The sequence below is a fragment of the Pavona decussata genome, unplaced genomic scaffold (genome assembly GCF_977016875.1).
Source record: "Pavona decussata unplaced genomic scaffold, jaPavDecu1.1 SCAFFOLD_134, whole genome shotgun sequence".
NCBI classification, from domain to species: domain Eukaryota; kingdom Metazoa; phylum Cnidaria; class Anthozoa; order Scleractinia; family Agariciidae; genus Pavona; species Pavona decussata.
The window spans coordinates 1,247,707-1,318,281 of NW_028145547.1; the positions used below are offsets into that span (position 1 = coordinate 1,247,707).

The 70,575-nt window shown below is 38.0% G+C and overlaps 6 protein-coding genes and 1 pseudogene across 9 annotated transcripts in view; 5 read left to right on the forward strand and 2 right to left on the reverse strand.

Annotated features, from left to right (window-relative positions):
- LOC146467613 (mitochondrial carnitine/acylcarnitine carrier protein pseudogene) overlaps positions 1-4,613 on the forward strand; it is a 13,739-nt pseudogene extending 9,126 nt beyond the window's left edge. The window contains exon 2 of the transcript XR_014867656.1: positions 2,847-4,613. The product of XR_014867656.1 is annotated as a mitochondrial carnitine/acylcarnitine carrier protein pseudogene (transcript). The remainder of the gene's footprint in view (positions 1-2,846) is intronic.
- Positions 4,614-5,368: 755 nt separating this feature from the next.
- LOC146467614 (uncharacterized) lies at positions 5,369-16,091 on the reverse strand. Its single transcript, XM_085125397.1, has 11 exons — positions 15,695-16,091; positions 14,564-14,676; positions 14,363-14,469; positions 13,444-13,502; positions 12,116-12,309; positions 11,817-11,861; positions 10,460-10,753; positions 9,639-9,853; positions 8,906-9,035; positions 8,195-8,277; positions 5,369-6,816 (listed from the first exon to the last, which is right to left on the reverse strand). Exons 2-11 carry the CDS (start codon positions 14,622-14,624, stop codon positions 6,673-6,675), a joined length of 1,332 nt encoding a protein of 443 aa, XP_084981523.1. The 5' UTR covers positions 14,625-14,676; positions 15,695-16,091; the 3' UTR covers positions 5,369-6,672.
- A 3,228-nt stretch (positions 16,092-19,319) lies between these two features.
- LOC146467615 (meiosis 1 arrest protein-like) lies at positions 19,320-34,060 on the reverse strand. The gene is made up of 16 exons (XM_085125641.1): positions 33,897-34,060; positions 33,669-33,738; positions 33,224-33,384; positions 32,155-32,266; positions 31,060-31,127; positions 30,695-30,808; positions 29,328-29,394; positions 28,823-28,900; positions 25,973-26,080; positions 24,561-24,661; positions 23,947-24,078; positions 23,486-23,497; positions 22,958-23,059; positions 21,940-22,170; positions 21,334-21,459; positions 19,320-19,571 (listed from the first exon to the last, which is right to left on the reverse strand). The coding sequence occupies exons 2-16, from the start codon at positions 33,724-33,726 to the stop codon at positions 19,320-19,322; spliced, it is 1,722 nt and encodes a 573-aa protein (XP_084981767.1). The 5' UTR covers positions 33,727-33,738; positions 33,897-34,060.
- An 88-nt stretch (positions 34,061-34,148) lies between these two features.
- Positions 34,149-47,551, forward strand: LOC146467616 (26S proteasome non-ATPase regulatory subunit 13-like). The gene is made up of 16 exons (XM_085125472.1): positions 34,149-34,320; positions 37,547-37,625; positions 38,118-38,152; positions 38,567-38,622; positions 38,977-39,020; positions 39,216-39,302; positions 39,439-39,534; positions 40,463-40,538; positions 41,377-41,456; positions 41,884-41,962; positions 43,460-43,506; positions 45,570-45,632; positions 45,770-45,850; positions 46,481-46,526; positions 46,868-46,938; positions 47,398-47,551. The coding sequence occupies exons 1-16, from the start codon at positions 34,226-34,228 to the stop codon at positions 47,491-47,493; spliced, it is 1,131 nt and encodes a 376-aa protein (XP_084981598.1). The 5' UTR covers positions 34,149-34,225; the 3' UTR covers positions 47,494-47,551.
- Positions 47,552-48,831: 1,280 nt separating this feature from the next.
- LOC146467617 (uncharacterized) lies at positions 48,832-51,496 on the forward strand. Its single transcript, XM_085125353.1, has 4 exons — positions 48,832-49,184; positions 50,133-50,226; positions 50,978-51,042; positions 51,204-51,496. The coding sequence occupies exons 2-4, from the start codon at positions 50,157-50,159 to the stop codon at positions 51,417-51,419; spliced, it is 351 nt and encodes a 116-aa protein (XP_084981479.1). The 5' UTR covers positions 48,832-49,184; positions 50,133-50,156; the 3' UTR covers positions 51,420-51,496.
- A 3,288-nt stretch (positions 51,497-54,784) lies between these two features.
- LOC146467618 (uncharacterized) lies at positions 54,785-62,704 on the forward strand. The gene is made up of 5 exons (XM_085125283.1): positions 54,785-54,872; positions 56,935-57,018; positions 57,600-57,902; positions 59,072-59,199; positions 60,256-62,704. Exons 2-5 carry the CDS (start codon positions 56,961-56,963, stop codon positions 60,397-60,399), a joined length of 633 nt encoding a protein of 210 aa, XP_084981409.1. The 5' UTR covers positions 54,785-54,872; positions 56,935-56,960; the 3' UTR covers positions 60,400-62,704.
- Positions 62,705-67,664: 4,960 nt separating this feature from the next.
- The window catches only part of LOC146467619 (uncharacterized), an 11,161-nt gene continuing 8,250 nt past the window's right edge, over positions 67,665-70,575 (forward strand). For 2 of the 3 annotated variants that reach the window (XM_085125535.1, XM_085125536.1), the window contains exons 1-3: positions 67,665-68,086; positions 69,635-69,759; positions 70,539-70,575. The exon at positions 70,539-70,575 is cut by the window's right edge and continues 353 nt beyond it. In XM_085125535.1, coding sequence (XP_084981661.1) covers positions 69,696-69,759; positions 70,539-70,575 — 101 coding nt within the window. In that variant the 5' untranslated portion in view covers positions 67,665-68,086; positions 69,635-69,695. The remainder of the gene's footprint in view (positions 68,087-69,634; positions 69,760-70,538) is intronic. The other variant, XM_085125534.1, reaches the window with a different exon arrangement.

Below are 70,575 nucleotides of genomic sequence, written 5' to 3' on the forward strand. Positions count from 1 at the left end.
ACTAAATATCTTACATGCTTCTGATTGTTAATGTACAATTTTTATCGTTACAAAAGTGTATTGTAATTTTTATATTCCTACCGTATCTTTATTTTGGTTGGACATTTTGAGGAACGTAAGGAAAATCCTAAAATAAGCGCACATTTAATTTCCTCGTCAAATAAAGGGAAGGAACCTTTTTACAGATTCCGTTATCAACCAATCATAAAAAGGCTTACGTTAGCCTAATTTAGTAGGTGGTGAGCGTTTGACAGTAGGTTATCAATCATACTTCGGCCAACATAATAACAACGCGAGAAGTTCTTCAGTAGAGAATTTTGTGCCAGAACGGAGCTGTAAAGTACAATACAATACAATACAATATTTATTTCGCCATATACACAACATTTACAGATGGGAAGAAAAAATGAAGAAAAAAATTGAAGAAAGAAAATAAATGGCGAGGAAACCTGAAAGAAACCACGAGGCTTATAACAAGTCAGGCTTCCTCACTTAACTAATCTTATATTAGAATTACAATATGGACTTATGGTAAATTAACTTTGACCGCGCACACGTACACATACACATATTAAGTAAGTTAGTTAGTTAAGAATTACAGCCTTACAGAAGTTAATACCTAGAAAGAAGAAATTCTTTAAGCTTTCTTTTAAAAGAAGCGGAGGAGGGAGAACTAGTTATGTCAGAAGTTAGCGAATTATAAAAGTTTAGACCTTGAAAGTAAATTGAAAACTTCCTGGTGTTCGTTCTGCACAGTGGCAAGCGGAAGGACTGAGCATTCCTAGTATTATAATTATGGATTTGACTATTCAGTAAAAAAAAGTTATTGAATTTGGAAGGGAGTGTAGAGTTCTTGAATGAAAACATAAAAAAGCCTAATTGAAACGAATGGATATCATGAAATTTTAAGAGTTTAAGTTCCTTAAAGATAGGGCCAGTATGGGCAATGTATGTGGAATTGCTTACTATTCTTAACGCACGTTTCTGTAAGGTTACAATTCTTTGAAGGTTTGACTTATAGGTACCAGCCCAAGCTAAATTGCAATAATATAAATATGGAAGGATCATAGAATTGTATAAAGTACGAAGGGAGTGAGTAGAGAGAAAAAACCTAGATTTATGAATAATACCTATAGATTTGGATAATTTATTTGCCGTTGGAAGTAGACGTCGGCCTGAAGTAAAGAGCTGTTGAACTACCAGCTGAGTGTGTGTTTCATTAACCGTGTACATCAGAGCCGCTGATTCCCTGGTTATATACACTAATAGCTGATCTATCATCTTAACAAGTCAAAGACCGAGCTGATGTGGATCGGATCTAGACAAAAGTTATGCACGTTGAAAAGACCATCTCCAATCATGGCACAGGACGAAAATCCAAGTTTCCGTAGGAAACATGAAAATGCTCATTTACGGAACTAATTCATTTGGTATGTGTCACGTTTCCGTCATATGTTTCCTGAACGGAAATTCCGTTACATTAATGTTGTTAGATTTCTGTTGTTGTCTCTTTCCGTTACGTTTCTGTTAACGGATTTACGAAAAACCTAACGTTGCTCAAGGTTAACATGCTGATGCGTGTTTCAATGTCATTTCAACCGTAGAGTTGCAATTGTTTTCTATGTCTCTGACCATATAAATGTAAGATCAATACATGCTTTTATCTTCATCTAATCTGGTTGGGTCATCTGGTTGGTGACGGAAACATGAATAAACGACATGTATCCGCTACTGGAAACACGTGTTAGCCGTTGTGTTTCCGCGACTTTGTCACGCGTTTCCGCAAAGTTTCAGTTTGCGGATTCTTGGCATTTCGTCCCAACCAGTAGTGAAAATGTAGTTGAACTGTAAGTGTTACTGAAATGTATTTATATATATATATATTTAAAAGGTATAAGGTGTAATTGCGCCAAATGCAGAAGCAATCGTATTGTAAATGCTTTCTTTATATGTGATATTCCCAGTTTAAGGCCTGACTTGTAAAGGCTTGCGTGTCCAGAATTGAAAAAAAGCAGATGACTTGTACAGAACTGTCATCGTCGGATAGTACGGACGACTAGCATGAGCTGACGCAATCTTGTTCCATAAATGATCAACTCGTCTCCAACCAAAAGAAATTCCTGTTTATCGGTGTTAATGATATTCAAAAATAAATAAAAGAGTCCTGAATTTAGTGATCGAGACAAATGAACAGAAGCTAAGATCTTTTGAAGTTCCCTGCTATTTGCTTCAAACAAATTAATGAGGGGCTTTGTGACTTTCAGATGATGTTTGAAGGGTCTCTTAAGGACGGTGCCTACTATTGTTACTGCGTATACGTTCTGCGCATCTCGAGATACTCGGGTTTCCTATGGGTAGTGCTCACTAATTCAGGGATACTTTTGCGCGGTTTAAAACTATGCGGAGAAAGCAGAACTTAGCAAGTGCTCTTGGTATCCAAAAAGAAAATTGGGGCTAACCATGCATTTTTCAGAGATAATTAAGCAACAATTTAAGAAAAACTGACGTGCATTGCTTTCTATTTTGGCGCTTTTTAGAAATATTGTTGATAAATTATTTCTGAAAAATGCTCGGTTACCCCCAATTTTGTTTTTGGTTTTCAAAAGCCCTTGCTAAGAACCGCTTTCCCCGCATAGTCATAAACCACACAAAAATACCTCTTTATTAGTAGGCACCGTCCTTAATTTAGAAAGCAGAGGAAACTTAGCTAAATTGCACTATGGGGCATGCAAAGTTTTGCCCAAATGTATTAGAGGGATGGTGAGTTTTAGGATAGGTGGTGCTAGACTATCAACAGTACATTTTGAAAATGAAGGGTTAATTTGAATCATTTGGATTTAATTTAGGTGCTGCAGAAGAAAGAAGAAGACTTATAACCTGACTGTGGTTAAGCCAATGTTTATAACAACCTTACTGGGATGAAAGACACAAGCATCAAGACCGAACATTCCGAAATCCATTCTCCCATCAGCTACTCAATAGCAGGAACAGTGGGTGGCCTGATATCAGTCACTGTCGTACACCCACTCGATACCATCAAAGTGCGTCTCCAGACAACAGCGATCCTTGCCCAACGAACAAAGTTTCGTGGTACGTTTGATTGTATTGCACAGACTGTGAGGAAAGAAGGGGCGTTGGCCTTGTTCAAGGGTCTGTCACCGCACTTGCTAGTTTCTGTACCAGTTGCAAGTTTGACGTTTTGGGGCTATGGAATGGGACTCAAGCTTCAAAGTAAAGACCAGAACTTTGATGCACTAACTCCTTTGCAAATTTTTAATGCTGGTTTATTTTCTGGGACATGTGTAGCGGCCGTAGTTGTGCCCTTCTTCCTTGTCAAATGTAGGATGCAAGTGGAGCAGATGTGCAGTGCAAACGTGAAGTACAAAGGGCCAGTCACATTAGCGTTTCATATTTTTCGCACTAATGGCGTACGAGGGCTATATAGGGGGCTCTTTGCAAATCTGCTAACGGCACCCGCAACTGGTTGTTATTTTGTGTCTTACGAGTATCTAACAAGGGCGCTTCTCCCAGCTGGTACTTCACGTGATGATGTAGGATTCCTTCCGGTTCTCGTTGCCGGGGGCGTTGCTGGGACGATATGGTGGTTAGTGGGCCTTCCTGGTGATGTGTTGGCAACGCGTATCTGGACAGCTCCCGACGGGAAATATCCACGGGGAGTTAGAGATGCGTTGAGGGAGTTGCTACGTAATGAAGGCGTGTTTGCCTTGTATAAAGGCTTGGTTCCAGTGCTGTTAAGAGCATTACCTGAGGGAGCGGCATTATTCTGGGGCTATGAGATCACTTTGAAGGCTATTAATTGGATGTCTAGGACCTTTTCACTATCTAGTGAGTGATTTTGATGAAAACATAAAGCGAACGTAATCAAAGAACGAATTACTACCAATTATAGGTTGTAGGACATAACAATAAAAGTTTTACATATAATGAAGTACATTACAGAGTTGCCAAAAACAGCCGCGAAACTGCTGAAAGTGGCATATCTTACGAAATGATGTTCATTCATTAAAGAATTGATACTTAATTTATTATAACTAACTATGCTATAGTAAATTTAGAGTACACTCTGAGTTACACATTACAGTTACAATTCTGACAATAACTTAGAGGTCAACCTTGCTGTCATACTCATGCCATGTGACACGTAATAGGGTGGTTCACTATGTATATGGTTCACTCTGTATACTGTGCGCTTAGTTTACTGATTCCGCCCAAACCATCCGGGTGGTGGTGCGCTTATACAGGCAAATAACAAAGCTTGATGACAAACCAATCAGAAAAGAGTGGTGTCACAAATAGTAGAGAGTGACCAGCATAAACTAGCTAGCCTGCTGCCCGCGCACAATGACAGTGGGAGATATAATTTTAGGACTAGGCGTATGTTTTCAATCCCGAATGTGAAAGCAAAGAGGTTTAGAGACACTTTCATAATACACTTTGCAATTAAACAACAATTATAAATAGGAAATTAATACTAGTGTAGTTAGGATTTTTATAGTTTGAAATCTTAAACATGCTGTATGTAACACAAGTAATTCAGCTTATAGCTGCAAGTTGTGTTTTTTTTTTTCTTAATGAAAGATTTTTCATCATCATCACCATATATTATTTATATACTTTATTTATTGGTGAAGTAAAGAACTGCTGGGCTGGATTGAACTGGATTCATCGGGTAGGTGGGCACTGGGCATTCTGCACCTTTAAATAGCGTTGCTATCTGGTATGGGTTTACATCAACAAGTTGGCGACAAATAACCTGACTGGTTCCTAAACTCGCCAACTTTTTTCCCGGCCTTAGTGGGGTTGGCAAACTCGCATTTGACGTATGCAAGTTTGTGTCATTGCGTTGTGTGTTTCAAACACCAGAGAGAAGAATAGAACAAATCGCCGTGAAAATCGGATTAAAATTATTTTTTGGAGATTTGCTGCGTGTGATTTCTAGTTCGCCGGGTTCAATGTACTCTTTGAGATGCAAGGCTAACATTCATCAGTCCCTTTTTGGCTACCTTCTAGTCCATACTCTGTAGAGGGTTTGCGAATATGCTCTTTCACTTTACCATCTCTAAGCCTGCTAAGCAAGAAGGGCAACTCACATTCTCACAAGGATACGGTGAGATAGCTATAGTGGTTCAATTTTATTCTAGTTTTATTTTCCACTGTTTCAAACTCATTATCATACTTTACTGCCGCCCACTTTGTCATAATCTCAATACAACTGACGATAATGTAAGCCACAACCAAACTTGTATTGTATTTTTATTTATTTATTTGTTATTTTGTTTTTATAGCAAACCTCAGTGGTGGATCCAGACCTTCGAGTTGCGGGGGGGGGGGGGGGGGGGAACCCGGCTCTGGAACGCTCGACTTGCTTCTTATCGTGAAACGAAATCTAGGCTCCTCGGCCCTACGGGACTTGGGTTTGGAATTAAAAGTAAAGGGGGGGAACTTCCCTAGATCCACCTCTGCAAGTGTTCGCCAGTTCACCCGGGTATCGAGTCGGACTCTCTTGATGGCGCCAAATGCAATTAAGGACGGTGCCTACTATTGTTACTGCGCATACGTTCTGCGCATCGCGAGATACTCTGGTTTCCTATGGGTGGTGCCTTCTAATACAGGAATATTTTTTCACGGCTTAAACTTATACGGAGAAAGTAGAACTTACCAAATGCTTTTGGTATCTCAAAAAAATTTTGGGGGTAACCATGCATTTTTCAGAGATAATTAAGCTTCAATTTAGGAAAAAAACCCATACATTGCTTTATATTTTCGAGTTTTTTAGAGATATTAATGGTTAATTACCTCTGAAAAATGTGTTGTTACCGCCAATTTTCTTTTTGGATTCCAATAGCCCTTGCTAAGATCTGCTTTTCCCGCATAGTCATAAGCCGCGCAAAAATATTTCGGTATTAGTAGGCGCCGTCCTTAATTTGTTTTCATTTCTACGCCCATTTCAAAGGCGACTATAACAGTTTGTAACAAAAAGAAAAAAACAAAAAAGTACGATTCAACCATATTCCTACTCCAACGGCAACTGGGAGTAACTTTAGGGGAAAGCTCAAGTGAGATAAAACAAATTGATCAAGAGATGGCACCGTATCTGAGCCTCCTTTCATAGTTCAACCGTGAAATTACTGACAATTATTCCATTTTTTTAAGTTACGTCACGAAATATTGCCATTCACTGATTCACGTGCGACAAGATTTAAGCCGAGAATAGCTTTAGTTCAAAAGCAAAATTACAATTTTTCAACAGTTAAGTCATGAAATATTGCCTTTTGTGATTCACGTGAAGACTGAATAAAATAACTATTCTATTATATAAACAACCCTTACATTTATATCATTTGACATTTTTACGACCTTGAAAATGAAGTCTCGATGACTTCGAAAAGGTCGGATTTTTCTCTTACTTTCATTATTGATCGTATTTCAAAATACACTCTTATTAGAACCCTTACACAAATGCAAAATATAAATAGACCACCGCCAACTTAAAATGGCTAATGTTAGAGCTGCTGGTTTTTAACAAATGTTTTCGTTATAGAACAACCTTTTATGTTGTGAGCACAATAAAAATACCCCAGAGTAGAAAAATGCATCCTAACAGCTTTCCTATGCTTAATGTGTCCCTCTTATTGAAACACACTTTTAGATTCATATGTATTGATTATAACTTGCTCGTGCTTTTGAAATAAATCTTCTTGCAAGCACAGCTACTGTTGTAGAACCCATCAATATCATCCCTATTCCGCCCCCAGTGACAAATTTAGACGCTCGAGTAGCTTCCTCTGGCACAACCTAAGAAAGGAGAACAGGACATAAGATTTGCTTAGTAACAACTTGTTATAGCCCAAATATGGACTGATAGCGACTTCCAGTGACGCCTTTACATGATGCGATCCGATCTCACCCCACAGAAGAATTGAAAACCGCCATGAGACTATGTGATATGTGCGGTATAAAAATACATTACCTTTACCATTACCCTAAGCCACCATTCACAAACCTTTGTGTTGGCTTGCGTTCATTTTTGTCAATCTCAACCGCGTACGCAACTAGCTTTCGGCAAGCTGGTGTGACTGTTTGCTTGAGACTGGACTAAATATCTGAAACTAAATATCTTAGAGCTGATCATTTTGTGAATTATCCTTAAAGGGAAAGTATCACGGGAATTTAGTCGTATAACAAAAACTCCAGAACGTTTTCTTATCAACAGAAACCTCAAAGTAGTGCTAACATTTGTTGTAAATTATCACCCCAATGTACTAAGACTATTGATGAGTGTCTCTGGCCATAGATGGACTGGTTTAGAATGGACTGCAACTTGAAAAAAGTTAGGCTAGCTGTTTTCAAGTACTCGCGTTTTCGTTCCCGAAATGCACTGGAGCAGGTCATAAGTTGTTCCTTTTAAGAATTCAGTTGATTTCTTTTTCTTGATGTTCTAGAATTATTTTGTAACTAAGTGCAGGTGTTGTCGCACCATTTTCACAATAAAAGGTCAAAATCCCCGTGATACATGTACTTCCCCTTTAATATCGATATTTTAAACCCGCGTATACACCCACCAAATGTAAGTGCGTACGCAAATTTGTACTGGCACGGATCTCAGTTTTACTTGGGCCTGATAGTATCGCTAGGATCAGTTGGAAATTTTAAGGTAGCCCTTCTTTGTCAGACGGGACATTGAAGGTTATAACTTTTTAATATGCAAGCAAACGCCAGCGCCACCAAACATTGTGCTTTACCCACGGAAATAAACCTAGGGTAAAATATGGTGTCAAAAACCCATGTTCATGACATTTTATGGTACCATGGGCAGCCAAATCTGGACAGGCTGTTTCCCATGATTTTCAATTTTTGATGACTTTTAGTTAATTCTGTGTGCTTTCTCAAGTTCTGAGGAAATCACAGGAAAACGAAGATAGCGGAGCCAAGCCAAGATGAACGCCGTTCGAGGTTATGACGTAATTCCTCCATCGTGTGACAATATATCAGCTTCAAATTCAGCTGACAAAGAAAACACTTTTGGACATACTACTTACCCTCCACGTTAATTTTCACAACTTTAATTCTGTAGGCTTATGGAGAGGGACGGAACAAACCTCTTCTTGCCCCAAAAGACCTAAAAATGTCTTTCTAAATGGGATTAAAAGTTCTCATTGATGAACAAACTTACTTCATCGTGACGCATTTCTTTTCCGCTGAGAGCGAGTAGAGCTTGAAGGGGACACGCGGCGTCGATTAGAGCATCGCAGGGAACTGAAAAGAGTAAGATTGCAACGGTGATCTATTTGTTCACTATTAATTATAAATCACGCGGTCTAATGAATGAAGATTCGTATCACATGTGGCGTGTGATTCTCCAAAGATGCACGTTGAGAGAAGAATGTTCAGAACTACGTTTAGTAAGGTGAATTTAGATGCTGGATGCTTTTCTTTTTGCACTTATATTGTTAAAAAGAGAGCTTTTAGAATTTTGTTTTTTATATAAGGGGATGACGTGGGATTCGAGTTAATGGTTTTAATGTTTCTTGTAAGGTCTAACCATTTATGCCAATTCTCGGATTCCATACCATGACTTTCTGATTAAATCTATAATATTTAACCGGAGAGGACTAGTATGATGTGATACATGTCTATTAGAGAATTTTTCGTCCCCAACACTTTGGCAAATGTACCTAACAAAACACCGAATCCTATAACGGCAGCGTTGTTGTCAGATGCGCCACCCTTTTATAGCTCACTACCGTTCCTACACTGATTGAAAAAAAAAACAGTGAAAAAGAAATGGAATGGAAATAAGCCAGCTTGACTGGCAAACACATTGCTGGTCTTCATCAGTTGGAAACGAGGAAGTTCTCAGTAAATTTGGTAGTGCGTATCTTACTTGGCTCATAGTAGCAGTAGTATATTCTGTTGTTATAAGGATCTTCCGCAGCCCCATAAGGTGATATACGACTGCGAGCATTAGAATTTCCCTGGTCTTCGTCATCAAACTGAAGATATTCTGAGGTCACCTGTGCCAAGTTAATAGATCAAATTTATTAGACGTTTAAAGGAAAGTGTTTTGGCCTGTGGTGGCAGGTATGGTGACCGGTGATACCACTTGTGGCCTCCTTCCAATGTGGCCCAGGTTCGCTTCACAGACTCGGTGTCATATGTGATCTGAGCTCTTGTTGTATGAGCTCTTTTTTACGTTGTTGGTTCTCGTCGTTGCTCAAATAATTTTTTTCTCCGGGTACTCTAGCATTTCCAGGCTCCTCAGTTTCAAATGCTCTTCTATCACTGGGATCAGAAACCCGTTGGGGTTCTGGAGCCTTTTATCCCTCCAGTTTCCGATGAAGTTAACCCGTATTATTAAGGTTTTCATTATAAAGGAAATTCTGTACACTAAAGTTGCTGTAACTCGCTCCCTTGATGCACCTCGTGGTGGTTTTAAAAATCGTTGGTTAGGATTGGCTAAAAAGAACGATCCATATGTATGTAATAAAAGCCAGCTAAACAAGGGAGTTCAGAAAACGGAGCAAAATTCCCTGTTCGACCAAACGGCATGCCAGCAATCGTACCAGTATTTCTAAACCTAACAAATTGAATTGTAATAGAACAAATTCAACACTTGCCTTGTGATATCGTACTTGTTGACATCTAGGTGAACCATACGCAATCAAGTAAAATGGAGATCGGTATGGCAAGGAAATAGCATCAGATTTTCTGCCTGATATGCTGCAGCAGAAATAAATCACCGTATTTTCCCCATATATGCCATCTGGGACCTCTCCTCCCAGGGAGTTTGGAAAGTCAATCTTGGTGTTTTCGTCATCCCATCGAATCCAACCTGGAACGAAAAAAAGATAAATTTAAATAGAATTACGGCGTCAACCTTTTCGCCTCCAAAGTCGGTCCTCAATTAATAAATTCTGCGTGGATAGGATTCAATACTCTTGACAACAAGCAAAGAGTCAAAGGTTTACCACTCTTGCCGCCTAAGTTGATCAGACCGTTACAACAGTGTTGTCTATACGAGTGTCTTCCCCAGATGAGCAAGAGATGAGGCCATAAAGTGTGACCATTTTAATAATTATTAAAACTTGTGCTGTTCCCCAGTGATATGCATGACGCATCCAAGATTTCAGTGTTCCGTTGATAGTATGACTATTCAAATGAACACTCTTCAGCGCTACATTTCTATCAATGAAAGCGTTTATTTTGGTGAACAAAATGTTTTCTTATTTTTGGCTGAGTTTGGGAATAAAATTATCAGATTTGACCATTCAAATAAAATATATGATTCTTTTTCCCGGTTCAAACAGCAGTAACGGTACTAAAAGAAGCCTTTGTCTACATAACTTCATTTATTTTAAGCAGTTAAGAGAACTTCTACCCAAATGTGGTCAGAGAACGTCTTGTCTTCTATTTCAACAAAAACCGTCCGCGATCACACCTTCTCGTAAGCCATCTGGACAAATCCTTCCTTTCCTATAAATGCAGTACTTTCCACGCGGCCAAGGAATGTGTTTTCCAGCAGGTTCCAGATGCATACAGAAGTCCTGTCGTACACCATGTGGGGTCACTCTCCCTGAGAGATGACTACTGTTTGACTTTAAGTTCGTATTTTCAGCATTTTCTGAGTCGTGGTATCTGAAGCCCTCTCTCCAGTCTTTATCAGGACAGCCTGACCTTGGTTTAGGGAGACCATAGCTTCCAGACGGCCAATTATTTTGAAATACAGGCACGGCTAGGAATAGGAATTGTTATCAGTATTTTTTTTAGAAATGAAACTTTCTCCAAGCAAACTAGGCTCAAACAAACAGAACACAAACCCAGTATACAATAAAAACACAGGCACACAAAGGGGCAACATTAGTACCAGTGTATGTTCCCGTACGGTAGTATCGTTTTATACAGGGACATCATGTTAAAAGAATAATCATATCCTCCCTGACGTCAGTCTTCAAAGTTGTTCTCATTAGTATGTTTCAAACAATAAGCTACAAACAAATGGACACCATAAACTTAAACGAACAGTCATGTCGCTCTTGGTAATCATGATAAACGTAAGCATGATAATTATGTTCAATATTCTCTCAGAAATTAGCTTTAAAAACTGTAAACTTTTCAAAAAAAAAAAAAAAACAAAGTATGGCTGGGTAACAAGATGTTGCCAGCCTGATAATTGCGACCCAGTCAATACCCTACTTAACGTATGAATCTCAAATTCATAGTGATTACTAAGTTTGCCAAGTTCTTCCAATGTGTGAAGTTCACTTATTTGTAGCGTTCGTTTTCTTTTATGTTAATTGTATAAGCTAATAAGGCTTAAAGGGTTCCGTAGTTCCTCAATAATCTTTAGCTTGTTTCATTTTCTTTGTCTGATAAAACTTTTCTTTTCTAACTTCCAACGTCAGCAACAATCCCCTTTTAACTTTCGAATGGCAATTTTACAGATACCATATTTTTTAAAACACTCACAAAATTAATAAAAAATTCACAAACATTTAAGTGAAAGGCTACTATATAACTGTATAACTATATAGCTATAAGCGTACTATTTGTAGTATAAGCATACTATCAGCATACTATATAGGCATACTATATACTATCAGCCAGCATACTATACTATCATATCATACTGTACTATCATATCATATCATACAGCATATCATACTATCAGCATACTATATACTATACTATAAGCATACTATATAACTGTTACATATATACTTGACCACCTAATATATAGCCATGTCAAATGAAGCCGGTATCAGGCTATGCTATCTAAGAGGGAGGAGCAAACTTACCTTTGTTAGTGTTTGGCATTAGTGTAGTAGCAGGAACAGTAAATCCTAGGGGACACAATATAAATATATTACAAGTGAAGTATTTCCTCGATTATTATCTTGCAGCTGTACATGTCATTTCGTGAAACTGTGATTCAACAGAATATTTTACAGTAACAATTTGTCTGAGAATTACTGATAATTGTGATAAATTTCGCATGCTACAGATAACTACTGTATTTATGCCGTCTAAGCAGACGTTGCAAAACTAAAACAAACAAAAAAAGGTATGGACGCTCTTATATAAACCAGGTTCTTACTTTTTAGGACATCCGTCAGCCCGCTTATTACTAATGACCTTTCTTGAACTGGTATCCCATTTAAAGCTCCACTTTGCATCACCCGGAAAAGTTTGTAAACACTGCTTCTTATTTGCGATTGATTATTAAACGACAGCACAAAATCCGCAGCAAGATTCCCTTCCACTGTGGACTTTCTATTTGCTTCGTGCTCCCTGCAGAATATTTTGAGATAAACATTTGTAGTGTTATGCAAACCAATACTGCAACAACGACCCTACACGCAGAGTATATTTCCTGATCTTCAGTAAGTCGGTTGCTCGGAGTGGGCTCAGTTTCCTAACCTCATTGGGATCAGTTCCCAAATCCTTGAGAAAACACGATAAGCAACCTTAGTACTTAGCGTAGTCTTTCTTTTTCCAACAAGAAATTACTACCTACACTGTACATGTGTACTGTGTTCTTATGCGGCCTATGGTCTGGTTTGAAGGTTAGGCCCGTCCACACGTATATCCGTTTTCGTTAATTGAATACGCAAAAGGTTTTTTCGTTTTAAAAAATTTCCCTAACAACAAGTAGCGTTTTTGAATTATGTTTGTTTGTCGACACCGGCATCCGTTTTCTTTTGAAAGAGCAAACGTTTTTATTTTTTTATTTCGTTTTGTCTACCCTCTACACGTATCCGATAAAAACGGTCAACGCAAACGGAACTTTTCAAAAACGGTGGCTGTGGAATTCGACCTCATGACGTCATCGTTTTCGAAAAGTTCCGTTTTCAGACACGAAAACGGCGTTAGAGAACGCTTTTGAAAAGTTGCGTTTCGGTGACCGTATTCACCGGACACGAGTGTACGAAAGGCCAATCCGTGAAGAAAAATTTGTGTTTTCAAAAGAAGACGGATAACTGTGGGTGAGGCCTTTTCTCGAGGTTGATCTCTTAATTCTGCTTACACCAGCTGGGAGGGAAGTGCTAGCTTTCACATCCTCGGAATTATTATCTTTTGCCATGAACAACTCAGTGAGGAGAAGTTCAGAAGCGACATGTGGACCTTTCGCTGATGCTAAAGTGTACTTTCGCCGGACTGCTGGAAAATGGACGGAAATTTCGTTTGATACATGCATCCAACAACAAAGCAGCGTTCAATGGCATATTTAACGCTCAACACTGTTAAAAGGTACAATCGTACAGTACAATGTTCCAGGTGTGCTTTCCTTATCTCCCAAGAAATCAAAAATGGTACAAAACAACGTCACCGTACCAACACCACCACTGCTCACAACAGCAACAACAACAGTAAATAGTTTGATGACGGGGGGTGCACAAGTAATGCAAGAAAAAATTGACTTACCTTAACTGTGTCACCCTCACATTTTGAAAATTAGGATCATTTTTTAAGGCTTCTTGTATCTTTACAAAGGAGGGAAAATAATGGAAATGGTCGGATTCAATATTTCTCAGCAAGCAAAGAATTAAAAAAAATCATGAACATGACCTTTAACAATCGGGAGTGCGTGAGTTCAAAACTGGATACTGTTCCACAATCTTGCTAAATGTAAGACCAAACGCATTTAAGTTCTAGGGAAGTGCAAGGGTTAAATTAAAGAAACAAAGAGATTTTGGACGGTGGTAGAAATTTAGGATAAGTAAGCAAATTATGATCCTTCAGATGGGTGTCTGTACTAGTCCTGGGAAGGACTGTTTGAGATGACATTGACTGATGTTTCGACAACCTGAGTGGAGGTCATCATAGTCAAGACGTCCGCTCAGGTTGTCGAAACGTCAGTCAATGTCACCTCATTATAATTCAATCATAAATCATATTTTTCTTCACTTTTCATTACTTTTTACTCTTTTGACAAATAATGTATTCAAAATTGACCTTTTTAACGCCTTCAATTAGTAATTCATGTATGTATGTCCTTAACACCGCCTGCCTAGATTAGCTCGCTATTTGCAAGCGGTGTTCATCATTTTGTAAGTAACTTTTTGGAAAACTTAATAAACTTGAAACTTACACTTGACACCTCACGCAGTCCTTCTCAGGACTACACTCACCCGCATGATCATAATTTACTTACAGTACTTGTGGCATGACTCCTTGGTTCACTGAACCATTTACAGAAATACTGGGATAGAAATATCAAGGGTAAAGGGAGTGCCGTAATATATCATGACACTAATATACACATATACTGCCAAGTCTGTGTTCTAGCTATTATTTTCAAGAGCTTCAAATGAATACGCGCTTTGCCTTGTCCTCAGCTTACCGACTTTTCGATGTTTTTAGCCATCACGTGAAATTGTGAGGTACCAGGCATCGCACTGAAATCTTTCCATTTCTGTTTGAATGTCAAAGAACCGGAATACATTTTTCCTGCATGATAAAAAGATCGTACAACTTTAACGAAAACCAAATCCCACGAGTGAAAGGTTAGGATCGAATCCGATTCTTTCAGTTTGATTCATACCTTCAAGGAACTGGATTGCGCTGCACACTAACAGAGCGCAGACCAGAAAATAAATTCTCATGTTTTTCTGGAAGGCGTGTCATGGCGCCGGAAGGTTCTCCACCAGGAATACACTAAGGGGACAAATTGAAGTTCAGTTAATGTTTCGTGGTGAGTAGGTCTTTTCTGTCTGGTTGCATAGCAGCCTTGGTCCAGACATCTTTTGGTATACATATTAAAACAACTTTGTTTTGCTCATCAATGCTAAACATGTGGAGAATTTCACACTGCAGTTTTTCTGTGTTTGGATTCGTCGTTTCGACTGCACTTGCCCAGTCATACAGCAAGCTGATTAGTTTATTCATGAGTTTCTGGTTTATTTCACTTATTTAATGCAAGTAGAAGTCTAGCACTCATGAACGACTTTTACAAATGTACCCATTCCAACAGGAATTCGAACTGCACGTCTGAGGTACGTCGAGACTAAATGCACCTAACTTATCAAGGATAATTGAAAGACAGGTCATTCAACCGATTTTTATCCATCCTCCTCAGGGCATGAAAGAGATAATTCATTTTAACAGCAACATGTATTCTAAAGCTTTTATATGAACTGTAAATAAAATCAACTCCATACAATCTAAAGTTCCTAAACCACTAATGCAAATTCTAGCCAGAAATTTTCTCACAATTTTTGTCACCTTCAAAGCACCACCAGTTAAACCAAATGCGCATTTTTTAATGAATGAAAAATACTCTGTACTGAAACTATAGAACACCAAAGCAACTTGAAGTCCATTTGCGGAAAGTAGCGTAAGGGAAAAGTTTAAACTTTCATTTCATAACTTGTTTCTAATTTTCTAGCGAGATTAAGGAGGAAGAAAAATAAACAGGGTGGAACCAGGGAACCATAGCATACACCTACCTTCATGGACGAATTAACAGCCACAAAATAAATAAAATTAAAGAAACATAGTTCTTGTAACCTTAAACTTCATGGCGCTCTGACTAAGATAAAAAGAACTAAGAACTAAGGTGAAATATAGTGCGTTCGTCGCCAAAAAGAGGCAATCCTGAGTTTTGTTGTCACTACCAGTGACACTGCTAGCGCCTTTCACCAGCTAAAAGTCAGGAAATGGCCCTTGAACTTACCTTTCAACAGAATTCCGCTAAGTTGCACTCAGCATTAGATTCACCAGCCTCGTGTTCTTAAGTTACAATAAACCTCGCATGAAAATTTACGATCTCATGTGTAACATTAGGAAACAAAATGCAAAGCAATGCACCAAGAATAGGAGACGACCAAGGAACTACAGTCAACAGTTGTTAATTATGAACGACTAAGATAGTTATGTGTACTACCAACAGTCAAGCACGGTTCAATACTTTTACTGATAAAACCAAGCAGGTCTGTGAACAGCGGCGTCAAGAAAATATAAACATTAAGGTTCAGCTGCTCTTCGCTCAAACAAATCTTCTGCTTCGCTATATGGGTACGAATTTTCTTTGAATTACATGGGGTTTTTATGGAAAGACGATTTTAATGTTGGTGTTGCAACTTTGAAAAGTAGGCGTGTAAAATTGTGGATTTTCTGTCTGAGAAATCAAGGTAAAAGGTTGACGTAATCGCGCTATCGCCTCACATGCGTGCAATTCATGCCTGGTTTAACCGTCTTCACGGAGAAAACGCAAAATAAGGGCTGGTTAGACGGAAAAACGTTCAAGCAAAAAATTCCTTTCTAGTAATTTCAAAGTGTATAACATGTCATTCCCAATTCCTCAACATTGCTTTCCCACCAACGGGAAAATAAACCCAAGGGACGGGATATCCCCAAAAGCGGGTATGGTGAAACATTTTGGCGAGCAATTCACTCATCTGAGTGTTTTGTATTCTAAAAAAATTAAGCTATCACAGAGGGAAGCTGATTGGGACTTCCATTGCTGAAATATCATTATCACAAAAAATCTGGAATCTTATTACCGAGAGAAGGACAATATACTTTGGACTTCTATCTTTTGCTTGTTAGCAGTCAGTATAAGTAGTTGAAAACCTCAACAATTAAAGAAATTCCTCTCGCGAAACTGATTAAACAAAAATTAATAAACATGAAAACATTTCTAAGTAGTGTTCGACACTAATGGTGAAATTAAGGCCTTTTACATGCACGCAAGCCTTAGCCAGTGATCGCGACGAAAATTTTATAAGATCCACGATTTGGGCAGTCAACAACATCAAGTTCATGTTTCCGTTTTAATCTTTGAGGTATAACATCCTTAAAAGGTTAGCAATGAAGAGAAAGACTAAATGTTCTCAAAAAGCTTAAAGGAGCATGCCACCGATTTTTAGCTTCGCGTTGAATATCATTAAAATAATCTTCTTTATCAGTAGAAATACAGTCAAACCTCTTTATTACGGACACCAAGGGGACAGGAATAAGTGTCCGTATTATAGAGGTGTCCGTTTTAGAGAGGTGGGCTTTAAATGGATTTCGGTCTCTCAGGGACCAAGTGAACTGTCCGTAATAGAGAGGAGTCCGTATTATAGAGGTGTCCGTAAGGAGAGATTCCACTGTACTTAAAATGGTGGTCCAGTTTTGTTAAAAATTACTCCGTCTACTAGTGCTCAGCCTAGAATTAGTCATCCTTAGCTTCAAATGGCCAGGATGCAAATGAATGGCAAGTTGACAAGATTGGCCAGTTTTTTTTTTTTTTTTTTTTTCTATTTTTTTTGTTTTTGTTTTGTTTTGTTTTTTTCATTTCTTCCCATCCATCTTCCTAAACCACGAATGTGGTTGGTTCTTTCCTCCTTAATTTCAATTTTCTTCTTGGAGCTTTAAGAAGAATTTCATGTTTGAGCAAAGGTTCCATGTCAAATATTTTGAGTAATTTAAGGTAGAAATTCCCCTTCCTATCGACAAACGTTTTCAATCATAATCTCCTTGGGAGAAGTCAGCTTTAGTATAGGACGGTTCTTCCCCCTACCTAATCGGATTTGTGTAATATCGGGCAAATGTATGTGAGGTTTTCTGTCCTATGAACCTTTACTATGTAAGGAAACTGAATTGTTCCCAATGTGGTTTATAGCTTCACGGTCGATTTAGACGGAACGACTTTGTTGTGTGCGATATGCTGCATGACGATAAGCCTACCGTGAAACGAATGGTTTCGTCACGGTGTTGCAAATCGCAAAACTACAAATTGCTTGAGATTGTTCTCCACAATCCTAAAATGTCGTAGGGTTTTGAAACATGTTTAAAACCAACAGACAATCGTGAAACAAAGTTGAATGACAAGAACTATATACAAGTTTTGTCGCAGACGATAGTCGTAAGAAAGGTCTAAAATGACCTTCCTACAATAGAGCACGTACAAGTTTTCGTTACTGTGGCGTTAAGAGGGCGGAAATGGCAAGGTTTCCAAGGGACTTATCAAACAATAATATCTAGCTAGTGTGAGCAAGAATTCGTCGTGTGTAAGACGTGATAAACCGTGATTTACGGACTGAGCAAACAGAACCTTCAAAGGCAACTTGCTCATCAAGAACAACATTTCCGTCTTCATGAGTAAACATGTCAATTAAGCTTGTCAAAGAAAGCCTCCTTGTAAACATTTACGAATTGATATGAATGAGTTTCACCCATGAAACAATAATATTTTATCTTATTCGTTAAAAACTAATTTAATCAGTGTATTTTCCATGTGTTGACATGTTTTTCTTGAATCTCTTCCACGCCGTTACGGTCAATACAAACATGTGGTCATCGAAACTACCAAGTTTATGTAAAGGCCATATTTTCACAGGTACCAAAAGTTATTTCCAGGTGGTTGCATTCTTCAAGTGAATCAAACGAGTAATAACCATTTAACTTGAAAATAAAGAGATCCACTCAACAGCAGCGCTGTAGGTACTACAATTCTCAGGAAGACGAATCTTCGGTTGTTCCAGCAAGGAGTTGTTCCGCTGATTAAGTGATCCACTTCAGTTCTGTGATTTACATCGTTCTCCGCAGCCACAGCAGATCCTTTTTGATCATAAAGAAAAACAGTTTCTGTATCTTCTTCACCTTTTGCTTGAATTTCATTCTGTTGTCAGTACAGTCTCTGTTACACCACCGGGAGAGACTGAGTTGCGTCCTTCCTGACCTCTAAGCCTATCTAGACAAGTTTGTGTTGTCTTCTATAGCTATTCTCTCATGCTTTTTAGAAAGATGAGTTGCGTCAATGTTTTTTTCCTTGACCAACACCACACACGGAAGTGACCTCATAATTAAGGATAGAGAAAATCTGGGTGTTTGATGTTTCTGTCCAATCATATTTCAGAGAGAATCATTACATAACGGATATGAATGGGTTTTGAGCTGACTTTACTGTTTACTTATAATTACTTGCTAATCTCCCTCCTTGTTTTTTTACCAGGTCAGTAGCTAAAGTTATTGTTTTGGAAACGGTCCGGACTAAAACGCGACGATTCTGCAACTCCAAGATAATGCAAATCAAGAAAGAATGAATTTTTATAATTTTTATAAAGGTTCTCAAAGCTTGAGAAAGTGCAACAAGACGTCCAAAGCAAGCTCGGATTCAGTTCAAGGGACCCTGGGCCATGCACGATTTTCCAAATGTTCCCAAAAGATCCGACATTCTGCGTATTCCGAGTAAACCATATTCTGCTAACGGTGAAGCAGAATGAACAGAATGCTATTATTATTAGTTAGTCTCAAAAATGCGACCTAAATGTTTAAGAATGCACACTTTTTCAAGGAGCTTCACTTTTCTACAATTATATGTTGTCAGGAAATGATGGCGGACTGCTGTTATAGAGATTTGCTGCAGAATTGTGCCGGAATCGTTTCGAGGTGGAAAGGACCGAAGCAGCAGATCTGAACTCGTTCACTTGCGAGGCTTGGGGCAGGTTGTCTTTAGATGTTGTAAAAACCACTGGTCGCACTTGAGCCCGTGCTGCCGTCCTCTTTGCTTGGTGATTGGTTGTCACTGAACCACTGCTTGTTGCTTGTTTGGCAGGTTGATTTTTCTGAAGAATCGTAATAGTAGTAAAGAAAATTAACAACGGAGTTACAAGACAAATACAAGACGCTTTGCAGCAGCGCTATTGCATTTCACGAACGTTTCGAGTAAGGTTAAATTAGTACAGAAAGTTAAAATTGAAAAACATACATGACCAATCAAATATCTTTGTAAGTGCGTCTAGCTGATCAACTAAATGTAAACGAACTTTAACAGTAGCACGACTCGGTTTGTGTTTAAAGCACGCATGCTGTGGGGGCGGTGGCCATGGGACAAATGTCATAAGCAATGAAGAAATTACAAATAAACCCTTTCGGCAGCTGGTATACACTCGATTGCAAAAACGTTGACACCTAAAAAGCATAAACCGTGAACGATGAGACCCAATGGCTTTATGGGTATAAGTGTACTAAATTTATTTGCATAATATTCTATTCTCGTGCGACGGCTGATGACCAAAATTAGTTGCACGTGATGAATGATGAAAACTGTCCAAACTTTCCTTAAAGTGTCCAAGTTGGCCAACAAGGGCCAATTTGAGTGATATACAATTCGCGATTTGCCTAAGTTCAAAACAGGCAATGAACTTAAGCAATATTTGGTAGAAAATTATTCGGAAGAATTAAATCAGCACTGTACTTTTTATTGTTAAGAATGGGAATGGTAAATTATTGTTTATGGAAACGAGGTTACTGTTTAAACACTACCCACAAATCCGTTGGGTCTCATCGTTCACGGTTTAGGCTTTTTAGGTGTTAACGTTTTTGCAATCGAGTGTATTGCGCAGTGATCAGAGGGTAACTGGTCCGAAGCTAAAAGATTGTCTAAGGAATGAACGGTTGGCAGAAAATATAAAATATATTTATTATATAAAATTTAGTGGTATACTGAGTGGTAGCAAATCAATAAAAACGCTATCCCGCCAGTGGCGATATCATTTTTATCCACACATGTGTGATATCATTTTTGACCAATCAGCTCGCAGTATTTTCGCGCGCTGTCAAGCACTTGTTGTTTTTCGAAGGGTTTCCGCCGTTTAGCTGTCGTTTGGTCTTTTGGGAGTTTTTGAGTTGGTCTTTTCGCGAGTCGAAGTTAAGTTTATTCTAAAATGGAGACAAGTTCAAACAGATTTGCTGAGATCACAGATAAGAAACTGATCGAATTCGTAGAAGAACAAGAAAATCCGAATACAAGGAGGAAAACTGCGTACGACGACGAGTTGTGTGAGGGTAGTTGAAAGCAGCGATGAAAGCTAGGACGGTATGTTCAGATTTACTTGTTACTGTAAGCCAAAAGCATATTTAATATGCCTTTAGTTTATACCAGGAACCTATTGTGGCCTTTTCGCTTAGTCTTACTTTGAATTGACATAACTCGGCCTGGTTTACGATTGATACAAATAAACAACTGACTGTAAGCTTATGAACTCAATTTCAAACCTTAGTTTTTGAAATAAAGAACAGAGCATATTTTGCTATATTGTGAGGATTTTATATAATAAAAAGAAAATTACATGGTCACTTGGAGATACGAAATTTCTCTTCTCATGTTGAAAAATATTTCACTCGTTCGCTGCGCTCACTCGTGAAATATTTTTCAACACTCGAAGAGAAATTTCGTATCTCCCCGCGACCATGTAATATCCTCTATATTTATAGTAATATGACGAGAGTGAAAACTGTTTCTTGGATTATTCGTAGATCTTTGTTAATTGTATTAATTTTCTATAAAACTGAATGACATGCAGAAAGCACGATAATTTTACTAACTTGAGGAGCGTGAAACCGCCTCTTCAGTGGTTTTGAAGCAGAGTTGCTCTTCAGCGACTGAGAGATTAGACACTTGTAAAGATCCGAATGGACTAGAAGTGGGTTGAATCTGGTGGACAATTCAAGCTGAAAAGACAAGAGGAAAAAGTCCTATTAGTAGTAAAGTAAAGTAAAGTAAAGTAAAGTAAAGTAAAGTAAAGTAAAGTAAAGTAAAGGCTTTATTTATAGTGGGTAACACTTGACAGTAGTAAAAAACACTGATAAACCCCTGGCCCTCGTTACAATATGAAAAACACCTAAAAACAAAACCAGTATTAATGTTGTTGAGCAGGTGCTGTTCATTTCTATACTGAATTTAATGCAACTAAAAAAGTCTTGTTTTAAAAAGACCTGGACGCATTCGAAGACCTTTTTAATATAACACTAGCCAAATTAAAGGGCTTTTCAAGATTTACTGTTAACCATAAAAAAAAATAAAGAGGGAACTCCCCCGAAAAGTAATTCTAAGTTGTTACAAACCTAATAGTCTCTAGATCTAGCGTAGACCCAACACTACTGTCCTCTATATAACTCGATAAGATTCCAAAAATAAAAGAGTAATTGTACCTGGTCAAGACACGAGGCTACAACAGACAGAGCGCTGTCACTAGGTCCTTCCACGGCAGGCTGTACATCACTGGGCAGCATCAGTTCACTGACAGCGATGGACTTCAACAAGAGGCAGTTGTTATCAGAGGGTAGCAGCAGGAAGTGTCCATTAGGAGACGGAGGCACAGGTCGCTGACGCCCAGGCGATGTCACAGTATCAGCAGTCGTCTTGGTTAACAAGGATACACCCTTAACGAATTGACGGGAAAAATAGCTAAGTTGCTAATGATTATGCGAAGATATATTTTCTAATTTAGTTTATATACCCTATTGATCGTAATTGAAAATTTGAAATGTATACTGACAACAAAATCTTCCAACGACAGGTGGGACTGTGGTCAAAACTTCATTTGACCCGGTGGAAAGATGTACGTAAGAATTTATTTCTCATAATGGCACTGTAACAGCAAAATCTACGTAGTAATTTCATCAATTAGGGATGATTACGATGATCAATTAACTACAAGCGATTGGAAGCAATTTTTGTAGCGAAACTGACAAACGTCAGATGGGTTTCCAACTATAATATTGCCAATAATTTCCACTAACCTGTACGGTCTAGTTAAACTTATTATTTTGCACAATTTTTCTCAGATTTAATTCGAGATAAAATTGAAGTTGACGGGAGGTCAACCTCTTGATCGCATTTTTTCAAATGCTAGTATGCTTCGAAGACTTTTTTCTCACCGAGCTGTTATAGGAAATTTGACCAAAGATGGCAAGGCGCGGCAACGCCAACAAAAACTACTTGAACTACTTGGCGATTACTCCAACTCGTCCAACTTATAAAATGTAACCGAACTATTCATGAACTGGATTTAAGTTACGAAAGGGAATGAAACATTCAGCGTCGTGATTACGTTCTCAATCAAAGTTTGAATTTTATCATTTAAAGTTGTTGGAGTGCAGACGACTATGAAGAAATGTATTGGTTTGTGGCACTCTCGACTTTGAAACAGTGTTCAAGTATTTTTACCCTTTCTCTCAACACTGAACACAAAGCATGGAAGTGCTGCTGGTTGCTTTCCAGATCCTCCCAGTCCAGCTTCCAGCACAAGGTGGGTCGAACAATGTTGGGCTGTAAGAAAATATTGAACAGGCTATTATCACTCGGGATCAGTACATACAGAACCTGCCCGTTGGGTATGAGGGGCGAGATTGCTATAATCATCTTTCAGATCCAACAAGCGCGAATATAATAATTGAAAGAACAAAGAAACATTGCTAGAGCTCGCTGATTTCATTTTGAAAGAAAGACCAGAAGACGAAGTCGTTCTGGGCATTGCTTGCCATAACGCAGTGGAATCTCTTTGGGCAACTATTCTCTCAACCTACCATCTCCCTTGAGAGAGCTTTACTTTATGAAATTCAACAAGAATCTGTTCTGGCGATTCCAGTCAAACACTATTTACAGTCTCTCGTGAACAATCACTTTTTCCTGATCCTTTATGGAGGACTCTTTGAAAACAACGTTAGTGTTTATTATAAGGACTTTGCCACTTACCATTCCGAAGAGCTGAAAAGAGCAGCGTTCAAGGAAAAAAATGTATAAGAACAAAATTAGTAATCAACGAAATGAAAACAAGGGAAAATATTTTAATGAAACGATCTTAAAATTAAACTAAACAACAAACTGCCAACAAAGAAAGAAGAAAAGAGGAGATGACATGCAGCCATCGCATTTTTGGTAGGATTTTTCTGTATCTCAAATTGACTGTTTGACGCTCTGAAAATTTCTTAAACAACTGAAAACAGATTCCTCACAATACAATATTTCCATGATATTCTTAAACATGTATCTCCTGGAATTTCTTACCATGAATAAAATCCTAGACTTTTCATAATCAATTAGAAGTTTTTATTAAAAAAAAAAATTATATTCGACCAAAGACTGATCATGACTTTTGCTTACATTCATGAGGCACTTTCTTTCAGTAAATGATGTCAACGCTATACTGGACATACCACAGACTCGCATACAGCTTCGGTCTTAACAAGTTTCACAGCAGTCAGATTGTATACTGGATAGGTCAGTGCGTTGGGCTTTGTTACTGTTACTCCTTTATTCGTTAGATTGGCAGATTCAGAACACACCATCTGTTGGTTTATATAGCAAAAGTACATCTTAAATTGTTTTGATTTGTGCAGAATTTTTTAGCAAGATTTCGTTGTGCTGCGCTTGCTGAGAGAGAGAGGGTACCTAATCTCTTTCAGGCTCTCAGCATACCGTGGGGACGCCAAATTACCAGGCGAGCGAAGGAGAAACTGGGAAGAGAGGAAGAAGAGCTCGTCCTTCTTCTCTCGTCAGTCCCCTCATTCAGCCTTTCCTCCTCGCCCTCTCTATCGCGTTTCTACCGGTATACCGATCGAGAGCCTGGTCTCCAACTTTTCTCTTAACGGTGACATACCTAACGTTCTGTAACAGCAGTTGAAACCAAATTTATTTCTTTGCCGGATTATCAATGCACGAGCAATTTTGGCTAAGACTTCTCCCAATGTTTGGATCAATTAATACAGTACTGTTTAAATAGCTTCAAAGGATGAGCTGAAGTACATATTGGAGGTGGGAATATACTTACAAAATGGGATTGAAAAGGGAGATGGAAAGGGTCCAGCAAGCATTCATGAAGATCACACTTTAGAGTGAGACCGGTGTCGACAATTTCTTGACTTTGATCACCTGTTGAGTAATCATGAAAATTGTCTCATCCAAGAATATAAAAATATCAATTATCAGTGTTTCTCTTTAAAACAACGCATATATTGATTGCGGATGAAAGATTAAATAGACAAAAGGCCTTCGCGGTTAATTGCGCAAACTTGAACAGGATTCAAACCTATGACCTCTACGCATGCTATACTCAACAAACGAAAGATGAACAGATTGCAGTAAAGTTCATTTAGTATTCTTTTCGGGAATATTGCGAACTCACAAAATCACCAGTTCCCTGTTGGCCTGCTGGCTCCGTTAGTAAAGAATCATGGCTATAGGTTCGAATCCCTTTCAAGCCTCGAATTTTTTTTGGATGTCTCTTTTAGCCAGCTGGTCTGCCTCCCGCCAGTTGGGATTTTTAACCATGTTATTTTCAATTTAAATTATTTCTTTGTGACGTTTAATGCTCGGCCCCACTAGCACTTGTGCTATAAACACTGCCGAGGGTAAAAAAAGGTTATTTATTTTATTTTTTTTTTTTTTCGTTCATAACTTCAGTCTTTCACTAATTAAATAAGTTTTTAAAAAATCTGTATTTGTATGTACTCGGGCAATGTATAAACACGCGACAATATAATTCTATATTATTTACATTTAAATAACTAAAGATGGATGAAGTTTCATCCAAAACATGTATACTATAAAAAATGTCGTAACTTTTATATTCAGTACCCATGGCCCGCACTCACATCGCTTCATTACGAGCTGAAAGGTCTGATGAAACGTCTGTTTGGTACTTATAGTCCCTGTATTACCTTATTAACAAAGCATAAAGGAGATCAAGTTTTTTTGCCCGGCGAGCAAGATTTCCGCAAACAAACCAGTTTAGTAAACTAGAGGGGAGATCTCAACTCATTTTCTGGTAGTTACTGCTCTATCATCGAAAACTTTCTCCGCAGAAGGCCAGGAGTCAAAAAGTGTCAGAAGACATTTTAACAGAATACACCAGTTCAGTCGAACCAGTACAGATCCATCCGAGAAACGGCCTTCCTACAATTAAAATTTCGAAAATCCAGGCTGTCTTGAAGGCACGAGAGCTCATGCATTGAGGCAACAAAGATGCCCATAACGGGCCCATTCTGAATTAGTTACGTTCTAATTTTAATCTTTATTTTATTTATTTTTTTTTTTTGTACAATGCAAGTGTGAGTCTTTGCAACGACTTCAGTGAGAAAGAAAAGCTACTCACGTTTTTCTCGTTACTGTTAGAGTACATGCAAAGGTTAGCACTCTTGTTTAACATGCGCGTACGAGCACAGCAGGTGACCTATGACTTACTTCCACTATCCTGGGTAAAAGCACTGGGTATAATCAGTCGTAAGTGTTCCTGATCTGTGCCGCCGTCAAGCAACCAAGTCTTGAAAAAGTTTTGAAAACTGAGAATATCTGCAAGATTTCCAAGATAAAAATGAGATTTTGCGTGATTTGATGCGCAGTTTTATTAATTACCACACTCATAGAATTAATATGTACCAAACAACTCTTTACTTTCAGGCCCGTAGCCAGACCAATAACTGCCATCGGGGGCTCACATTTGCAATCGAAAGCATGTGCATTGTGAAGGTATTTGACAAGAACATGATTCCACTGGTATGTGCTCGCTAAAAATAACTATTAAAAGTTTTTCTTACAGTCAATTGCAAGTGTTAAATCTTTATTTTAGTCCTTAGATGAAATCTTACAATGCTGCTGATCGGAGAAGTGCTTTTCTGGCATGAGATGCTGTTTATTACGCTGTACACGGTGGTTTTAACTTTTCGGTCTGTGAACGAAAACCTAAAGTGTGACAATCTACTGAGCAGTATTTTCTCGTGGTTTTGTTAGTTATTGTACTCTATAAGGTGGTTGCAACTTTAGAGTCTGTTGATGAAAAATAAGTGTGGCTATTCAAATGAAAAGTACAAGGCGATAATTTCTTCCTGTTTTGTGTTGCTCTTTGTTTGTTTTGTTTTTGTTTTTGTTTTTTTTTGGTATCGTTTCTACTTTGTCTGTTTCCAAGGGTAAAGTATGAAACCTCGAAAAGGTAACAGGAAGTTTAAGGTACGTCGGGGCCTGACATAGTGGGCACTCTGAGAGTTTGGCAAAAGCACACTCTTCAAACTCTTGCTTAGAAAGTATTGTGTGATACCTTTTTGAACGCAAAAAATGCGAAATACGAAATTGACTATTTTCTGTTTTCGGTGTTGTTTAAGAATAGATTTTAGATTCGGTTTGCCCGAGGCGTGCGCGTTGAGAGCAAGAACACGCTCCCAAAGGAGTCACCTAAACATTTCTAAAACATTTTTTGCAAAAGTAAATTTGCACGTTCACTGTAAATTTTAGTGCAATTAAACTTGCCAAAAGAAAGAACAGAAATGGAAAACTGTCTGCATTCGACATTTGTTTAATATTTAATTTCCCAAAAGCTTTTCTGCCACTACCAAAATGACACACGTTTTTGTATATTCAACGGAAACCAATTTAAAACCAATTGGCAAAATTTCGACAAGCTTACAACAATACAGAAGACTGCTTCTCAGTCAGAATTTTGACTGGAATGGTAGTAAATCTATCTAACTTTAGTGGTTGATGGTTTCAGTGAAAGAATTAGAACGATGAGAAGATTGGCTTACGTTACCGACACAGAGTACGTAGTAGTAAAGTTGTATACCATTACAGAAATCATCAGCTTTCGAGTCTTTAAGCTTCGTACGGGAATCGAACACAAAACTCAGTCTGTGATTTTGAAGGGATCAACCGGACGACAGTTGACGTGTACGCAACAAAATGACTTTACATCAAATATTCAGTCAACACAATTTGTAATTACTGCAAAACATCAGCGAACCAAATTCGCCAAGAAACCTACTTACGAAGATTAAACCAAAGGTTGCCAGTTCAGGTCCGGCGGTTTTCCGGACTCCGTGAATGAATACTTGTTTTCAAATAGCTTAATAGGTCGTAAATCGTAAACATCGTACGTAAATTAATTCTATTTCTATTCTTATTTGGTGGCAGAGTTTACTAAACGCGAATACTTAGGAATTATTCACTTCACTACATTCACTTTCAATTTTTTTTTTTTGTCACTTAATTTTTTCATTATAATTATGTCAAGTTCTTTACATTAATTATTTCTATTGCTTCTTTCCTGTTGGTTAATATGTGGTGACGCCACTCGCTTCTGATTGGTATGTCAGGAAGCCATTGTTATTTGCCTATATAAGCGCACCACTACCCGGATGGTTGGGCGGAATCAGTAAACTAAGCGCACAGTGAGTAAGTGAACCTTCTTCTTGAGTTATTCAATGAACGCATTGATGGCTATACAATGCACTCACCGTTAATGCAATCACTGTTCTAAACTTCGAGTATTAGATATCACAACCACAATACAAGCATATGGAACCAAACAAACAACCGAATAGAACAAAATAACACACAACATCCACCAGTCAAGCATAATCAAAGCAACCCCACAACAGAATAGAACACAATAGAACACAGTAACACACAAGAACAGAATACAGTAACACACAATATCCAATCAATAGATACAGCAAAAGACAACAGGACAGGACACAACACAAATGCAAAACAAAACAACACAATACAAACAACTCAACACAACAAGAAGACTACAAACACAAAAACAACACAAAACAACACCGAACAAACAAAAGAAAATGCAACACAACAAAGCACAGCACAGCATAATACGATTCCATACGATGCGATGCCACACTAAATTCAATAAAACGCCTTACCAGACTCATCAATTTTTCCGGTCATTGCTTTTTAAAATGTTTTGGATATGTTGAAGCAATTTTTGGAAAACAAATTTGTTTCCAAGACAGGAGACGTCCAATCCAGCAGGACTAGTTTAAATGGAGTCCTGGAAATAATTTACATTGAAATAACACACATACTGAACTCCTGTACAAAATTGCCAACTAAAAGGATAGAATTGCGAAAAAAAATCATTGACTTTTAAAAAACTCTGAAGTTCGCTACAGCTCTTTTGAATTCAGAGGGGTTCAATTTTCCATTGCTCTAATGGTCCTGGGACTGTGTTCCATGTTTTTCGCCCCTTTAATTCCAAAATACCCCTGAATGTAGCCAATTTCTTGTTGTCTTTAAGTTATTTACCTTTCTCTAAGGACACAACATCCACAAGGCCACAGCCCATTAGGCCATCATCGTCAGTGCTGGGTGAACTGTCTTCCCCTTCAGGTATAGAAAGAGGGTGTAAGAATTCTGTTAAAATCCTACCGTACCATACTGAGCATAACTTTTCTTTTTTGTACTGGATCAGTTTTAAAAGTAATAGCTTGTGGGGTCGTGCCGTCAAGGTTGTGGGATCCTCATTGACCAAGCTGGTTTAAATAAAAGAATGGAAAAATAGCAAAGAGTAGTAAAGGGAAGTGGACGGACATTGACGGTTCAACAAATTAAAATCTCGATACCCATTTGAAGGGTAATGATTATAAAAAAATCCGCACAACTCACCGCTATTCTGAACATTACGTTTCAAGCAAACAGCCATTTGACATTTTACAAGAGATTTTGTTCTCTTTCCCTCACTACCAGCGAGGTACGGCAATTAATTCATCTCGAAAATGCTTTATACCACACTATAATATTTTTCTCTCACCTGAACGAGTATCGTCTTCTTCCATATTCAGTTCATCCGAGCTTTGAACATTAACTACCTGGATTTTCTAAAGCAAACAAAACAAGACCAATTGTTTACACACTACTTTGCAAGTCACAATTTGGACAGTTTTTACGCTTGTGTGTCAGTTGTGTCATACTGAATGGATAAAAGTCCAGGGGCGTAGCGTGGGATTTTGAAGATGTACGCGCGAGAATAAATTTTTCGCAAGCGTCAAAGGCGCTTACAACTAGGGGGGGTGTGGGGGCATGCTCCCCCAGAAAATTTTGAAATTTAAGGTCTCGAAAATGCCATCTCCTGGTTTTTCTGCGGGGCATTTTCAATAAATAATGCGGCAAAAATGCAGTAGAAAGTTTTTTATTTTAACCATTTCCCTAGTGTTTTCTGTAAGTTACAGTGTTCCGAAAAGAAAACAAAAATACAAAAAAAAAAAAAAAACGAAGACAGGTCACAAGCAAAGGTCGAGGCGTCGACCCTTAAGACGGGCAAACTCCGTTACCAACCTGTCAATATCCACGTTCTTATGTTTATGTATATGAAGGATTGCTAAGGAGCTTAATGTTTCGTCCGTCATCGTACTTCGCAGAGGAGAATACCTGCGGGGCTGGGGAAACTGGTAAGGCTGGCTGGCCTTGAGGGAGGGGTACATGAGGCGTTTTTCCTATTTTTTGCTTACCACTCAAATGCATTTTGCCACTATTAGTAGCCAGCACTGAATGATTAATGCTTGGATAATGTGAATTCTAATGAAAAACGCCAGTATATTGTGAAAATATGAAATTATTACCCAGCAAATTTAATGAGAAAAGTTTTTTCTCAGATCTCAGCTGTACGCACGGGCGTACGTGCGTATATCGACGCTACGCCCCTGAAAGTATCAGAAATACACAAATGTTATGCCAACATTGATAAGTTGCCCCAATTATCTCCAATTTCATAGAAAACTGTTACACCGGTGAAACAAGTTATGAAGGCTGATCCCCCGTGATTCTTGATTGTCAGTGAGTCGGTCTCAGATTATCTTAAATGCTTTGTTTTACGGTGGAAATGCACTTAGCTATCCAAAGCCAGTTTACAGGCACTCCACTCAGAAATAACAGGAAAAAATGGTCAAATTAAACATAACAGGTTAAAAATCTCAACTGGTAGGAGGCAAACCATGCAGCTGGCTATTTACAAGCATAGCCGAGGACGAAGCTCATTTTCAGCATCGGCAAACTTTAGTGAAATATTTAGTATTCCTGCCTCCCAGAGGTGTATTCAACCACTGAAAGTGACCCTTTGGATATGCCTTGGTCCAAGGGCCTTACTTGGTATCAAGGAAATTATTTGGAGAGAATTCGAACCTTTACACTTTCGAGATCAAGATCCTTAGAAAACTTCTCGATGTGCTTTGTGACAGAGGTTGCTACTCTGCAGGTAAGAAAAACAATCTCCAACTGGCAACTTGAGGTGCTCATCTTGAAAAGAAAGATGGAGAAAAAGGGAGATTTAAGTTAAGAATAACTCTGCTGAGAGAAAAGATAATTTTGATAAGGACAAAATTATTATTTAAAACCTCAACTGGTCAAATTTCACTGATGCCAGAAATAGCTAAAAATTGATACATATTTTTAAAATTAAATTATCGTGATCAATCTAAAAAGTTATATTCATTGGAATATTAGTGAAGGTGTATTTGTTAGCCACGTTTATTGATATAACAGCTGACCTGCCTTAAACTTTGAGATTGCCGTTTGAACTGTCCTGCAGCATCCCGGAGACCTTGAAGAATGACATCTTGAGAAAGAAAAAAAAGTGAGACCGAATAATATCATAGCATTCTGGTTTTACGCTGCAATAATTGAAGTTCTTTTATGCTAAACGGCATGGATGTAAAATGGAGAAAAAGCAAGGTATATTTTCACTTTCCCATTAATTTTTGAACATTAAAAAAATACTGTTTCAGAGTCCGTCGTCTCAATAGAGAATTTTCCTGATGCTTAATTTACCACATTAACATTTATTAAAGAGATACTACAATGGTTGGTTTGTTTGTTAATTTTTTTTTTTTTGTTGATTTGTTTGTTTTCAAGTTTGAGAACCATGTGTCGTAAAGCATATACGATACGAGTTCCAAACAGCGTTTAAGAAAAATTATGCTCGTGACGGGGACAACTTGTCATGCAACATAAATCTTAATTTATGTCTTGAAATTTAATGGAACTGTATCTTCTCGATTTTACACAAAAGCATCCTCAACTTGGCCATTTTACATCTGGTGTTTCGTCACAGGGTAGCCTCCCACACAGTCGTTTTTAGGAGAGAGAGAGGAGGGTAATACGACTCTCTTAAAAACGACTGCATGGGCCTCCTCCCTAATTCAATGGCAATTTAACGGACAAAATAAGATCTTACCAAGTGATATTGAAGTCTATAAAGAAAATTGGAGGGTGACAATGCATTTTTCAGAGATAATTAAGCTTCAATTTTGAAAAATGCCACACATTGTTTTGTATTTTTTAACACTTTTTTATAGTTAAAATAATGTTGTTTACTTATCTATGAAAATAAGTGATTAACCCAAATGTTCTTTTGGACTCCACCAGCCCTTGCTACGATCTAAGTTTTCCCTCACACTAATAAATATTGAAAAAAAAACCTCTGTATTAAGAGGCACCGTCCTTATTTAAGACTGCACAGTCATGCATTAATTCACTAATAGTCGTTGAGAAAAAAATAAATAGACGCTTTAACGCTGTTGTATAATGCACTAATTTCCAATAACTGAACTCTGTACAACACTATCATTGTAAGTCATTAGTACCTGGTGTACATGGTCTGGTCGAAGTTTCCTTTGCCAAGGCCGACTTCAGTTCCTCAAAGGCGGAATGAAGCCGTGAAAAGTTTCCTCTGACATGTTGCAAGGCAAACAAGTTCTGAAAAGATGATCATTAATGACGGCAATCTGTCTGAGTGCTTTGTGACAGATCTAGAATGAACCTTATAGCTAGATACACGACGTAAATTAAGACACAAGAAAGAGAGAAGACAGTCAAGCTTCAAGGAAATCTCACACTGTCATAATGTTTTATAGCTTAGTTTACATGTAATAAAAAAAGTAAGTACTTTCAAACTTCTCAATCTCACAGGACTAAGTTGCATTAGGTTATGTAAGAACAAGCAAAGTGTAGTATTCTGTTTATTGCATTATAGTAGATGTTAAAAATGCGAATGCCTAGACGTGAATGTCACTTGGACCCAGTTCAGACGCCTTACCTATCCATACATCATTTCGAGAAGTAAGCAGTTGTTTGGCAGTTGTGTGTGGTATCTAATTATACAACTGAATCACCGTTTTTCGTCAGATTTCAATAAAGCATGACAAAATCTCATGGTATGACATAGCTTGTCCCTTAACACAACATAGGAGAGAAGATCAAACATTCCTTGGATACGGTCCGTTAGAGCTACGGCGTCTGAACCGAGCCGCAGAATTTAACAAACAAAGTTAATCTACGTAATGTAGATATAACTTTACGTGGGTGGGTGGGAGTGGATGCTCTGTCTCGCTTGCTCTTTCTTCGTTTTAATCCGCTCTCCCAGCTCTTGATTCCCACCCTCCCGAGTTAAACGTTAAAAGAAATTTGTGGCTAGAGGTTTATACCAAAGGAATGGTTTTTCTATACTATTCAACCCATTTAAACTGACATTATCCGTTTCAGTGAGCTGTGTAGTGCCGAAAAACTATTCTGGCCCTTGTTTGCGGTTTTCACTTCCATTCATTTTGTAATAGCTTTGAAGCAAAAACTTTCTACAGGAAAATAAACGTTTTCAATAAACCAAGCCAGATTTAACTTCAGAAAATAACGTATATCGAAATTCAGTCTTTTTACCTCGGGGTAGCCTGTTTTAAGGACAAACAAACCAAAAAATGGTGTTCGACAAGGTCCACTGAGGTGGGTCACAAGTGAGAAGAAATTCACCAAAGCGTCATGAAGGTATTCACAGGTATCTGCATCAAACGGAGGACTGAAGTCGACCAGTAACACTCGAGCTAGTAAGACAATCATATCAAACGTTATCAAGGATGAATCAGTTCCGAACAAGGAGCTGGGCGAGCTGGGCCATACTACTGTGTATGAAGTATGGGGCCACATTCTTAGCGGAAAAGGAGAAATTAACCATCAGAACCGCAGCACTTTAGTGTCTTTCCTGTATGCCGGCCTGAAACTGGATTGAATTTCCATTTCATCCCAATTGATTTTTATTTTTTTATTTAAAGAACTGACTAAGCTTAAATTTATAGGGGCCTGTACGTTTACTCAACTATTTCCTTACCTGGCTGTCTTATAAATGCCGTACGGTTGCCTTGTTTTTCTCCCACGGTTTTCTCCATATCATTTAGAAACTGGATAAGATAAAATGTACTGCCTTAAGTTAGGTAAAGACGAAATTGTTTCAGTTTAAACTTGATCAGACCGCTAAAAGTACAAAGTAAACGACCAAATGAACAAACCTTCGGTTTTCATAGAAAAAAACAAACAGCTGCATCTTTAAATCTCTTACCTTGTAGTAATTCGCAAAGCATGGTAAACTTCTACATCTAATTGATAAATTGTTATTGCCCACTGATTAAGATAAAGTAGAATCAACCAAAAGTTTTAAAATTTTGTTGTTGATTTTTTCTCTCCTTTGTTGTCGGCTACAATTTTTGGCGGGAAAACGCTCGGCCGCCACACGTTGTTGATCAAGAGTCAGTTTCATTTGACGTACATGACACATCTCCGACATGTTATTGGCCGCTGGTCGAAAGATGGGCGGCTCAGATTAGCAACACGAGATCGATCGCCGCCATTGAAATTTTATCGTGAATCAAACTGAGTATTTCTTTTAAAATGAGGGATGTCAAAGGATTTTTGAGTAAAAAACAAAGCGAAGCGGGACCTTTGGCATCAGAGTGGGCTGTTCTCGGAGAACTTTACGAGAAGAAGTAAGTCTGTAGTGTTTGGTTTTTATAGACAATTGGATTTACTGCTTAGTCACTACCATCGATAACCCTTCTTGTCAAATTCTTTGTTGAGCTTCAACGATTCATTTATTTCAAATCTAACAGTAAGAGATGGCAGTGCTATGTAGTGATTCCATTTTTCTTTTAGGTAGCTTTTTGTTGAATATAATTTGTTCCTTAATAGGGACATTTTAGCTAATTAGGTTACGTTCCCCATTTTCATTACCTGACTTTCAACTACATTTGAACTTTTATTACACTGAATTTCTTCACTGAGGTAAGTTAACAGTAATCAAAACAAGTATCAAGAGCTTACATTTAATTTGAAGAGGACATGTTACCCCTTTGGGTTATCTGGCTGGTACGGCAATTCCTTTCTAAAGCTGCAAGGTAATTTTTAGGAGTGATTGCAGAATACCAGGCCCACTTGGAATAGCGCAAATCTACAATGTACTTCTGTCATGGTTCCACAGTCACTGAATTCCACATAATAAAACTAACGCTCCCACAATCCCGCAATCTTCTGGCCAAGGAACAAAGGGAGTGAAACCAGTGCTCCTACAGTCCCACAGTCCCGTAGTCCTGTAATGAATGATTTGCCAGTAATCAGATGCCTATGTTATGCGCACAGGATTCTGGGATCGCCAGGGGGCAAACATTGCAAGTCGCCAGAAAGAAATGTATGGCATAAAGTTGTTTCTTTGTCAAAAGCAGTGATCTTGGGCAAAAATAACGCATTTTCGCTGCGATTTTGTGAGAAGCGGAGGTGACTAATGTTGGTGTGTGGAAATTGTAAGATTTTGTGTGATAACTTTGATTAAACCTATCGATAAATGCCTAAGTGTGAATTGTGAAATCTGCTGAATCTATATCAAGTAATGGTCTCGAAATAGTACAAACGTAGGTATAAATTTGAGGGGATTGACTCAATAAAGCCTTTTCAGTTGTAATTATGTGTGCTGATATTTACAACGAGTATAATTGGAACTATGCCCGGCGGTGATCATTGTGCTGTATGGGGTGTATAAAATATAGGGTTGACAAGCCTTCGCGTTCACGTGCATGTTTTAGCCTTTAAAGTTTTGCCCTCACGGGTATATCTTATTGAGAACACCCTTTTCTCTATGAAATGAGCGGCGTCCCCCGTAAACTTTCTTTAAGAGCTGGATTTTCTTCTTATTAAATGCCATTTATGGTTTGGAGGATTTGCGTGATGGTCACTGTCTTATGTTTTGTATTTTGATGTCAAAGGTCATTTCTGGGTTATGCGTTCGGTTTATTAGAACTCTTGTTGTTTCTGTTTAGCGACTGCCGTTCTTATGCCCTTTGTGGCATTTGATCCAGGTTTGGTATGGCCCATTTCAGTGCATCCAGTGACAGTATAACCTCTCTTTTTATCACTGTACGGATAGGATTTGAACGGTGTAATAATCATTACATGTATCTTGCAGCTTTTGTGTTGCTGGGCCCGGCTATTTGCTTTTGTCGCAAGATGTTGTGTTTCTTATCACGGCTATCTGTCTTTTGATCCTTTCTTTGTCATTTATAACTTGTTTGAAAGCTATGCAATGCGTTGAATTGAGGGCTTAAGTCCTATTTAGTCAAGGTTGTTTTTGTTAATATTGCTTCGCTTCGCTCTGTAATAAACTGTGAGGTTTGTGTAGCGGGAGCTTTAGTTAGTATTTTCCTTCTGTGTTGATAAGGCAATTGTCCTGTGTTAGCATGCTGGTTGCTCTGGCCAGGGGAGATTTCCCTGTGTTTACTATCACTGGTTTCATCCCTCCACAGTGCAATAACTCGGTAATTTCCATACCCTTGCACAATAATTTCTCTCCTTTGTTTGGGTGAAATTTCAGCAGCGATGAAGTTATAACACACTTACGTAACTAAAATTAAAAAAAGAAAACAATCTCGACATACATAATTACAACGGAAAAGGCTTTATTGAGTCAATCCCCTCAAATTTACACCTAAGCTGCCTAAATTTGTACTTTTCCGATACAATAACTTGATGTAGACTCAGTAGATTTTACAATCAACCTTACGCAAGTGTTTATCGAAAGATTTTATCGCATCAATCACACAAAAACTTACAATTTCCACGCACCAACATTAGTCACCTCCGCTTCTCACAAAATCACGGCGAAAATGCGTTATTCTTCTTCCAAAACCACTGCTTTTGACAAAGAAACAACTTTACGCCATATATTTCTTTCTAGCGACTTACAATGTTTGCCCCTTGGCGATCCCAAAATTCTTTGCGCATACATGGGTCTCTGATTACTGGCAAATCATTCATTGATTAAGACTGAGTAAAGGGCGATTTAGACGGTACGATTTTCTCTTACGACTGTTGCATGCGATTTCTTGAGCGCACGCTGCTTGCGTCATGTAAAAATCGTACACAACTCTCGCCACTCAACATTGCTGTTACCTACGATTGTCGTAGGATTTTAAAACATGAAATCCTACGACATTTTTCGTGTTGTGTGCATCTGTCGTAAGGATGTTGTAGGTTGATTTACACGAAGCGATTCGTGTTGTAGGCATGGCGTAAGCATGTCGCATGCGACAAATCGTAGGCAAAATCGTACCGTCTAAATCGCCCTTAAAGCACCCCACAGTCCGCAGTCTCCAAGTCAAAATAATAATACTGGGATTCAGTTGATGCAACTAACACTTCAGCAGGAATGAGTGTCTGTAGTTTTGTTTGGTTAAGTCAATTGAAACTTTGAGTTGTGATGTAAATTTGATGACTGTGGGACTGTGGGTTGAATAGAAGTAGGCTTGTTATTCTGGATTGTGTGACCAGTATTCTTTGTAACTAAAGAATCTACAAAAAATATTTCATACTGTTGGTTCATATTCGCCTTGCACATTTACAGTGTACCTGTGTGGGCTTATATATTTAAAAAGAATGATAGAGAATTTGGTCTCCAGGAAATACAGTAGTTCTTAGCTTAATTTTGTTCTGTATGTTAACTTCCTTGCTCTTCAGGGTATGCTGCTTTCAGAATAATTTATAAAAAAAATAGCTTGATGACATAAGGCCTAGGGGACAGAAAGAACAAAAATGAATGAGCATGTATAACATTTTCTTGCGATGAATACCCTCTAGGCTGTCATATTCACCTATATTTTTATGTTTTGAAAGGAGCCTTTTGATAACGTGCATTGTACATGTATGTTTAAATATTTCACTTTTCAGGTTGTGGCATCAACTGACAAATAAACTTACTGAGTTTGTCAAGAATGATTACTTTGCTCAAAATGGAGGGCTTGTTGAGGTATGACTAAAGCCAGTACGAGTCACTAATGCAAGCCACTCTATAGTTAATTTAATTTTTGTTGTTTAATTATTGTTATTTTTTCTTATCATTTATTTATCTAAAAAATACATGTAGCATGTCCAGAACTAATACTTTTGCTTATTTTGAATTGAAGAGGGCCTGAATTCACAATTCATTGTCTTTGGATATACATGTACTGAAGAAGAACTGAGAAGAACAAAGCACTATAATAATGATGATAATACAAAAGTAGTTGCACATATCAAAGAAAAGAGTCTACTGTACATGTAGCAAAATGTGGTAGTAATGATTACTACTTATCTGTAGATTATTATTATTATTATTATTATTATTATTATTATTATTATTATTATTATTATTATTATTATTATTATTATTATTATTATTATTATTACAGTGAAAATGGTTTTGCTTGTGTAATTTTTTTGTAGCTATCAAACTTTTTGTGTTCCATTTTTTGTTTCCTAGATGTATGAAAATTTCCTTGCAGACTTTGAACACAGGTAATGTGGAAACTACATGTAGCAGGGCTATTAGGTTCAATTTGGGTAACATTGTTCAGTACAGTATGGCACAGTATACTTACTTGTGATTGAACTGAATTTTTTCCTCATTATTATTAATATTATCATCATCATCATCATCATCATCATCATTATTATTATTATTATTATTATTATTATTATTATTATTATTATTATTATTATTGTTTTGGTCATCAGGTATACTTTGTAAATGAATTGTAAATAATGACATTTTTCAGTTTATAAAACGTATTTCAGGATATCCACTGTACACAGTATACTTTGTATATGCATTACATGAGTGCTCCTACATTGTATAAGTTGAACAATGTTTAAATGATACGTGTACCTTAAATTGTTGCTAAACTGCAAATTGTTATTTTCTTGTCACAGAATAAACATGCTTTCCCTCATGGAAATTGTACTGTATGTCATAAAGGAAATAAAGGGTTAGTACATGTACGGCGTACATGCACTGTCATGAGCATTTTGACCCATGTCGTGGTTGTTAAAAGCCATTTACCATAAGTCCATGAAAACACAGAAATTTATTTTAACTACGCTATACAGGGTATTTATTTCATGTCAAAGAAATAGAAAACTTTGTTCTGAATGGAACACAAGTAAAATGCTCTCTTTCAGTGAATGTAATTTATGCAGCATTTGTTACTGTCCTAATACCAATGCAAAAGTTTTTTTTGTTGTTGTTGTTTCTCAACTTGAGTAAAGGTACATAATATACTGGCCAGATGTTGTTTTGTAATGAATTATACATTGTTTTTGATGCCATCTTATATTCTCAGAACCAGAAGCTGCTCTTGAGTTCCTGGAAAGAGAAAAAGAAAAGGTTTGTTGTACACTAGTTAGTGTGAATTTCTTAGTGCATAACTTTTGTCCTGACGGATGTACAACCAAATGTACTAAGTCAGCTTTCAGTTCTAAAGGATTAAAATAGATTTTGCTAGTTGTGTCTAATTGTTTTACTTTGTTTTGTTTTTACACTACACAATTATAAGCAGAGATTACTTTTATCTCATTTTAGATAAAAAGTGATGTAGAGGCTCAAGTTCTTTGCATGACAGCCATTGGTAACATTAAACTTCAGCAGGGCAACATGGAAGAAACAAAGGTATGCTATTTTTCATCTCTTTTGTTACAGTGTATTGTAGTACTGTGCATGTAAAGGTTGATTCAAAATTTCAATTTACATTTACACACTGCGGGCTGTAAATTTGTCTTCTTGTGATGCCTGTTACTCTTTGCAGACAATAGTCGAACAAACCAGAGCCATGCTTGAGACTATAGATGGAGTAACAACAGTTCATGGCAGGTTTTATGAACTCTGCAGCAATTATCACAAAGTAAGTTGACACAAAATAAATCATGTCATATATAGAGGCCAGCTTGAGAAATATCTTGGTTACCCACTGTGGAAACATCATTGATAATAATATGAGTTAATTGATTTAGATTTTCCTGAAATCTTGTTATAAGAACCACACCAAACACATGTGTATATGTTTTGTACTGTAGTATCTTACTGGTGCATGTGTGCATTGTGTGATTAACAAATCGAATTTGGTTTAGCGTTGTCTGCACTCTTATCGACAACGATATCCGTCATCACAGTGGTCAAAATGTTGTGCGCCGAGTGAGTCCACAACAAATTTTGACCACTGTGATGACGAATATCGTTGTCGATAAGAGTGCAGACAACTCTAAACCACATTCGATTTGTTTTTTACCACAATATCAACGTCAAAGAAAATTTTTACAATAACTGTCAAAATTTCCGCGCGCTGTTTGACGCGAGCAGCGTTGTCTAGACTCTTATCGACAACGGAAAATTAGCCAATCAGATTGCGAGATTCGAAACAATTGTGGTAAAAATGTTGATAGAGGTAATTTTCAGTCAGTGACACAGGTATACTCCAAAAAGGAAAATCTGAGTTCTCCCAACAGCAGTTGAACTTATGACCTTCCGATTACTAGTTTGGATTTACTGCCACTGAGTTGTAGGAGACTAATATAGGAGCTAAGCCATTAAACTAGGAATAAGGATCATGTGACAAACATCCAGCCTACTGCTAGGATGGGTTCACGTTTCGTTGAGAGAACTCAAAATAATTTCCTCTTTTCCAAATATGCCAACCAAGCTCAAAGGGTCAGTAACTGAAAAAAAAAACTCTTGTCATTTATTCACCAGGCTTAAAACGTAACATCGTATTTTCTTTCACGTATGTGATTCTTGTGTACAACCTGTACATGTATAACATTTCTATTTACTAGATTACTGGCTCATACAACGACTACTACCGGGATGCACTGCGGTTCCTGGGCTGCGTAGAGCTAAACACCATGGCAGGTCAGTTAATTTTGAATTTTGATATACATGTAGACAAGGTAGATCGTAATGAAAATCCATTGACACTACTGGAAAGAGCACCTTAAAATTAGTAAAAAGGCCAAGTGTGAGAGTCTTGTCTTGTCTTTTAACATCTATAAAATGTTCAAACTTACAGCCGATCCACGTCTTGCGTGACCAGTATTTCCGAGAATGAAATGAACATTTGAAATCCTCTTTGTAATGTCCGTCATTTGAATGGATGTTGAACCTTTCTCTGGAAATCTTTCCAAAAAAGACGTATTAACAGGAAAAAAAATTCAAAATAGACAAGGGAAACAATTGTTATTCTTGAAATACTTCATGCTGTAATGTAAAGAAAAAATAATAGCTTTATACCGTCAATAAACTAGGGAAATTTCTATGGGAACTCTGAAATCTCATCGGTGATGTTCGAAACTGACATAAAATTAAAATTTCACAAACACCAGTCACGCATGATGTGGATTGACTGTAATAGAACTCTATCTTCGCAGTTTTTCTTAAACTTTTAACCTGCCTGCCGCTATCCAGACATTAATTTTTTTGTCAATTATGACCTTTTTAATTCATTCATTCATCTCTACAGTTAATAAAATACACATGTAATTATTATTATTAACTGTATTTTTTATTACTGATACAACTCATTGTATTATTGATACAGTTGAATAAGTGAAATAAATGAAGTACAGTATGCAGCTGTAACTGACTTTTTCATTGACAATTGCTCATTATTTTACATACAAGTATGTAAAAGTCCACAAATATGTAATAGTCCACAAATATTACATAATGATGGTCTTTATTCTCTTGCCAGTTGGTGAACAGGTTGATAGAGCCCTTCACCTATCTTTGGCTGCTCTACTGGGAAATGATATCTACAACTTTGGAGAGTTGGTAGGTCGCTTAAGTGTACCTCTACTGATATTTACTTCCTGTAAAATGTGTTTGAAACTCTATTTATAGTTCAGTTGTTGAATATTCTACAAAATTTGTATTCTATAAATGGGTAGGAACAAATTGATAGGGAAAACTAACAAAAAAATTGCAGGCTACAATGGACCAGTATCTCACAATATTATTAACGCTGAAGAAAGATGAATTTATAATAAATTATTTATATTTTGATGGCAGACATATGATGGGCTTCTTGTAGCTCAAGTGCAAGCATTTTGCTAATGTAATACATGTATGTCACCTACTGTGCAATAATTTCTGGTGAAGTCTCACCAGCATTAATTTTATAATGTAGACCTAAATATTAAATGTAATTCTATTTAACCAAGAAAATCTTACACTGTTCATGCATTTTTTTTTCTTTAAGCTAGCACATCCTGTCCTGGAGTCCCTAAAAGGAACACCACATGGATGGCTAATAGAGCTACTCTATGCCTTCAACTGTGGTATGTAATTTGCTTGTATCATGAATGACATTCTGTATGTCCAGCGCTAAGCAACTGTAGCTGGCTTTTCTTGAAGTCCCTGCTGGGGCACTTGCCATTTCTAAGGCAAATTTTTACGTTGGAAATTTCAGAAACTTTCTGTGTCAAATGGAAAGGCTTTTATTCCCAAAGTTGCAATCTCTGTGGGAATCTCTGTGGTAGCTTAAAAACTTACATGATGGTGCAATGATGGCACAAGAAGACAACAAAGTGGAGGCAGAAATTTTGTGCAAATGGGACTGTAATTTCCATTCTGACTGGTTGGAATGGAAAAAGTGAAGTACCTCCGAAGGTCATTCATTTGTTCCAGGAAATTTCTGTTTGATCTGTTTAATCTGTTCGATCCAAAAATTTTGACTAAATGGAAAGCCTTCCATTTAACCCAAATTTTCAGCTGGAAATTTCAGAAACTTTCTGGAAAGGCCTCTTTCCGGTAATTTCGTTGGCAGATCATAAGACATACTGTATGTGATGATGGAATGTTGGTACATGTAAAAGAAGACAAAAAAATGGAAATTGGAAACTTTGTGCAAATGGAACAGTAATTACCATTCGAACCGATTGGAATGGAAAAAGTGGAGTACCTCTAAAGGTTGTTCGTTTGTTTGTTTCAGATAATTTTCCATACAATGTAGGATCCGCAATTGTGCCAGTTCCACCCTAAATTTTTGGGTAAATGGAAAATGCCCCTGGCTTTTTACATTGTACATTCTCACTGATGTAACACACCAAGTTCTTCTTCTGAGTAGTTTTGCAAAAAGGAAAAAAAATTGCATACATGTCTCAAGAGTTGAACTAACATGCTAAGACCCCACTCTTTCTCACAGGCCCACTCCTGGGTGATAGAAGAAAACAATATAATTGCAGAAAGGGAAGAAGGTATACAGATTATTCCTTCTGCCTGCACACAGGACTCTCACATACCATCCTTTAACAGCTCCTATAACATGTCTCCAAGGCTATCTTTGTTTTTTAACAGCTTTACTGGGTGCTCCTCTTACAATATATAATATAAATTAAAGTGAAAGAAGCAAGACCCAAAAGGGGCAGGTGCAACAGGATGAACGTCCCATGTAAGGCACCGCCCCTGGATAATCTGGATAATCTGAACATACTGTGGAGAATTATTGCAAATTAATTAAGGTTTATTTGTCTCTTAATTCCAAAAGTATCTGGAAGAAAAAGAAAACAAAATATTTTGAGAAAGCCTACAGCTGTCAGACTCAAGTTCGAATGTTCAGATACATTAAATTTGTATGGAATGTCAGCTATCGGTGTTTTTCAGTTTAACCCCCCTTAAGAAACCTGCTGCTCCCAAGGCAAATGTTCCACATTGAATATCAAGGGAATTTACATGTATGGAACACACTGGGTGTATTACAGTGTACATGTAGGTATATTAACGACAATTTTTCACTGGTCTAAGCCACTTTCTACTGTAAATCTTTTGTACTGCAGGTGACTTGGCTAAATTTGAACAGCTAAAACGTCATTGGCAGAAACAGGTAATTGTTGATTGTTTAAGAAGAGGATACTTTTACTGCATTATATTATCATTATAGACTTTGTTATAAACTTACTCCACAGTACAAAGGACGGCATTTATGACCGGCAGACTATGACTTATGGCAATGAAGTTGAATAGCTGTTTCCAGTGCATTTTTGTTTTCCTATCATAACAGCTGGCCATGAACTAACATGTGTAAATGTCAGGTGTTTCAATAATCTTTGACAAGTCAGAGCAAAGCAGACCAAAGTATATGTACTGTAGCTGGTTATGAGCAATTTTTGAGCGAATAATTAGTACACAGATAAATGAGTTTCAAACAGATTTCAGAGGTCTTTTAACTGGCTCTTAAGGGACTCTATTTACCAGCAAACTGTTACTACTGACCACATCTGCCAAAAAATCATACTTTTGAACAACAGTTACATTTGTGATTGTGAGCAAAAGCACATGTACAGTGTACCTCTCGCATGGTGTATCAGAGAAACTCTGCAGTGGTTGTTAAAGTGATGAAGTGAAGCCATGAATTTCCTACTTAGCATTAGCCCTAGTAATGACTTTGCGAGGCAAATAAAAAAATAGGCAGTCTAAGACAGCTGCGTGTGGCTACTGATATAGCACAACTTTCATAGCATTAAACAGAAATAGATGTTTTATATAATGAGGTTAGACGGTAGGGTTGTAGAAGATTTATGCATATTCACACACAAAATCGAAAACTTGCTGCATCACACATATTTAAATTTTTTAATACCCTGCAGCGTAATTTGATCGAGTTGTCATACGGGCGAATTTGGTATGTGCTGAAGGATATCGGTTTGTTTACTTACACGACGACAGATCGATCTCATGGTTTACATAAGATCGCGTACTCAGTGGAGAAATCCCGTGAAATTATGGTCGCATGACACACAGACAACAGGACAATAACTTTCTTGATTAAAAAATTTATTCGGACCTGAAAGGCAAATTCATTCAATTTTCGCCTCGAGTAAAGCTACATGTACGTGAAGGCGACCGATGCAAGCAAACTGCAAGTCCAAAAGCACAATTTCTTGACACAATATGAAACTGAGCACGTTTTTCGAAAATTTCGCCAAAGCTATTTGAAATATGACATATCGATCAACTGAACAGAAAGCACGGTAAAATTCACGTTCAAACCTGTAATGTTTTGTAAAGTGGATTCCCAGGAGCACACAAGAATTTCCGAGAAAGTCTACAGCTCATGGGATGATTTGCAGATGTTGTTTGCGATGATGTGCATGGGTTTCGCTTTGACACAATATTGAACAGGAATTTCTCGGCTATGAACTCAATGATTTCCTCTGTTTAAGTAGCCGAGTGTTCCTTAGAAGTTGTTCTTGTGATTTGCAGTATCGAAAACCTGTGTTTTCGTCCAAGAACCACAAACTGGCACCTTGAAAATTCACACATGAAAGATGTGGCAGCCATTTTGAATTAAAATAGCTCCTTGAATAGAACCTTCAATGCGAATAAAGCCGACTGAGATCTCGTCAACCTCTCGTTGTGAACATCGGGTGAAAATCGGGTAAAGTTCGGCATTCTATTGTTACACTCACTCACTCACTCACTCAACACGATGACATAGTGGCTTCACCTCCATAGGAGGCAGTAGCTACAAAAATCTTCAACCTCCGCAGGAATCTAACGGCCCACCTACTTTGCCTTGTGTGGTTTTTCCATTACTTTCATTACTAGAGCTAATGCTTAGTGGAAATGAATGGGTTCACTTAAGCACTTTAACATCAGTACCCTGCAGAGTTACAATGTAATTCTCTGATCCAGCATTTGTGTCATTAGTGCCAGCCGCACAACCTTCATCTTACCTCTTACATCAGACTGTCAGCCCATCATTGGCCACAGCCACTGAGCCATGTACACACACCATCACCTCTCGAGTCAACTCCCTTTAGAACACGGATACGTTCACTACCACGATTTGGTGTTTTTTGAGAGTCCATAGTGATGGCCGTAGCGAGGTTTGCACAAGGTGTGAACTGACTCTATTTTCATGCATTTTCTCTTCTGTTTTTTCAGGCCGACTTAAATCGCAACTATAAGAATCTAAGACAGAAGATCAGTCTTCTCAGTTTAATGGAGGTTTGTTCTACTCCTCTGTTGTTTTGTTTTTATCTTTAAAAAATAATATGTACAGGTAACTCATGATTCCATGATTCAAAAACTCCTGAGTAAATTGCAGACATCAAGACTAGAGATCTTACTCTTTATCCCCACAGTTAACCTTCAAAAGGCCATCAAATGACAGAAACCTCTCGTTTGAAATGATATCAAAAGAAGCACAGCTACCCCTTGAAGAGGTAGGCAAGAAAAATATGCTTGTACAGTAGCCTTGTAGTATAGCCCACAGCCAGTGTAGTTAGTGAACCTTTCACATCATAACTACAGACTGTACATCAATTGAGGTAATTCCACAAGTATACACTCAATTACAAAAACGTTGACACCTAAAAAGCATAAACCATGAACGATGAGACCCAACGGATTTGTGGGTAGTGTTTAAAAATTGGCCCTTGTTGGCCAACTTTACACTTCAAGGAAAGCTTGGACAGTTTCATCATTCACCACATGCAACTAATTTTGATTATCAACCGTCGCACTAGAATAGAATATTATGCAAATAAATTTAGTACACTTGTACCCATTGAGCCATTGAGTCTCATCGTTCACGGTTTATGCTTTTTAGGTGTCAACGTTTTTGCAATCGAGTGTATACGCATATCTTCATTTTCTACATGATTTACCCATCCCCGATTGCCGATTTGTTTATAATGAAAATTCAATGTAGATTTATGTCAAACATTAATTGGTATATAACAAACGTATGTACCTCTGTATTTCATTCCAAGTCAATCTTACACTCTAATTGTTTTCAGCCCAGTAGCCCAGCAGGTTTATCTTATTTCAGTTTACGTTTATTTTATTCACAGGTTGAACTCCTTGTAATGAAAGCCTTATCCCTCGGTTTAGTGAAAGGTAAAAGTAAAACTGTTTTTATTGTCAGTGCCAGTAGTGGGTTTATTCTTTTTAAAAAAAAAATTACCTTTCCACCACTTTAGGCAAGTGTATACAAATGGCTGAAGTTTTTGGGGGTTATTATTATTATTTTTTTTTTTTTTTTTGACCGTGCAAAGATAAAAAGATAAGCAGATGGAAGAGAAGGAGTTTTCTTGTTTATTACATTCCTGTCCAAATTGCTATTTGAAAGGAGCAGATACTGACAATGTAAAAGTGTATCATGTGGTTGTATTGTGAATGAAAATGTTATTCCGATCCATTTTAAATTTGATGTGTGGCTTTTTATCATTTGTGGCCAGGCTCCATTGATGAGGTTGAGCAGATGGTGCACATGACCTGGGTTCAGCCAAGAGTACTGGACTTGAATCAGGTAACTTATACATGCCATCTCATGCTTTGGGTTTTTGGTAATTATTTGTTATCGAGTCGCTGTGAACAGCTAACAGCCAATCAGGAGCGTAGCACCGAGTGTTAGCTTTGAGAATACGACGTGATTGAGTGGACTGATTGCTGTATAATACACTCGACTACATGTTACCAGTCGTGGTACAATTCAGGGTTTGAGTGACATTTTCAAATATATAGAGTTGAAAGAAGAGTTCACAAAGTGAATAACATTAATTCGCCACAGTACTGCATTTAGCAAAAATGCCGAAGGGTTTCAGCGAAGTTTATTTTTTGCCCCAAAATCACTTAGTCTGTGGTTTTGAAAAGTCATGGATTCGAATCCCGTTCAAGCCTGATTTTTTTTCCAGCTTTTCTTTTCGCATAACTGTGATGGTCTATCATTAATTTGTTAAAGTTGTTGTTTTTTTCTTGTGTTCTGTAGATTGGTCACATGAGAGATCGCTTATCAGAATGGTGCGAAAAAGTCAAGACACAAGTATACTCTGTTGAAGACCAAGGTCCCGAACTACTCGTGTAAATTAATGATCTGCTTGTGTTGTTTGTGTTAAATAAAATTTAAACTTCTTGCGTTGTTAGCAGTTGTCTATATCGTCTATTTTTCATTCCGAGTTCTTTTCAAGGAATGAAGAATGTACAGCGTTTGTTGTTTACCCAGATTTTGGGTACGGTTTCGTGCGTGTAAGGTCGCAAGAAGTGTTGGAAGGCTAAAACTGCAGCGTCGATAGGTTAGGTTTGTTCACAGGGCATGGAGAAGAGAAAAACGTTTGTTCGTGTAGGTCTTTTAACTTTGTCACGTGACCTTGTCGAAAGAGAAGATCGCACGAAGTGCCATTTTGGGCGTTGCGAAGGGAGGTTGTGGTTGTACGCTACAGAATCTGTTGTTTTTCGGCGAGATGTCCATGACAGGTTTTACGTGTGAAAGCAAAGAGAAGTCGCCGGATTCCAGACTCGCAAAGTCATGACCTGTGAGAGTCACGATTGTTGAGTGTTCTCTTATCTTGAGTACAGCAATGCCGGCCACAGGGAAAGTCGATTTTTGATGAGCAAACCTTGCAATTTGCTTGGCTGGAACTGATAAGAGCCCTATTCGCTCTCAGATAAAAACAGACTAGTATTCCGTTCCTTTAATGTTATCGTACCTTTGCGTTGAAGAATCTCTAACTTAAATTCTGACTGTTCATTTTAAATTTTTTTCTTTTAAGTCACCCTTTCTCGGGAGTTTAATATCGCTGTTATAGAATTCATCGTATTGAGATTTCGCCAGACAATAGTCCTCCTGCGTGTCAAGCATCCCGGGGGCTTTTGGCTTCATGGCCGTCGGGCAGTTCTGAGAGCTCAAACTGTTTGCTCTTCTTACAACTTTCAAAATCGCACAGAAACCTACACAAACGCTTGCTACGAAGGCCAGTATGTTTTTTTGCTTCTGCTCTGTAAATGTGAGCAACTGTTTCGTCTCTAGATCCTTAGCTTGGCTCTGCCCTTTCTCCGCGACAAGTGGACAGACCCTAAAGTTCTGCTGTAGCATGGAAAAATGTGACAACATTTAAAGCCAAACAAGTATACCCCATAAAGAATTTATAAAGAACAAGCTATAGTCGACCGAGTCTCGTACCACATAATTCGTCCCTGTCTCCGGGAAAAAAATCATTAAAATCATTGTGTGGACTGAATTTAAAAAAAAGTTGTCTAAAAATTAATCCATTTTTCTGGCCATGCAATAGGCCATTTCCAAGTTGCTGTGGGCCTCATTATGAAAGCGAGGCTAGGTGTAAAGCTTTTCAGGATATGAAAATTAGTTTGCATATGAAAAAAAAACTTTGCATTTAGCCTCGTTTTCAAAATGAGACGCAAGGAACTCGGAAATGGCCTATTGTTGTTTTAGCTTTCGTTTAGTGCACAGGTGGCTCAACCAAATGTTGGCATTAAAGTGGCACGTTCGTAGCTTTTCATTGCAGGTTTCTCCATAAACATTCTTTTGAAAAAGCACGTAACACCAAAACATTGCACAGAATTGAATCAAAACAATTCCAACTTTGACTTGAAACAAAGAAACTGTGTCTTGATTTGGAAATCAATGCAAAAAGGGAAAAGAAAGAAACTTATCTTTATTCAGACTCACAGGATTTGAATAGTTTCTACACGGAGCAAAGCCAACGAGAAAAGTGTTAGAGGAGAAAGATTAAGGAAGCGCGTAAATCAACGGAAAGTGTAAGCGAAACAGACTTTACTTTAATCCTTTATATTTCTGTCCTTTCTTTCCTAAAAGAGTCGGCCTTCAGACATGCTGTAGAGAAATTTAGTAAAGTTTCCCTTTGCGACCTTACTCTTGCCTCCCTTTCACTCGAATTTTACTTTAAAGTGTTTTTATTTCGCTCAATGGTACTCTATGAAGTATGTTAATAATACATTCACTTTGTTGGGTTAGTCTGATCTTATTAAACAAAGGACAACTGAAAAGTAAAAGTTGCAGATTCTGCTAAACCTTATACTGTAAACGTTCTAGTGTCAATGAGCGAAGGAAATCATGTAGCACTCAATTAAGAAAACTTAGCTCAGAGAAAAAAAAATCTAATTTTCCAGTATTGAAGAAAACGAGCCCATGACCATTGATCTGCAGCAGCTTGTGCGAGTGGCCGGTTCTTGTCTTCTTCGTCACGTTTCATGTTAAGCACTAATCATCATTTCCTTCCAAGGGTATTATTGTCAAGTTTGCATTCAAACGTGAACTGCATTGGACGATGAAATGTTTATGGTTTCTGTAGTGCACGTGAGTGCTGACATGCACGTATTTTAGACACTTTGTTCCTGTTGGTCCACTATATTTTATAGTTTAACTATTGGAGCATAACAAAGTGTAGCTCGTGCCCCTGTTGATATACAAATATGTTCTTCCTAATGTACAGGAGGTGTAGTTTATAAATGTTTCAAACCTTTCGCCGTTGTTAAGTTAGTAGTAACGCATAGTTAGATCCAGATCTAAAGGTAATCAGACCCGCACTCCATTATTTTTATAACTTGACGAAAAGGAGAACAGAACTCAGTGTAGATTTCAATTTATTAACAGTCGGAATAAGTCTTTTGACTGCGAAGCTTCAACCGACTTATGTCAAAGACTACTTCGGGTTTGAATTCATTTTACTCTGTTTGTTTTCACAGAGATGTAGACCGTGTGACTCCAAAATGCACTCGTCGATTTGGTGCGCAGTTCTTTTATTTCTTGTCTTGTTCCTAACAGTACAGCACGGAGATGGTAAGCCAACATGTAATATGTTATAATTAACAGTACTGTAAGTTGTGGATCTTACAAGAAACAAAAACACTAACGTTGAATCTTCCGAATGTCACTGGCCGGTCCCGGAAGTTCTGAATTTCTCATTCTATGCGTCTTGATGTCATCAAGGGTCGCCACAAACGTGTAGTGCGTAACAAGGAGTAAACTTGCTCCAATGAGACTTCCAGTTACTGGCTTCGTCTCAATCGTCATTGGCTCACTCGCACTCGAATGTGACGTCACCCGTTGAGCTGATCATTTAGATTTTATTTATTTATTTATTTATTTATTTATTTATTTATTTATTTATTTATTTATTTATTTATTTATTTACTTATTTATTTATTTATTTATTTATTTATTTAGCTTTGTCCAATATGGACAGGGATACCGCAACAGCTAAGGCCAATTACTGCGGACCCGGGATACACGGAATATACACACAAAGACCAGACCACAACACCGGGAACTACGTCCCCTACTCTTTGCGAACAGTGCCCGATGTGTCCCGATGCACACAAGGCTCGCCCAATCCAACGCACTGAAAAAAGATGGCGATTGGTTTTAAGCCGGCGACATACCTGGCGATTTTATACGCCGATCGCGGCGAATTTGATCGCCAGCGAATTTCGCCATCGATTGATGCGGACACACCTGGCGATTTTTTGTAATGCAATGTAACGTTTTTTTTCGTTAATTTTCTTGTTAAAAAGATTATTTTCTTCTTTAGGAAAATCGGGGATTTCAGAAAAGGACAATTCGGAGGATGAAATGGAACAAGAAACCCAAGATAGGGTAAGATAGTATCTCTTGCTGAACAATCTTGAGTATATGAAATATACATATTTGAACTGTGGAGGACAGAATGGATAAGTGAATGATGACCATCGCAGTTATGATTTCAAGTGTAGCTCTCCAGTTACTTAATTACATCCCCTGTGTTTAATTTTTCCCAGTCGGAGATTCCCCGTCATCACCGTAGCGGCGAGGCTCACAGGCGCCGTAACAGAAGAGCGGAACGGGGTCGTTATCGATCGGTATTAGCTGTGGGCGTCGGATGCGCCGTGGCGGGTGGATGGATTTGCCTAGCAACCGTCGTTTACGTCGTGCGTTACCTTCACGCCAAAAGAAAAGCAGCTGCCTTGCAAGCACCTGACGATGACTTGCTGTGATTGGTCAAATCAAAGATTGAAGTTTATAGAGTAACTTAATGATATCATTAAGATTTAATGGAACATTGAAAACTCAAGCATGTAATAATCTTGTGACTGAGATGTAAAAAAAATAGGGGGTTTGAGGATTATGTGCCCCTTATGAAGATAATTTTCCGCTTTAATGTTGAAAGCGTTACAGTGGATTTTGATGTGAATATATGCAGCAACATATTAATGGCTTATTGAAAGTACCTTCAGTAGTATATTGTATGGCCTTTTTTTAAAAGAATTAACGAGTGCAAGATTACATGATTACGACTTTCGAATCTCAAAATAGCCGCCTTCTCAGAGCCTTCCACACGAATTGATAAGTATAATAAGAAGGCTGTGGAACTGAGCAGATATAGGTGATCTAAAAAGCTAAAACGGCAATGGCAACTGTATAGATTTTGGGTGAAAGTCTTATGGAGTTGCGTAACGGATTCTTCGCGCGCCAAATTTGAACGTTTTTAAGTTTCTTCTTTTAATAATTGAGCTAACGCATCAAATTTCGAGACTTTGTCAGAAATTTTTCTGGAAACAACTTGAAGTGGTAGGTCGTTGCATACTAAACCAAATTTTGACAGGCTGGCTTTTCAGAAATGGGAATGTTCCTGTTTTGTTAAATGAAAACAAACTTCTCACGGTAACGTCTTGTTTTCAGGTCATTTAAGTATTAAGTCATGTTTTTTTTTTTTAAACCCCGTTTTGGTCAACGTGTGAAGTAATGACGTCAAATGGCGTATGAATAATGTCATGATTTTAAAAAGGCGGCCATATTGGATTCGCGATCCTAAAAGTTGTAGATTTTTTCTAAAACTCTTAGGATCGCGAATCGAATATGGCCGCCTTTTTGAAATCATGACGTAATTCTTACGACTTTTGACGTCATTAATTCACGTTGGGGGCCTCAACGGAAACGCTGACATAGCCTTAATAATCTCGGAGTTGTCGAGGGGAATCCCCAATCCCCCACGGCCCCAAAAGATGAAAACAGCCCGATCCAAATAGTGTAAGGCTGCTACTGCTGGCATGGAACACCGGCGTGGGTACATAAGTCATTGGAAGAAAGTTAAAAACTTATAAGTCGTACTAAATCTTACACTCTTGCACAATAAAACGGTCTCTACTAAAACATAGGAAACTGCTGTAATAATGTAATGTAATTTAAAGAGACGATAAAATGACAAGAATTCAATTTTTTGTTGGTGTTAGCCTATTAGGGGAGATCAAGGTAGTTTGATTTAGAACGCTACATTTATTGAAATTCAGTTATTGTGTAATGAGAATCGTGAAATTTAGAAAAGACATTGTGATAACTGACAGAGTGTTGACGATTGGTTTCCTGGTGGAGGTAAACAAAATAGAAGTTACCTGAGAACCTGGAACCTTATTTTATTATATTTCATTCTTATTGTATATATCTTGGGAGTGGGTAAGTTTCTTATAAGAACATAAGTGGGAATATAATGACAAGCAAGACGTTGCAGATAGAAAAGAAAATGCAGAAAGTTGACATGCATTTTCCTAAAAAAATGCCATTTCATTCAAAGGTTGTTTAACGTAACTGTTGGCTTGTAAAATAACAAGGTTAATCGACAAGTACATGGTCAGTGTACACTGAAGGAATTAAAGGTTTCTCAAAGGAAGCATTCTTCATTGAGTAAATGTTCACTTTAATTCGCAATAATTCCATGCAGGCGACACTGCTATAGCAAGAAGGCATTCTGGAGGGAGGTGGGTGGAGGTCGTCCCCTATATAAGCTATATATAGGTATGTGCAGCCCCAAAGGGTATGGTTTTCGGGCCGTTTTTGGTCTGAAATAGGGTATAGATTTTAACCATTTTGTTCTGAAAGTCTGAAGTATTTTACAGAAAAGGATATGAATTCTAGAAACCAGGGACGCTTTCTATTCAACCAAAAATGCCGGAAATTGGAGGTGAGGAGTCGAATGGAAAAGAAATTTCATGGAATAACATTTCGGAAAATTAGAACAACCGTTCCATTCGGCCATTTGTACTCGGACCCAGCTTCTTCGACTATTATGTGATTGTGTCATTTCGTCTTCGGTAGAAAAAGAGAAAAGAACGGGTCTGTTTTGCAGTCGGTTGTGGTTAACCTGAAATACCGTTCCATTCGGGACCATGTCCGGAACTTTTTACCCAATGGATAGCGCCTAAGGCTTGAAAAAGAGTTACAAATACAAGTACCGGAAAAAAGATATTTGGTCTGAAATAGGGTCTGGGTCTGGAGAACCGAGCCGCACACCACCCACCAAACATTCCGAGGAGTACACCTCCCAACCCTCCCCCCCCCCCCTCACTTCCCGCGCCTCACTCAGGGAGGGCAAGCTCAGTATCAGCGAGTACAAACTGGCTTCGATCACCCAATATTCAAGTTGCTGTGCCCCAGAAGGCATGCGTTTCTCTCCTGTTCGAGAAGATCTCGGACTGTCTGTTAGTACTTTTATTATCTGTTTTCAACCAAGTAAAGTTTTTGTCCAAATATATTTGGTTTGTTGCCGAGAGCCATGTGGTCCTTACCCCCTAATTGACCAATTTTGGCGCCTTGAAACTTGCGGTGGCTTTTATCGAAAAATGTTTGGTCATTCTGTGAGTTAACGAAAAACCTTGTTGTACTGTCTAAAATCTTTGTAAGACTTCCAATTTGAAATTTTCCACTTACGCCACTCGATCGCCATACTTGCGTTCATTTTCAGCACTAGAACGTAACCCGGAGTTAAGTATTTTATTTAATAGCTTTGAAAAACAATCTGTCTTTGCATATTTATAAAAGCAGCTGTCTCAGTCGTCTGCTTTTTTGCGTTGTTTTTTTTGGAGAGTTGTGGATACATGATGACACTCTGCTAAACTATTGATCAGAGACCTGCGCTTCATTCATTTCCATTTATTTCAAAAAAGCAAAGATAATGGTGTCACATCATCTTGTAGATTTTGCTAAAAGGTAATCAGCCTCCCATGTACTTTTGAAGGTTCAATGAATGATCCGATGGTTAGAGTACGCGTCGTAAAATAATTATGCAACGCGTCATAAATCCAACATTGATCGACACAAGCTGAGACAAGATCACGATTTCCTTCAAAGTAATTGCCTTAAATACAAATTGTAGACTCACCTAGTTCTGCTTGCCGCGATTCTGATCGTAAGAGAAGCTAGTCTACTGAGTGAAACAAGATACACAGGAAGATTACTGTTTACAGAGATGTATGTTAGGTTAATAAGGTGATATTATTGACACCGTTATTGTGGCAAGACATTGTTACTGTCATACTATACCAGTCGTCAACAACAGGTGCTCTGCTTCGAGCCAAACCACGCATGCGTAAGGTTGCACTTATTAGTAATGGTCTCTAGGGAATTGAGTGACTTCATCTTCTGCTGAAAATCGACAGAAGACATCGTGTTTTTTGGTAAGTTGGCCTCGATTTGTTATAAGCATTTTATTTTCTTCCAAATGCAACCGCTTGATTGTTTGTCATGCAAATGTTAAGCCTGGAATATCAAAACGTTTTGTCAATACAACTTGGGGTGATTCCACGATCGGCTAGTGACCTGAGAGATTTTGCCCGTCAGTTTTAGATCAAGCGATAATTCGCTTTTATGTTTAAGTGGAACTGAACAATAGGAAGGGAATAATACTTATTTTAGGACCGGGAAAAGAGTCGGAGAAAACGACACGAGATTAATAATAACAAGCAATGTAAACTACAAATGTTATTTGACATTTAGTACCAGCATGGTCGAGTTAATCGTCTGCTTAAGCTTTCTTGGCCTGTTTTGAGACGTGAACTTTAAACAGTGTTTAAAAGCTGTTTTTTTCTCTTTTTCACTCAGAATAACAATCTCAGGGGTTTTACTACGGCTTTAAACTTTTTAAATTTTAACCAAATACTTCACGCCATCAAGACATCTGTAAAACTGAAGTACGTGTGCTTCCGTTCCGGAAAGTTGAGTACAAACAACCAGTCAAAAACATGATGAACACTGTGATATAAACCAAGACAGCGTGAAATAAGGCTAGAAATAAGTTGATTTGTTATTTGCTTTATTTTCTCCCGGACTTCAGCCACTATTTAATGGTACAAAATGCTACTAATTACTCGACAAAATGGTTAATGTTTTTTCAATGAAATTAATTGTTCGCAGCAGGAGATCTGCTTGATCTTTGATCAATGTTAAGGTCCCGTGGGATGGCGGGTGGGGGAGTGGGGAAGGAACGTATTGAATAGAGTTTCATATACATAGTCTCACACACAGAGAGGGAAATTTTTACTACCACTTTCGTATACACTCCAACAAAGACAAGCCTACGATCAGGAAGAAAATGCCCTACGTTATTGAAATTTGTGCGTCGTAATTCACTACTGTCAGGAATTTCACCTCAGGTTTTGCTAAGCTCTCTGACATTTAGATTTAATTGCTACAGTTTTAGTTCATATTCTATTGCTCTAACCCTTTAAAATACCACTCTTCTGCATACTACGAGGGGAAAAACCACTCCTTCTGTCGGAACCTTCCTGTATCGCTAGGTATATCGTGTGCCACGGAGATCAGGTAAAAGGAAACGAGAAAACCTGGCTTGAAAAACAACAAGGCTCTCTAGTCATTTTGCCGAGAAGAAGGCAAAACTGAACAAGTTTCATCTGGTGCAGAAATGCGATGCAAGTACTTGAAATCCGATGTAGAATAATTCCCGTAAAATTTGATTTCTGAAGCTGGATTCAAAGTGAGTAACTTTAGGATAACATAATCTACACGAGGATGTAGGTTTGCACTGTCATCCGCAAATGTTGATGCCAACTTTGGCAGAACTTTATAGATGCGTGTTAGGAAACCTGGAAAAGCGATTTCATGTTCAGCCCCAGTGTTTTAAGAAAGAGGAGGTATAGTCTCTGTCCAAAACACCAGATTAGACGAGCCAAATCAACTGCCGGTTAACCCCACCCTCCGTCATAAAGCGGTTGGGGTACCCCATAATTATGAACCACCTGCTCCACTGCAAGTTTTGACGCAGCGGCATAACGAAATTGTTTCACTGAATTATTTTAGTTTCAACAGAAAAAGTCTGAAACGCATGTATTGCCCCCAGTATTAATTAACCTGCAAAGTAAAAATATAACTAACTCACCGTCCTACTTTAGATTTGTTGTACTCGATATATTCGGTGACCAAGCTGGGTCGACTTTGCTTGACCATACTGGGTATAAATTAAAAACGTAAACCGTATCAGACTGACTAAAACTCCGTGGAAAAAAGCACGGTCCAATGGTCTGCCACTTGCGTCTATCAAAACTTTATTAGGCTTAGGTGCAAGACTAAAGAATTGCCCTGTATGTTTTTTTTTTTTTTGTATTCCCTTATTTAGTCCATGACTGTTTGGTGCAAGGGAAAAAACTTGGTATTGCATTAATATTATTTTTTGCCGTCACCTTCTGAAAGAACGTTTCTTCCCTTATTCATTTTTATTACTAGAGCTAGAAGGTTAAAAGGAATCAACTATGGAAAGTGGTTTAAATTTGGCCTGTTTGTGTTTACTTTCACTTCTTAGTATTACAGGTAAGTGAGAAATGTGCGGATAATTGGTTGCTTGATATCTCCTAATTTCTTTTTTTTTTTTTCCTTTTTTTTTTCTTTATTGACAATTGTCTGTAATTAGTTACATGTTTGGTCTTAGGTTATACGGAGGGGCCTAATGCCAAGCTCCTTTCACCTTTTATGGGGTACTGGTGGGTGTACAAAGACAAATATACAAAAACAGTGTAACGTAAAGTAATCTAGTGTGAAAGTACCATGTTCATAAATCTTATAGCGTGCAGCCGAATGATTCGTTGTATACTACTTAAGACTTTGTTTGTCTTTTATTTAGACCTTCCTAGCAAACTGTTCAAGTCATTCTTCACTTTCCTTCTTTCTTCCTTCCCTTTTTTTTTCTTTCTTCCTTTATAATCCTTAAAACTCCTCGATCCTCAATCCCAAACTTCTCGAAAAGGTACAATTTGACCTTTCGTGATAATAAGTTTAAGTATATCCGAAGCGTTTTCTTAACATAGAACCAAGTAAAAGCTACTTAAACTTGTTTCAAAGTTATTAATGTAGATAAACAATTCACTAACGATGGTTTCTCCTTTTGTTTGCAGACGCAAATCTGGAAATGATCTCCTCTGAAAATACACCGTGTAGCAAAAGTTCAGTAAATTACAATGTCACTCTAAGTAAAGGCACCAAAGCTGGGAAGTATTACAAAATGGCGGGGATTAGCAAGATGGACGACTGTGTTGGGCACTGCTGTCGGTCTAGGAGATGTGATGTGGCCTTTATGGTCAACAAGAACTGTTATCTAGTAAAATGTCATCATTCGAACTCGTGCGAGCTCAAACAGTCTGATAACCCCAAGTTTGATACCATGCTCTCTGTGGTGTCTAAATCAAAAGCGGTAGAAGGTAAGAAAGTTTATTGTCAGTATGAGCTATGTTGTTTCTGTATAACCCTCCCCAATCCCCCAACCCCTTTTTTTCCTCTCACAGTTTTACCCAGTCTCCTACGCTGCCATAGGTTTTGTCGCTACGCAGCAACTTAACCCGTGTCATACGTCAAAAAATAAGAAAAGTGCGAGCTAGTAAGCTTTTTCTGAGAGTGTGAGTTTGCTGAATCATTTTACGATACACTAACAAGTTTCAGGAATCATTGGGTGAGTTGGTTTTGTGGATATCACGCATTCAAATTAAACAGGAAGCCAAGACACAAAGCGCTAACCAGTCGCCACATACTTCACTTTAACTAGTAATAGTTTTCACTAGAGCTGCCCCCGCTTTTGAAGATCTGTTTAACACCTGTATATGGTTTTTACTGGATATAAATACTGTGCATACGAATGTTAAAAAAGAAACGTTTGAATATTTATTGAAGTTAACATCCATGTAACTGGTTAGCATATTTCTCTGTAAATATGACATTGAAATCTATTACAGTCATACAGTTTTGTTTTGTGAAACAGCAACGTATTGTAGGTATAATTATGTGAACTCGTGGTTTGAAAGGCTGCTTAAGATGCAGAAGATGGCGAAACGTGACTTCGTGGTTGCAAGACCTTGACACGCTGCTAGAAGATGGCAAAACGCGAACTCGTGGCTGAAATGCTGCTAAATGATGGCGAAATGCCAACTCGTGGTTGCAAGACCTTGAAACACTGCTAGAAAGAACTCGAAATGCTGCTTGAGAACGACGAAACGCAAACTCTTGCACGCAAGACCGTCAAACGCTGCTAGAAGACCTCGTGGTTGCGGAATTACAGCTACCCGGCAGCACCTGGCGCGCTTGCTGAAATATTACCCGAGACGACCATGCGCGCCTAGTTTGATCAAATCGAGATTTTTTTCGCATACTAACAAATTTACTTACAGTACTTACTTTCTTACATTTTGAAATTCCTTATAAGTATACACGCGGGGAATCCTAGGGTGCCTCCTCGGGTTTTGGCCTCTGGGCCAAAACCCTGCGGGGGCAATAAAAAAAAATTGAAACTTGTTTTTAGTAAATCGTAAAATGGCTTTGTAAACTCACAGAGTCATAAAAAAAACTTGCCAGCTCGCACTTTGACTTTCCGTATTAGGAGAAAGCAAGGCAGAACCAGCAATTGAGGAAAACCTTCAAGAAAAAGCATCTGGAAAGGAAACCACAGAACCTTTCATTGTTGACGCTGGGGCGGATGACGATATGACCACAGTAACTGCTTTTGGAGTGAGTTGAAGATCCGTTCTTCCTTATTAAATATCTCAATATTTAGCGCGAATGCTGATTGGCTGACAGCTATCCACTATTATTGAAAACTGGGTCATTCTGATTGGACAGTGAAATTCCGGAGTTTTGCCGATTGGCTTAATGACCATTGGATATAAGCCAGTATATCATGCCTAATAAAAAGCGGTTTTTAAATCTTCCCCTCGGCTTGCAAAATTAACTCAGATGTAGCACTCTTTCTTGGCTGTTTTAATAAAACAGTTATTCCACTCGCTGCCTGTTTTACGTAGGGTGATAATAGCCAACGCGCGCTTTGGGAATAATTATTTTAAAATTACTGTCAAGGTAACCCACGTTATTGTATCATGCACTTCATCCACGCACTGAATTTCTTGGGTTGCGAAGAAGAGTACTGTTACTTCTTTATGTGTTCTTCCAATGCCGCACACACAAATTGACAATTGGTCATTGAAATCTCGAAGAACACCTAATTTAACTCTTCTTGAATTCTGGTCCTTCATTAACTGAAATTTATCATGTGACAAAAGCCTAATTTCGATACATTAAAATTCAGCTTGAAAAAAATAACATCACGTCGAGGCTCCTACAGTTTAAAAATAATGGCTTTATTCTCCGGAGCCTCGCAGTAATGTTTGTTTCAGGCTGAATTTTAATATATCGAAATTGGGCTATTTTTGCGTCACATTTTGACAGTTACTTCCTTAATTTTAACATAGGGAATGATATTGTATAAAATGTACGCAAATGCAAGTGTCCCCTTTATCGAAAACGTGGACAGATTATCACGCTTTACTAGAGCTTTTACGGTATTTCTGTCACGAAAGTGAAATTCTAACATGCTTATGACATAATCCGCCTCGCACCTATATAGTACGAAAGGCTGAAGTTTCCGTAGAAGTGTTCTCGTATACTGCGATGGGCATGCGCAGTTTGCCAGAGCCCTCTCAATCGGCGTGACCCGATTCCTCCCCCACGACAAGGATGTAGGGTTGAACAGTTGGGAACTGATATGCCATTGCCCTCTTTTAATTTCAGACTGGGAAAACAAAGCGCAGCAAGCGCTCTTCTGACATAATTGACATGGTGGTGGCCGTCGGCTGTGGCACGGTAGCTGTAGCTGTGGGAGTGGCTGGCGTTATCGTGATGACGAGACGTTTGATTGACAACAAGAAAGCGTAAAACATCTGTTCACCCATGGAAAATTTAAGACATCTGTTCATACTTACACTTGTTTAGAAAACCAGCAACTGTATTTTTGTATAGCAGTATAGAAGCCAGGTTCATTAAGCCATCCTAACAATGGTATATTGTTGGAATAACAATAGACTTTTGTTCAGAGACAATTATTAGGTTACATCTTAACTTAGGTAGGCTTTGTGAATCCCAGGATATGTAACAGCAATTCTTTACGTGTTGACTTATCTAGCTTCATATGCAAATTGATCATTTCAGATCGCGTGAAGTTCTTTGAAGAAATAATGCATTGCTGTGCATGCACTGAATTGAAGGAAGAGGCCTCCTTTACTCTAGTCCGTTTAATGTATCTCTTGCACTTGAATCCGAGGAAGAAGCCTCATCCACACTCCGTTTACTTATGACTATGAGGTTTGCCAATCATCCATAGCTTAAAGCGATAAAAAAGCAGAGATCTTCCCTAGGAACGATGGTTTTCGATAATGCTTTCCAGAGTGGAATATTTTGGCAACGGAGTTCTATCATGTTTCAGTAGTGCTGATGTTTTCAACAGAATTATGCATGATAACTTTCTACCGACCCAATACTGTTTTGAGACCCTAGAAACGAAGTTCGTTGAGCGTTATTACTAAACAGTAAAAACGCCTGGAAAGAGCCTGGGAACGAAAACACGTTACATTGTTAGTTCTCCAACCAGGCGTGTGAGTTTAAAGACACTTAGAAAACACTAATATGGAATTAAGACGTTATATCCGTCATATCCCAGAGGAGACTAAAAACGAATTACTTTAGCGCATTGCCTAAATTTGAAACAAAAAATATTTAGAGTAACCTCACGTAATCTGACGATGATCTGAAATTAAATAAGCCAGGTACTTTATTCCTTACCACTGGGAATTCTGGGTGTAACCCATATATCTCGCCTATTGTACCTTGACAAGTCTATCGTGTGATAGTTATTGTTTTATACCAACTGCCCAAGTCTATATTGTCGTTTTTCTTGGTGACCACTGAGAACTTAGTATATGGACACCACAAAACGCCTAGGCTAAGGTCCCTTTTTTACTATTTATAAAGAGACAGGTTGATTATAATCTTTATTGAATCTGTTCGGAATAATCGCCGGTCTAGATCTGGTAGACTGCAAACTTTCCCATTTCTTACGTTGGCCTGTCATATCAATCTCCCAACGAAAAGGCTGGAGCTTGCTCAGAGCATGAATGTGCACGGAACATGGAAATAGTCAAAACGGCAAACGATTAAAAAGGATTGAGTAAATATCTGAGAACAGAAAAACTTCTCACACGATTAAAAAATTTAAGTAAATATCTGACAACAGAAAAACTTCTCTTGAAAACGTTAGAGGAAGATTTATTTTACAAAATTTGTAGGCAATTTGTATTTTAATGTCCATCCAGTGAAGCTTGCTCTGGTTTTCATTATGTTTCAGTTAAAATTGGCGGTTCTGTTATTTTGTGTACATAGGTTGTTGTTTTATATACTATAGTCGGGATAACAAACATTAGACAGAAATAAACAACCACAAAAAATTAACACATTACAAGACAAAGTCCGTCTACCACTTAGAATAATTATACTTTTAAAACATGCTGTGATCAGTTTACAAATCAGCCGTAAACTACACAGATAAACTTGCCTTGGATAAATAATAATAATAATAATAACGATCATGGTATCGAACAAATGCCAAAACATTGGTAAACAAGTTAAGGTAATTTTTCCGATTAATAGTCTACCATAGCAAGAATATAACTTATTGAAAGCAGCCCTGATTTTAGCTTTAGGTGAATAAAACTTAAATAGACCTAGGCTACCCCTATCTTTTACTATCTAATTGTAATCAGCATGTCAAGACACAACCTATTCCAAATTTAAAATCTTGTATGAGCGGGCTCAGAGCTTCCTTAAATGTTAGAAGAATTAAGGTGGCTCTGAATTTTAAGTACTGAAGATTGGTGCTAGCCACCTTAACAAGGTTTTTAAAACGTTGCAGAATATAAATTACATCTAAAAGTTGGTTTGGGTGATTACTTTTGAGGGAACGTGCACAGTGAAATAACACATAATGGGATAATTTATTTATGCCATATGGTTTTTAATAGAATCTTCGTTATACGGAGAAAACGCGTTAGTATATGAATCAAAAAGACCTTTATAAAGGTATCTGAAGGAGACAGCTATCTTAAACGACACCGGTACCGTTTAGACAATTGTTTTCTGGTATTAAAAGACTGAGTTGTCAGAAAATAATAAAATGATGTTTTCTGGACAGTTTTGCAAGTGTCACTTTCCTAATGATCATGGGTAAAGTATTGAAGAACGGTTTTCAATTGAGTGTCGAAAGTAATTGCGCGTTTGCTTTGGTTTTGTATTACTACGCTCTGTGATTGGTTGACAAAACTCGCGCCACTTTCTCAACCAATGAGAAGCAAAACCAAAACCAATCGTGTCTTGCTCGGACGCGTTTTCCCGCGCTCGGCACCGGTTACGTGCATTTGCTTCGAATTTTGGTTGGTTCATTGTGCTGTTTACGTCTGCTGTGATTGGTCAGAGTAATTGCTTTGGTTTCGGTCTAACGACACTCAATTGAAAACCACTCTATAATGGTCGGCGGTGTTATAGATTATAAGTGAATTTCCAACTTAGAGAGTTAGGGGAAGAATTGCTTACCATCACCACTATCATTGTGACGTATTTGTTCTTAGCGGTCTTTCGCTTTTTTTCACCTATGGTTTCCGTAATCTATGTCTTGTCTTTGCAGGAATGGGTGATCACCCTTTCATAAAACCCAGCCTTGAGAGCCGGGGTTGGTTTACATAAAGCATATTAAGATGAGTGAACGTTTTTAGCAACCGTTCTTTACGTTCCGGGGGAATCTTTCTCATACCATTGAGGATGAATTGGTTGAGCGCTGACCAATGAATATAGAAAGCAAAAACAGAAAGCGCGAAGATCCTTGATGCAGGAAGGGGTTTCAAAAACGTCCCATTATCTTAAGATGCTTTATGCAACAAGGCTCAGGATTCTTCTCCTTGTCTTTTCTCTGGACATATTGTAGAGATGTGTTCAGTATGGCTGAAACTGAATAGAGAATATTATACTCCGGCTTTGTTGACATACCTCTTTGGTCCCTAAGAAACGCAAGTTCGCCTACTCCGAGATTAAATTCAAGTAAAGAAGTACGTAAACAAATTGAAAGAAGAAAAGCTTTAAAAACTAGAGAAATTTATGAATTTAAATGCAAGTAGGTTGCCACAGCAGCCTTTGCTAATTATCGTATGGCGAATAAGATTCCTTACACGTGCACTGATAATCCTGGTCAAAAGCTGAAAACACAGCGGAATAGTACAAGAAAAAGTTTTATTGCGTTCGACGAAGGAGAACGCAAGCCTAATTTCGTTTTTGGGTCCTGTGTCTTTCGAGTTGGTGTGCCTGTGTACGGCTATGCAGGATTTTTCGAGATTGCTGTAAGGACACCCAAATGGCCCCCCCGCTTGAGTTTTGCAGGGGCATGTGTCGGCTGGGAAACTGGTGCGAACTTATGACGACATCTGACCTCGTTTTCGGGCTAGAGCCATCTTTTTAGTCTCGTTTTCGTATAAGAGTCGCCCCCTCGTTTTCGCGCCATTGCCTGAATTTGCATACATCGGAAAAGTTTTACATTCAGTGTACGGGATCACACTTCAACTGCAATGTTCATCAATATTCACTGGATGGAAATATCTCTACAGAATCTTTTCCCTTTCTTCCAGAAATCTTTTTTGTGAAAGATTGCATTGAGGAAATTACACGTTTTGTGGCCGCGGTAAAATAATTTTCCGTGGGAAATAAATTCATCGAACACGACAGCGCTGCACGCCTGTTGTACATTTCGTCGTGTCAGAAATAGATTTCAACCGGAAACTAGCCTGTGGAACTACGACAAGACCATGCTCATCAAAATCGTTGCTATGTTCAGAAACCTTTTAATCTCTTCCTTTTTGATGCTACAATACGAGTAAATAGGGCTTTTCACCCAGCCCTTGGTTCGCGAGGTTTTGCGAGTCACGTATTACGTTAGTATAAAATCAAAATACAAAAATATCTGAAATATACACACATCAGAAACTGACATCAGGCCCCGGTTGTTCAAAGAGCGGATTATTTTATCCAGTGGATAATTCGCTATCCAGCGAATAAAATCTATTGGTTGGAGAACATTTTATCCACTGAATAGAGTTATCCGCTCTTTGAATATAAACCTTGGCCCTGAGATGTCTTTCAAAACTGTATGCAAATTAGTTCGCTTCAGTTCGACATTTTTACGGCTTTATAGTCGCGTAAGTTTCGCGGCATTTTGGTAAAATACCTTTTGAGTAGAAGACCAAAATAGTACGCTGGCCTGTAAGTTTCGTTTTTCTCAAAGATTATAAGCGTTATACCGAAAATGATGTGCATCATTTTAAAGTTCGACGGTGTCACGCAACAGGCGGACCGAAAATACTTTCTATTTTTTTTTAAAGTTCAACAACGTAGCCGCTGAAATTTTAAACTCAGCTTCGTTTATTGCAAATATTTCACCTTGGTAGTTACACATTACGTACAGATATAAAAGGACGAAAGAGCTACCTAAAAAAAGTCACGCAGCAGGCCGTACAATCGCACAACTTAGGGCTGTCGAACGCACTCTATAATCTTTGATTACTACTAGTTATATGTATATAGACAGGTACGGTGGCCCACAACTGTCACGGCAAAGCCGGAAACACCTCACGGCAAAAAGAAAAACCTCACGGCGAAAAGAAAAACCTCACGGCAAATAGAAAGACCTCACGGCGAAAAGAAAAACCTCACGGCAAATAAAAAAAACCTCACGGCAAAGAGAAAAACCTCACGGCAAATAGAAAAACCTCACGGCAAGTAGAAAAACCACACGGCAAACAGAAAAAGAGAGAGTGGGGGCTGGGTCGAGTTTTCGAAGTGCACCATGGGATTAGATGATGCAGTGAAGAGGTCAGCGGTTTATTGTCGCATTCCGCCATCTTGAAACACTTCAGGAGAGACAGGAGAGAGATGTTTTGCTCCGACTGCGGTCACCAAGTTGCAAATGACGTGACATTTGCCCAAACTGTTTAAATTGGATTGACGGACCTGCACGACTCCCGCTGTGTGCCCATCAGTGTTGATAAAAGCCTTTATAGTTTTGCTTTAACAAGCATGTCTTTAAGCGATTTCCCTTTTCTATAAGAGATCAAGGGAGGTTCCTTGTACATCTCTCTTAGTAGCGGCTGGTTTTGTATTAAATGCCATTTGTCCATTAGAATATTTTTCAAACATGGCAGTGATGGTTGAAATTGTGTCACGAAGGGTAGAATTTTCTTGTGCGCTTTCTGTTTTTGTTTAAGAGCGTTCTTTCCTTCTGCGAATTTAACTTCGGAGACCACCAGGGCCCAGTTGTTCGAGGCCCGATTAAGCTAATCCTGGATTAACGTGAACTTTGATTAGAGTTTTTAAATTACTAATCAATGAAGATTCCTTCAGACAAAAATTGTGTCCTTTAGTATTGACATAGACGTTTCTTTACCTTTAGCTTGACATTAGCCTTTAAACCTATTTTAAACGAGCAAGATGAAAACCTCGGTTAACTTTTAATCGTGGATTAGCGTTAATCGGCTTTCGAACAACCAGGCCCAGGTTACTAGGATAACCTCTCGATGCCAGGCGTGTTATAAACAAACAATTTGCAATCTTCACGCAGCGACATACAATAGAATAAGCATTAATTAATTCACGGTTTAAGAAATCCACGGATCCTGTATCTTCACAGATAACATTTATTTAGCGCTACCTGAAATCTTGAAGGCAATCCAAGCCGATAAACCTTAACAAATGCCACAGACCTGACATACACAATGGCATATGAAAACCTAATCGTTACGGTTTAGAGTGATCAGTAAGAAACCCTCCATTCAGTATATTTGAGAACTCCCCCTCACGATCAAGACAGACACCATTAAGCAAAGCGGTTTCATCACCGGTTTCATCACATTTTGATCTAAAGGGAAGAATCTCTTATACAAAAGGAAAATCGCTCAAAGACATGCTTGTTAAAGCAAATCTGAAAAGGCTTTTATCAACACAACGGACACACAGTGGGAGTCGTACAGGTCTGTCAACCCCATTTTAACAGGTTTTTCTACTTGCCGTGAGGTTTTCCTATTTGCCGTGAGGTTTTTCTACTTGCCGTGAGGTTTTTCTTTTCGCCGTGAGGTTTTTCTATTTGCAGTGAGGTTTTTCTTTTCGCCTTGCCGTGAGGTTTTTTTTTTTTTTCGCCGTGAGATTTTTCTCAGTTTGCCGTGAGGTTTTTCTTTTCGCCGTGAGGTTTTTCTCTTTGCCGTGACAGTTGTGGGCCACCGTAGTAGGGTGTTTTACTGGAAAATAAACCACTCGTAAAATTCATGCGAAACCTAGAGTACAAACGTTGTGGAGTAGAGTATCGTGCCTAAGTACACAGACTTAGTTTTCAACAAATGCTTCACAACACTTGCCAGTAGACTACTGCTCCTATACAAGGGGAGCCGCGAAATTTTCCCCGGAGGAATGTTAAAATATTCACACTTTCAAATACTTGACGACAATCGACGAGTAGAGGTTTAATCCTTGCAATCGATTTTGTTATTCTTGAACTAGCCAGCGTAGCCATTTCCGCCGAGTTAAAAGGCAGTCAAACATAGCATAACATTCTGAAGTTATTGCTTATCGGAACCGCAACAACTTGAAAGTTGTGTGGTTTTTTGGATTGGATTTTCATAGTGGTTTCCTTTTTCGTTGAAATTTAAAACGATAACAGTTTCTTTCCCCTCGTTTTGAATTTTTTTCTTTACTACTCATGGGATCTTACCCCCTGAGATAACCTCCGAGAGCTCCGAACCACACGCTGAGTGAAATGGCGCGTGAATCAGCTGCTGGACACGGCTTTGTAAACACGCCTGTTGTGCCAGAATAGAGCACCTGTAAAAAAGAGACTGCCTCTTAAAGGACATGGAACAACGTCCTACCTTCGATTCACGAGCGTTACAGACTCTTCAGGTCTTCAGTAATTAACTGAGAAAATATTTTGAACGAACGAGCTGTTTTTACGAGGCTTTTAAAATAGTCATTTATCGTTGAGGTCCTACTTGAGCTAATCAAATGTAACGAGTTACAAAGCACTTTTAACGATAAATTGTTTACGTTTGGAGCCAACTAGCCATGGAATTTTCAATAAAAGCACTCCGACAACCTGTTTGACTGTCAAAAACGGATTACTGCTACTGGTAGAAGGCTTAACACGTTGTTTGGTTCGTTTAAGTTTTTAAGTTGTTTCTCTAATCTTTAAACAACCTTGAAAAGGTTCGATTGAAAGTGCATACGTTTTCCCGCCTTTTTGGGGAGAATTCGCTAAGGTTCACGGAATCGAGGTTGAGAACTGCCAAAGAGTTAAATTTAGCCAGAAAACTCAGCTGATTATCATGAAAAATTTATAAATTTTCAATTTCCGTCTCTCTCGGATCTCAAGTTAAGAGGGTTGACGTAATTTTGTATTTTTATATAAATCCGGTTTAAATTTCCAACCTTCTTGACTGGAAATTCCACAAAGATGAAGGAAACGGACTTCCTGCCATAATTTTAGGTAAGTAAAGTTTTCATGTGTAAAACAAATCCTGTATTTTCTGTAACACATAATTTGAACTCTGATTCATTTGTCTGTTATAGGCTAGAATAATATGTCCATTAAATCAAACCAGATTAAGACTAATATCTAGACTAATAACTACAACTACAACTGCCTTCTTTTCACTATTCTCCCGTATTCCTGTTTTATGTAATCTCATCACAAAAGCTAAGATATTTTTGTTGTAATAATAGCCATCTAAATCACCAGTTTGAATTACGGACTCCATTTGAAATTTATCGCTGGGAAAATGCGAGGCCCGCGATGGCACTCGTGATATCACTCGATTAGCTTTGGTAAAGACATGTGTTAGCTTTTAACACCCTCGTGCTTCGGGTAAATACGTTGTTGGTTTACGACTCAAGGCAAGATGATCAACAAAAATTTTATGTTATTGTATTTTGTGATAATTTACAATTCCTGACCTGGCGATTTCGATATAACGTGCTACTCATTTCTTTATTCTGTAATGAACTCCTGCGCTACGACAGAATGGTAGAAGATTTACTTTAAATAATTAGTTGGTAGCCTGTCAAAATACACTGGCATGGACGCGCCGCAAACGGCATGCACACTTGTTTAATAGACATTGATACATGGATTGCTCAATTTTAGAAGTTATATTTAGCCCGACCTGGTAATAAAACTGTTAAAAAATCAGTAGTAGGTAAACAGCCATGTGTATCTGAAAGAAAAAGACGACATGAGTCACATTGGACTGCACGTGACATCGACGGATAATAATGTCGCTAATTGATAACTGTCATATTGAAAATCGGTCGCTCTTAATGTTCCAGTCCGTTGCTTTAGATGCCTTTTTCCAATCTGCTAGGGTTTATGAGACTTCCAACCTTACATGGCGTTGGGCAGTTGTGTATATTCAACCGCGGTGAAAACGTAAAAAAAAAAGCAATAGTCCGATAAAGACGCTTTTTTTATTATTTTGAAGTCTCAAAGATGATAAGTTTTATTGTGAGTCTGTGGGTTTACAAAATTATCTTAAGATATACTTTAAAACGTTTTTGGAACAATTAGGTGAATTGGTTTTCCGCATGCCACAAATTCAAACAGGAAACACACATCGCCCACCAGTCTCATGCATGCTTCACTTTAATTAAAAAAGACTTGAAACTTTGTAGTAAAGCGAAAAATGATATAGTAATTAAACTCAAACAGACAATGTAAAAACCTTACTTTTTCCTTTCTATGGCTAATACTCAGTGGGAAATTCATGTGTTCTCTTTTGGCACTTCAACATACACTGCGCAGAGTTAATCAGTCTCTGATCCATCATTCTCTGAATTTTGGTTTTGTGCATTGTTCCGGTGTTCTCATGTTCTGCAGTGTTCCGTTGTTCCTTGTTTACAACAACTTTATCTTCATTAATCAATCCCCGGCAAAATAGAATCCAAAAGACCACGTTTTATGCTTAAATGGCCAGGATATTCTTGTAAGTCATGAATGTTGTATTTTCCTAATAATATTCAGAACATCTTTTGGTTCCAGATAGTAAAAGACCGGCCAAAGAATACATTTAGGATCAGTGGCGGAGTTCTGTAAACATAAGATGCTGCTTCCCACAGAGATTTTATTTTACCTGATGTTACTGAAATCGATAACAAGAGCTCAAGGTAGGTATTTGGAAAACTTCTATAACTCTTTAGTGTTTATAATTAAAGGAGCAAGCCCAGCAGAGCAAACTTTGAAATTTTAATCTTCTGGGCCCAGTTGTTCAAAGCCAGGTCAAGCTAATCCTGGGTTAACATAAACTTTGATTCAAGTTTAATGACTAATCAATAAAGATTCTTCCAAAAGACTTAGACTTTTCTTTACCATTAGCTTGAAATTAGCTCTTGAAAACATTTAAAATAAGCGAGATGGAAACCTCGGTTAATTTTTAATCGGGGATTAGTGTTAATCGGCTTTCGAACAACCAGGCCCTGGTATCTCTAACTATTCAGATTACCAGCTTTCTCTAAAATACACCAACTTATGACAATTTATAAGCTTGGAAAGTTTATAGTAAGTCCAAACGTGTTTACATTATACTTAATTTAAAAATACGAGTTATTCGGCTATACAATTTTCGAACAGCCGCCATCTTGGATCCAGCATTTTGGATTTTCCGATTTTTTTATTGACGTACATGATGCCAGGAAGCCAGAAATGTGAATAAAATTAAAGTAATCGAGAACAAGATGCTAAAATGATCTAGACATGGTTTCGACCCCAACACTTCAGAATATTTGGGTAACATTATCACTTCCCTTTATAGCTTTAAAGGAAATTTCAAACGTCGATGTGGCTGGCTGAGTGAAAATTAATCCTTTGCTTAATTCTTAACATTATAGTTTAATTGTTAAAGTTGTTAAACATTACATCAGCTAACATTTAACTGTATTAATTTCAGTATTCCAAATGTTCGTTATGGACGAAAAAGGTGAAAA

Coding starts and splice junctions, on each gene's coding strand:
- LOC146467614 (XM_085125397.1), bottom strand. CDS start 14,624: ATGAGAATTTATTTTCTGGTCTGCGCTCTGTTAGTGTGCAGCGCAATC. Junction 13,503..14,362: donor CTAAAAACATCGAAAAGTCG/GTAAGCTGAGGA, acceptor TCCTTTGTAAAG/ATACAAGAAGCCTTAAAAAA. Junction 12,310..13,443: donor GTGAGGGTGACACAGTTAAG/GTAAGTCAATTT, acceptor AATATTCTGCAG/GGAGCACGAAGCAAATAGAA.
- LOC146467615 (XM_085125641.1), bottom strand. CDS start 33,726: ATGGAGAAAACCGTGGGAGAAAAACAAGGCAACCGTACGGCATTTATA. Junction 30,809..31,059: donor AATCTCAAAGTTTAAGGCAG/GTCAGCTGTTAT, acceptor TTTCTTTTCAAG/ATGAGCACCTCAAGTTGCCA. Junction 29,395..30,694: donor TTGATCTCGAAAGTGTAAAG/GTTCGAATTCTC, acceptor TGTTTGCTTTAG/AAAATCCAGGTAGTTAATGT.
- LOC146467616 (XM_085125472.1), top strand. CDS start 34,226: ATGAGGGATGTCAAAGGATTTTTGAGTAAAAAACAAAGCGAAGCGGGA. Junction 39,021..39,215: donor TGGAAAGAGAAAAAGAAAAG/GTTTGTTGTACA, acceptor ATCTCATTTTAG/ATAAAAAGTGATGTAGAGGC. Junction 46,527..46,867: donor ATCCCTCGGTTTAGTGAAAG/GTAAAAGTAAAA, acceptor ATTTGTGGCCAG/GCTCCATTGATGAGGTTGAG.
- LOC146467617 (XM_085125353.1), top strand. CDS start 50,157: ATGCACTCGTCGATTTGGTGCGCAGTTCTTTTATTTCTTGTCTTGTTC. Junction 50,227..50,977: donor AACAGTACAGCACGGAGATG/GTAAGCCAACAT, acceptor TTTCTTCTTTAG/GAAAATCGGGGATTTCAGAA. Junction 51,043..51,203: donor AACAAGAAACCCAAGATAGG/GTAAGATAGTAT, acceptor AATTTTTCCCAG/TCGGAGATTCCCCGTCATCA.
- LOC146467618 (XM_085125283.1), top strand. CDS start 56,961: ATGGAAAGTGGTTTAAATTTGGCCTGTTTGTGTTTACTTTCACTTCTT. Junction 57,019..57,599: donor TTCACTTCTTAGTATTACAG/GTAAGTGAGAAA, acceptor TTTTGTTTGCAG/ACGCAAATCTGGAAATGATC. Junction 59,200..60,255: donor CCACAGTAACTGCTTTTGGA/GTGAGTTGAAGA, acceptor TTTTAATTTCAG/ACTGGGAAAACAAAGCGCAG.